The sequence below is a fragment of the Colletotrichum godetiae genome (assembly GCF_030913485.1).
Source record: "Colletotrichum godetiae strain CBS 193.32 chromosome Unknown BDP55scaffold_111, whole genome shotgun sequence".
NCBI lineage: Eukaryota > Fungi > Ascomycota > Sordariomycetes > Glomerellales > Glomerellaceae > Colletotrichum > Colletotrichum godetiae.
This window is the reverse complement of record NW_026851359.1, coordinates 1-64,564: the sequence shown is the minus strand read 5'-3', so window position 1 is coordinate 64,564 and position 64,564 is coordinate 1. Positions and strand designations below refer to the sequence as shown.

General features: G+C 50.4%; 19 protein-coding genes across 19 annotated transcripts; 10 read left to right on the top strand and 9 right to left on the bottom strand.

Annotated features, from left to right (window-relative positions):
- The first annotated feature begins 256 nt into the window (after window positions 1-256).
- On the top strand, window positions 257-3,541 carry BDP55DRAFT_596816 (calpain family cysteine protease). The gene is made up of 2 exons (XM_060570996.1): window positions 257-1,788; window positions 1,847-3,541. Exons 1-2 carry the CDS (start codon window positions 440-442, stop codon window positions 3,297-3,299), a joined length of 2,802 nt encoding a protein of 933 aa, XP_060421728.1. The 5' UTR covers window positions 257-439; the 3' UTR covers window positions 3,300-3,541.
- Window positions 3,542-10,958: 7,417 nt separating this feature from the next.
- On the bottom strand, window positions 10,959-12,395 carry BDP55DRAFT_774333 (L-arabinitol 4-dehydrogenase). The gene is made up of 2 exons (XM_060581206.1): window positions 11,454-12,395; window positions 10,959-11,392 (listed from the first exon to the last, which is right to left on the bottom strand). The coding sequence occupies exons 1-2, from the start codon at window positions 12,270-12,272 to the stop codon at window positions 11,117-11,119; spliced, it is 1,095 nt and encodes a 364-aa protein (XP_060421727.1). The 5' UTR covers window positions 12,273-12,395; the 3' UTR covers window positions 10,959-11,116.
- Window positions 12,396-12,760: 365 nt separating this feature from the next.
- On the top strand, window positions 12,761-13,947 carry BDP55DRAFT_624528 (uncharacterized protein). The gene is made up of 3 exons (XM_060571405.1): window positions 12,761-12,982; window positions 13,118-13,804; window positions 13,871-13,947. Exons 1-2 carry the CDS (start codon window positions 12,890-12,892, stop codon window positions 13,790-13,792), a joined length of 768 nt encoding a protein of 255 aa, XP_060421726.1. The 5' UTR covers window positions 12,761-12,889; the 3' UTR covers window positions 13,793-13,804; window positions 13,871-13,947.
- A 7-nt stretch (window positions 13,948-13,954) lies between these two features.
- On the bottom strand, window positions 13,955-16,860 carry BDP55DRAFT_709058 (uncharacterized protein). Its single transcript, XM_060578116.1, has 3 exons — window positions 16,178-16,860; window positions 15,834-16,124; window positions 13,955-15,781 (listed from the first exon to the last, which is right to left on the bottom strand). The coding sequence occupies exons 1-3, from the start codon at window positions 16,439-16,441 to the stop codon at window positions 14,168-14,170; spliced, it is 2,169 nt and encodes a 722-aa protein (XP_060421725.1). The 5' UTR covers window positions 16,442-16,860; the 3' UTR covers window positions 13,955-14,167.
- A 584-nt stretch (window positions 16,861-17,444) lies between these two features.
- Window positions 17,445-19,406, bottom strand: BDP55DRAFT_568325 (uncharacterized protein; the record flags this gene model as incomplete). The annotated part of the gene is made up of 3 exons (XM_060570672.1): window positions 17,445-18,148; window positions 18,211-18,857; window positions 18,907-19,406. 3 exons carry the CDS (start codon window positions 19,404-19,406, stop codon window positions 17,445-17,447), a joined length of 1,851 nt encoding a protein of 616 aa, XP_060421724.1.
- A 1,563-nt stretch (window positions 19,407-20,969) lies between these two features.
- BDP55DRAFT_568304 (aspartate aminotransferase) lies at window positions 20,970-22,225 on the top strand (the record flags this gene model as incomplete). Its single annotated transcript, XM_060570670.1, has 2 exons — window positions 20,970-21,455; window positions 21,515-22,225. The coding sequence occupies 2 exons, from the start codon at window positions 20,970-20,972 to the stop codon at window positions 22,223-22,225; spliced, it is 1,197 nt and encodes a 398-aa protein (XP_060421723.1).
- A 54-nt stretch (window positions 22,226-22,279) lies between these two features.
- BDP55DRAFT_687385 (carbamoyl-phosphate synthase subunit L) lies at window positions 22,280-24,970 on the bottom strand. Its single transcript, XM_060576570.1, has 3 exons — window positions 22,644-24,970; window positions 22,500-22,578; window positions 22,280-22,444 (listed from the first exon to the last, which is right to left on the bottom strand). Exons 1-3 carry the CDS (start codon window positions 24,668-24,670, stop codon window positions 22,382-22,384), a joined length of 2,169 nt encoding a protein of 722 aa, XP_060421722.1. The 5' UTR covers window positions 24,671-24,970; the 3' UTR covers window positions 22,280-22,381.
- Window positions 24,951-25,655, top strand: BDP55DRAFT_687382 (uncharacterized protein). The gene is made up of 2 exons (XM_060576569.1): window positions 24,951-25,296; window positions 25,399-25,655. Exons 1-2 carry the CDS (start codon window positions 25,024-25,026, stop codon window positions 25,582-25,584), a joined length of 459 nt encoding a protein of 152 aa, XP_060421721.1. The 5' UTR covers window positions 24,951-25,023; the 3' UTR covers window positions 25,585-25,655.
- A 1,712-nt stretch (window positions 25,656-27,367) lies between these two features.
- On the bottom strand, window positions 27,368-28,612 carry BDP55DRAFT_699293 (methyltransferase; the record flags this gene model as incomplete). Its single annotated transcript, XM_060577877.1, has 3 exons — window positions 27,368-27,398; window positions 27,464-27,587; window positions 27,646-28,612. 3 exons carry the CDS (start codon window positions 28,610-28,612, stop codon window positions 27,368-27,370), a joined length of 1,122 nt encoding a protein of 373 aa, XP_060421720.1.
- Window positions 28,613-32,238: 3,626 nt separating this feature from the next.
- On the bottom strand, window positions 32,239-33,897 carry BDP55DRAFT_735302 (glutamine synthetase; the record flags this gene model as incomplete). Its single annotated transcript, XM_060580303.1, has 4 exons — window positions 32,239-32,269; window positions 32,345-33,034; window positions 33,088-33,388; window positions 33,468-33,897. 4 exons carry the CDS (start codon window positions 33,895-33,897, stop codon window positions 32,239-32,241), a joined length of 1,452 nt encoding a protein of 483 aa, XP_060421719.1.
- Window positions 33,898-37,854: 3,957 nt separating this feature from the next.
- On the top strand, window positions 37,855-39,237 carry BDP55DRAFT_687374 (short-chain dehydrogenase). The gene is made up of 3 exons (XM_060576568.1): window positions 37,855-37,877; window positions 38,032-38,170; window positions 38,462-39,237. The coding sequence occupies exons 2-3, from the start codon at window positions 38,087-38,089 to the stop codon at window positions 39,113-39,115; spliced, it is 738 nt and encodes a 245-aa protein (XP_060421718.1). The 5' UTR covers window positions 37,855-37,877; window positions 38,032-38,086; the 3' UTR covers window positions 39,116-39,237.
- A 216-nt stretch (window positions 39,238-39,453) lies between these two features.
- BDP55DRAFT_568338 (isocitrate lyase) lies at window positions 39,454-41,212 on the bottom strand (the record flags this gene model as incomplete). Its single annotated transcript, XM_060570673.1, has 2 exons — window positions 39,454-40,847; window positions 40,912-41,212. 2 exons carry the CDS (start codon window positions 41,210-41,212, stop codon window positions 39,454-39,456), a joined length of 1,695 nt encoding a protein of 564 aa, XP_060421717.1.
- A 1,319-nt stretch (window positions 41,213-42,531) lies between these two features.
- BDP55DRAFT_568293 (citrate synthase-like protein) lies at window positions 42,532-44,074 on the top strand (the record flags this gene model as incomplete). The annotated part of the gene is made up of 3 exons (XM_060570669.1): window positions 42,532-42,579; window positions 42,645-43,519; window positions 43,579-44,074. 3 exons carry the CDS (start codon window positions 42,532-42,534, stop codon window positions 44,072-44,074), a joined length of 1,419 nt encoding a protein of 472 aa, XP_060421716.1.
- Window positions 44,075-45,775: 1,701 nt separating this feature from the next.
- On the top strand, window positions 45,776-46,420 carry BDP55DRAFT_568346 (uncharacterized protein; the record flags this gene model as incomplete). The annotated part of the gene is made up of 1 exon (XM_060570674.1): window positions 45,776-46,420. The coding sequence occupies one exon, from the start codon at window positions 45,776-45,778 to the stop codon at window positions 46,418-46,420; it is 645 nt and encodes a 214-aa protein (XP_060421715.1).
- Window positions 46,421-49,801: 3,381 nt separating this feature from the next.
- Window positions 49,802-51,972, top strand: BDP55DRAFT_568316 (sulfate permease; the record flags this gene model as incomplete). The annotated part of the gene is made up of 3 exons (XM_060570671.1): window positions 49,802-50,123; window positions 50,185-51,077; window positions 51,136-51,972. 3 exons carry the CDS (start codon window positions 49,802-49,804, stop codon window positions 51,970-51,972), a joined length of 2,052 nt encoding a protein of 683 aa, XP_060421714.1.
- A 363-nt stretch (window positions 51,973-52,335) lies between these two features.
- On the bottom strand, window positions 52,336-54,553 carry BDP55DRAFT_738484 (uncharacterized protein). Its single transcript, XM_060580387.1, has 3 exons — window positions 54,017-54,553; window positions 53,692-53,964; window positions 52,336-53,637 (listed from the first exon to the last, which is right to left on the bottom strand). Exons 1-3 carry the CDS (start codon window positions 54,505-54,507, stop codon window positions 52,383-52,385), a joined length of 2,019 nt encoding a protein of 672 aa, XP_060421713.1. The 5' UTR covers window positions 54,508-54,553; the 3' UTR covers window positions 52,336-52,382.
- A 1,402-nt stretch (window positions 54,554-55,955) lies between these two features.
- On the bottom strand, window positions 55,956-57,188 carry BDP55DRAFT_699286 (metallo-beta-lactamase superfamily protein; the record flags this gene model as incomplete). Its single annotated transcript, XM_060577876.1, has 3 exons — window positions 55,956-56,365; window positions 56,423-56,919; window positions 57,172-57,188. 3 exons carry the CDS (start codon window positions 57,186-57,188, stop codon window positions 55,956-55,958), a joined length of 924 nt encoding a protein of 307 aa, XP_060421712.1.
- A 514-nt stretch (window positions 57,189-57,702) lies between these two features.
- Window positions 57,703-59,470, top strand: BDP55DRAFT_687359 (Sulfide:quinone oxidoreductase/flavo-binding protein). The gene has a single exon (XM_060576567.1). It carries the CDS (start codon window positions 57,849-57,851, stop codon window positions 59,205-59,207), a length of 1,359 nt encoding a protein of 452 aa, XP_060421711.1. The 5' UTR covers window positions 57,703-57,848; the 3' UTR covers window positions 59,208-59,470.
- A 334-nt stretch (window positions 59,471-59,804) lies between these two features.
- On the top strand, window positions 59,805-59,963 carry BDP55DRAFT_510028 (uncharacterized protein; the record flags this gene model as incomplete). The annotated part of the gene is made up of 1 exon (XM_060567701.1): window positions 59,805-59,963. A coding segment is annotated over one exon (159 nt), but the record flags the coding sequence as incomplete, so codon positions are not given.
- Between the last annotated feature and the right edge of the window lie 4,601 nt (window positions 59,964-64,564).

Genomic DNA, 64,564 nt, shown 5'->3' with positions numbered 1-64,564 from the left:
TCTGCAGAGCGCGGCCAAGCAAGCCGGCCGTTCCGATACCCAGGGCGCCTTCATACCAGTTGTTCCATTCAATTGGTTCAATTTCGTTTCGCATTTCAATATTGTAACACTCAAGTAACGCAATTCTAGGCAGCCTCACTCCCAGACATATCGATGTGCGGTTGTACACGGGAACTATCGCTCGTGCGTCAGCACTAGATGCCGGGTCCGGTAGGTAGCTCGTAGCCTTACCATGGCCGTGACATACAATCCTCTAAGGTGTGTATGATGCCTTGGCCAGACTGCGGGGACTACTTAAGTCCAACGGCATGGGCGATAGTAACTCAAGTCCATGAAATCAGTTGGTCACTTTTTGTCTCCTGACCCGTTTTGAACCAAGACTACTAAGGCATCGATCATTTCATCTGCCCCAACATCAGAGTCGGCGACGTTGCTCAATATGGCGACGTACGGAGATCCAACACCACCAGTGCCCCCGCTTCCTTCAGCGACGAAGCGCTCAAAGAAGAGTCCTCAAGAAACCTTGTCCGACTTCTGGGACAAGTTCCACTCGAAGTATCCGGGTAAGGTGACATCTATCTTCCCTCGTGCCCTCTACTCCTCTCTTCTCCCTGCTTTTGAGGAAAAGGGAGCATCATCCACTCGCAACGCGCAAGAATCCTACGATGCGGCTGCTCGCGAATGCCGAGAGAAGGTCAAGCGAGTTATCCGAGAGTGTGAGAGGACAAATGAAAAGTTCACCGACCCCGACTTCGACATCGAACGTGACCCTAATAAGAACTGTCTTAACGGACTCATCCGCGATGGGGACCAGGGGACTGGCGGAAGTGGCGGTGGTGCGGGAGATGTACCATATGTGAGCAGCTGGGATGTGAAGAACAGCCTCGACACTCTGAACGCCGCGCAAATCCTGGGTCCTAGCTCTACTATCCCCATCGACCCCACGGCGGTAAGCCGCTTTCTTGGGGGCGACAGTGACATCTGGAACCCCTTTGCCAATGCAGCCGCCGGCAAGGGAGCCAAGTCTGTATCTGGCAAAACCTCGAAGCGTCATGGCGTCCGCGGAGGCGAATACTACAACCCGGGCTCGATCCATCGCGTTGACTGGATCTTCGACTCGCCGCAGTTCACAATGAACGGCTACTCGTCTTCCGACATCAAGCAAGGCTCCAATGGTGACTGTTGGTGGCTCGCGGCAGTCGCCACGATTGCGCATCGCAAAGATCTCATGGAGAAAGTCTGCGTTGCTCGCGACGAAGAGTGTGGCGTCTATGGATTTGTCTTCCAGCGCGACGGCGAGTGGATTTCAACAGTCATTGACGATAATCTCTACCTCAACGAGTCGGACTTTGACTACTACGGAGACGTATATGATGCCAGTGGGAAGAAAGCTCGCCTACATAGGAAAAGGCTACAGACAGGATCCGATGCTCTATACTTTGCCCGCTGCGAAGATCAGAATGAGACGTGGTTGCCGCTTCTCGAAAAGGCATATGCCAAAGTTCATGGTGATTATGAGGCCATTTCGGGTGGCTGGCCCGGCGAAGGAGTTGAGGATATGACAGGTGGCGTAACCTCAACTATCGCTACTAACCGCGTGTTGAGGAAGGACAAGTTGTGGAAGGAGCTTGTCAACTCGGACGGCGAATTTGTCTTCGCCCTAGCTGCTATGGGCACCGGGTGGGACTGGCAGAAAAGTGGCCTCGCTTTGGGACACGCATACTCTATCCTCCAGTCACGAGAAGAGGTTGACGAGGATGGGAAGAAGGTTCGCCTCGTTCAGATCAGGTAAGACTTTTCCCCAGAGATCTAATATTTTGCTTTGATCTAACAAATTTGCCCATAGGAACCCCTGGGGTCAACGATCTGATGGTGGTGTCGGCGAATGGAACGGGCCATGGTCTGACGGCTCCAAGGAATGGACACCATACTGGCTTAAGCGGATGAATCACACCTTTGGCGATGATGGCGTCTTTTGGATGTCGTACCAGGATATGCTTTCAACCTTCATGTACATCCATCGCACACGCCTGTTCGACGACAAGTGGACCGTCGTGCAACAGTGGACTTCGGCCAACATATCTTGGGTTACAGGTTTCCTTCAAACTAAGTTCGTCGTTGAGGTCAAGAAATCGGGCATGGTTGTCATCGTCTTGACGCAGCTCGACGACCGCTACTTTCACGGATTTGAGGGGCAGTACTGGTTCGAGCTGCACTTCGTCCTCCAACAAGCTGCTTCTCCGACTTCGATGGCCGGCGACAATTCGAAGGATGGAGAGAAGAAAAAGACAGATGTTCCTGAACCAGAGCAGATCTGCCGCGTCCGCCCTGTACACAAATGGGAGAACCGCTCAGTGACCTGCGAGGTCGACTTGGAGCCAGGCATCTATGAGGTTCTGCCCAAGATCACAGCCGTTCGCAACAGCGAAGGTGACGTCAGCACAATCAAGCCTGTCGAGGAAGTGGTCAAGGAGTACGCTGAACGCAACCCGCAAAAACTGCGACAAGTCGGCCTGCAGTACGATATCGCCCACGCCAAGGGTGGTGTCCAGAACGAGGACGAGCTCGTGGAGAAGAAGAAGCTTGCGGCAAAGCAGAAGAAGGAGAGCAAGAAGGCGAAGAAGAGAAGAAAGCAGAAAAAGGCTCTTGGAATCGCGGCCAAGGCGCTCGAAGATTCGGCTAAGGTCGTGTCTGACCTCGCCAACGAGGGCAAGACTGATGAAAAGAAGGACAGCAAAGATGGTGCCGACAAGGAAGGGAAGAAGGCGGAGGACAATGATCAAAAGAAGGAAGGTGATTCGATTGCGATTAAGACCTCGGTGAATGAGGCAACCAAGCCTAGTGAGGCAGAGAAGCCATCAGGCTTATCTGGGTCAAAGCCCGGCGATGGGCCCACCCCGGAGCCAAAGAAGGACGAGGAGAAGAAGACTGACGAGAAGGCTGCCGAGGAGGAAACTTCTGAGAAGGAAACTGGCAACGATAAGAGCGACAAGAAGTCCGAAGAATCAAAGCCGGCTGAGGAGACCGTCGTCACTGAACCCAAGTCTGAAGATGTCTCTGAGGAGGCCCCTGCTGAGGCTGCTGAGGAAGAATCTTCTGATTCAGACTCCGATATTGAGTCAGTTATCTTGGATGACGACGAGGAGTTGCCTGGGTCTCCATGGAATGCTGTGTGTGTTGTGGGCTTGCGTGTGTATGCTCGGGACCCTGAGGTATCCATTAAGCTTGTTAAGCCGAGTGATGCAGAGGAGGCCTCGAGCTTGATTGTTGATGGTGAGGCTGCTGGTGCCACTGCTTGAAATTTGTATATAATGAGTGCCATGACCGTAACGAAATAGCTATGTAGGATTCAGGATTTATACCTCCTCTCGCCACTTGACTTTAGAAGTTGCGGTGATAAGTATATTAAGGTGAGCTAGCTAGCCCCTTTGCTGCTTATCGCGAGGGATCCGTCAACTCGATCAGGAACCCCCACTATTCCTATTCGGGTCATCAAAAGCGATGCATCGGAATCGAGTCAAAAGTTAGCCCTTCATCCAACTTCTTCACGGCACCTTGGTGTCTCAGAAAAAGCCGCAACTGTCAAGATGTCACACCGATCGAGATTCCCAGTGTCATGGCTTCTCTACCAGCCTTTGCTGTTGGCATTGGCCCTTGCTTCACCAACGCACTCACGGTCGTCCAGCTCTCCCGCGAAACATTTCCCCGATACGGCCGACATCCCGGGATTCTCACTCAGGCTCGGACCTAACACGGCGAGTGTGTGCAATAGCTCAACTCCCGGTGTCGCCGGCTTCATTGATAGCAGTGAAGGCGATGATGAGAGTCATATCTTCTTGTCGGATTGGAAGTCCAATTCGACCTCGAGGCAAGGGGCCCGCGCAGGGGCCACTTACAGACCATACTTACGAGATCTACGGTCTACCCAACCTCCGGTTAGAACCTCCTTTTTACACCTTACGCAGAAGTTAAATATATATAGATTTTGACCTCTTCGTCACCCACGGTTCGAACCATCCCTGTGATAGGAATACCAACACTGATCAGTGGTTAAATCCCACTATCGCAGATCAGCAAGGCATCTCGCAAGCAGAAGAGACGACCTCCTCGAACGGAACGCGACAGGAGAATCGTGCTACCTACCCGACGGAAAGCAGGCGACAAGACGCGAATCTCTACGACGGAACGAAGTAGAGGAATCGCAGCCCTTGACTGCCCACGAAAGGTCGACGTCCATCACGTCAAAAACAAACCGCAATTGAAGGAATCGCGAGAAGGCGACCAAGCTACCTACGTCGCCCTCACGCGATTTGTCCTACTCAACAATCCACGGGCGGCCCGTACGCCAACAGAGGAAAACAAGCGAAATCACCAGATTCGCCAGATTGGCAAATCCACCGCAGATCTCGACCGTACGACGAAACAGGCCCAATTGGAGGATATAAAAAGGCACCTCAGGACCACAGAAACAAACTTTCAAGGCAATAGGGTGTTCAGGTAGGAACCAGACCCCGCCGGTAGCTCCAGGCGTATTTCTTGGTCGAATCCGAGGAGGCTACCGGGATCGACGGCGATATCGCCATCATCAAGACCGACTTCGAGATTCCAAGGTCAAGCTTCCCCTTCTCACCTACACCCACCACCCCTCGGCTGTTCCGAAGGAATAAGAGCCAGGCGGAGTTGAGACGAGGAAGGAAGGGATTCAGAAGCATCACAACGCTCACCCCGTAAAGGGGTGTGAGGTACCCAATTCTTCAGACTACACATCCTCGCCGAGCTACGAAGGCAAAGAAAGAGCCTGTTGCCCCAGTTGGCACGGGAGAAAGCCAAGAAGACGTCTGAGGAGAGAACACGAAGAGAGGGCCACCGGAAGACCTCTCTTATACGATAGGGTACGCCACAGGAAGAGAAAACCGTCAACAAGAAACATGGCGGCCAATTCAGAAGACCAAGAGCAGATGGTGACGAGGCTCGCCGCAAGGAGGTTGGAGGCCGCGGGAAGCTCCCAGACCCCGACAAACACGGCGAGCGACGACAGTGCGCTGCTACCACGACCAACAAGCGGATCTGACACATCCCCATCAAGATCAAACACGCCGGCCCCTACAAACAGAAGCACAAGCCAAGGGACGACAGGGGGCGAGTCAGCACGCAGAACGCGCGGAAGGACTCCCATCCCAGAAGATTGGGTTGAGATTAATCCGGAGTACTGGGGGAAATGGTCATATCGAGACTCAGACCACCCCAATGGCGAGCAAATTGATGCGGCGTTAGTCTTCATTATGGAGATGTACGCCCGCAAGGGGCTCGAAGGGCAACCCCTGTTCTACAGAGTCGTAGACGACCTAGGCGACTGGAAAGATGAATGGTTCGCCAGCGCTAATCCCGGTGTCGTCAAGGAGGTGAACAGATTCCTCCACTGCCGAGGCGTTCTGCCAGCCCAAGGGGCAAGGCGAAAGGCCCACGAGACACTCGCAGCGACAGTAGCCGCAGAGGACTTCACGCCATGGGACCAGAATCAGATCGACAGAGCAGTGTCAAAGTACGAAGAATTCAGCAGACGAGTGAACCAACCGGACTTTCTGCTGAAGATCACCAACGGTAACATCGCGGCGCCCAATCTAGCGCAGACAAGGGGGATCACACCGGAGGCGCGTCAGACGACGATTCCGCCCATCGCGGTGACGACCCCAACGACAATACCAATCCGAGGATTGATCCCAAGCACCCAACAAAGTACGAGGTCGACAATGCAGACACCACCCAATTACGCTGCCGCACGAGAAGCACGCGAAGAGAACGATCCAGCGGTAGCCAGCACAAGACAGTTCACTGACCTAAAGAAGATCTTTCCAAAAGAGAAATTGTACTCAGGGGGGAGATATGAGGTCCTGCAAGAAACCCTCACGATGTTCTACGACTACTGCGAAAAAGTCGGCATCCGAGAACACCAATATCATTCGGTAGTCAATGTCATACTGACAGGGAAAGCTGCCGAGTACTACTATCAAGCGGTGCGTAATATCGATCGAACCGACTTTCTCAGCATCGTTGACACAATCCGAAGTCGATTCGAGACCCAAGATAGGAGCCTCGAGCTCCTCTCGGAGCTGAGGGCATTGTCATTTAGCTCTGTAGCCAGAACAATGGAAGGAAAGTCGAGAATTGAGATCCTCGAGGAGCTCATCGACAGGATCGACAAACTGGCGAGGACGCAGCCAAATGAGGGGACCAATGAGCGAAAGGTCGGTTATCTATGTACGGCGGTACAGAGGGTACCAGAGGCAAAGATGACTCTACATCAACCGCCTGAGGACTACGAGACGCTGTGCTCGAGGCTGAGGTCCAGCTTCAACATCGAAGCCAGGATGCCAAATCAGACTCACCTCCAATCTCACGAAGGCCCTCACCAACAGCACTGGGTGGACCGCACGTACAATGGCAAAGGAAGAGAGGCAAGGTATGGCAACCGCCAGGGGGGAGGAACAGACTCCTCAGGGGGGCGCTGGTCCAACACCAACCGAGCACCGCGGAAAGGGAAGTGCTTTATATGCAAAAAGGAGGGTTGTTGGTCAAGCAACCACTCTGATGAGGAACGCGCCAAGTCGTACGACCAATACAGAAAGGCAAAGGGCACACAAGGCAAGACGGGCCATGATCGATTCAACCAATTCCTGGTGGTCTACGAGGACCATCCAACGAACGCAATCGAGTCGTCTGAGAGCGAGGAAGATCTTACCCCGTACACTCAAGACCTCGACTTCGACGAAGTTAACGATGTCACCCATTCTTTCTTCGCCCCGTCAACCTCAGGAGGATATACAATGCTGAACGAACAGAGAGCGGTACAAGCCCTAAATGAGCAGGCTTTCCTCCATGGTTGGCAAGGGAAGGTCCCTCAGCCAACGACAACGCTCAGCAGCACGGGGGACACGAATGCTAATACCGCAGCCATGGCTCGCACTAAGGTCAAAGGGCCTGGGGAGGAAAAGAGAACGATGGGCTTACAAGCACGCAATTTATACCCACCAGGAGGGTTCTACGGTAATCCAGTGCAAGCATTCCATGCCAGCGAAAGGTATGGCTCGGAAACCTTCCACGGGATTATTCCAGATACCGGGGCATCACAATGGTCGACGGGGGGCAAGGGACAATTCCACGCACTCCAAAAGATCTCACCAGTGACCCTCAACACTACAAACGCGGGCATTGCGAGGATCAGTTTCGGCCCAGGGGAAGAGATAAGTGCCTTAGGTACTGTGGATGTAAATACACGATTCGGAACGATGATTTTCCACATTCTACCCGTCAATACACCATTCCTCCTATGCCTGAACGACATGGATAAATTGGGCATTGTGTTTGACAACACAAGGAATAGAATGTCCAATGGAAAGCACTCTGAGCTCGTCGATCGACGATGGGGGCACGCGTTTATGAAGCTTGAACCAGACGTCAAGTCCATCAATTACTTGACGGAAAGTGAACTCAAGCGACTACATCGACGATTCGGCCATCCGTCGGCGACGAGACTATACAATCTCCTCAAACATTCAGGGAACGATGTGGAAATAGGGGCTCTAGAGCAATTGACGATGGTGTGCCACCAGTGCCAAATGAACGCCCAGAGCCCGCGCAGATTCAAGTTCAAATTACACGACGACCTCAACTTCAATTGGGAAATCGTCGTTGATATCTTCTATTTGAACAGTCGACCAGTACTCCATATAATCGATGAAGCCACATCATTCCAAGGAGGCCAATTCCTTCGAGATATACAAGCCAAGACCGTGTGGGCAACGCTGAAGCGCTGTTGGATCGATACATACCAAGGTCCACCAGACGGCATCAGAACCGATGCCGGCACCAGCTTCAAGTCGGCGGAATTCAGGGAGAATGCCACTTCGTACGGCATCCAACTGAAAGTCGTCCCTGTCGAAGCGCACCACAGTATTGGCAAGGTAGAAAGATCACACCAGCAGTTGAAAAGAGCTTTCAAGATCATCCAGGAAGAGAGCCCTAGTTCAACGGACGAAGAGTGCCTCCAGACGGCACTCAAGTGCTGCAATGATACCATGGGACCCAAGGGGCTCGTTCCGACGCTGCTTGTGTTCGGAGCATACCCACGAACGACGACGGCCTCACCGCCGTCACCAGATGTGACCCAGAGGGCGCGAGCAATCGAGAAAGCAATGAAGACTCTCCGCGAGGCAAATGCTAGAAGGCAAGTCAACGAAGCCATTGCTACGCGCAATGGGCCCGACGTGAGCCTCAACCTCGACATGCCCCTGAATTCGGAGGTACGGGTATGGAGGGAAACCACAAAGCAATGGACAGGCCCATACAAGTTAGTCTCAATTGACGAACGATCTTGTGTCGTCGCGAGAGATCGAGACCAACCACTGGAGGTGTCGATCACTGCGGTACGACCGTACCACGTCGACCCCAGCGGAGTGATTTCCAACCCACAAGAAGAAGAAGAGCCAGGGGAACCACCTCAACAAAGCGATGAGGGACAACCAAGCGATGAGGGGCAGGAAACCATCCTCGACGAGATCATCGTCGCAGCACCCTCAGACGATGAGGCAGAAGAAGAACCAGTACCCCCACCGCAAGCAAGACGCCGAGGAAGACCCCGAAAAGCACCTCAACGGCAATTCATGTCTGACACCAAGGCTACTGCTGTCTTCTACACGGCCAAGGAGAAAGCAGACTTCGCGATGGCGGTCAAGCTAAGGGAACAAGGGATAATCACAACTGCAGGACGACCGTACGAAGGCTCCGACCTCATCGAAGCCGACACACTGCGCGATCGAGGGGTCTACAGATTCATCACCTACGACCCAGAGAAGCACGCGAACCTCCGCATCTTCAAGTCGCGAATGGTCCGCGAGATCAAAGGAAAGGGGACAAATCAGCCGTACGAGAAATCAAGGCATGTGATACAAGGCTACGGCGACGTCGAGAAGGCGGCACTGCTCACGCAGTCGCCGACAGTTCAGCGCTGCAGCCAACGACTAATGATGGCATTGATGGCATCACTACGGCAAAGAGGATACCGGATCTGGAGTCGTGATATCACCCAGGCATACACCCAATCGGCGACAAGGCTCACGAGGAAGATATTGGCTTACCTACCAAGGGAGATGGCAAGCAAATACCCGGACGACACGATTATCGAAGTGCTGAAGCCACTCTACGGCCTCGCAGAGTCAGGCACTCACTGGTGGGCAACATACCACGATTTCCACATCGACAAGCTCTCGATGATTACATCGACGTACGATCCTTGCCTCCTAGTTTCCGCGCATGCAGACGATCCATTTGGAATCGTCGGAATGCAGACCGACGACACATTAGGGCTTTCTGATGCGGCCTTCATGGAGAAGGAGGACAAGGAGCTGGAGAAGGCAAAGTTTACCGCCAAGCCAAAAGAGATCCTCACAGAGGACACACCACTTGCGTTCAACGGCGGGATCCTCACGATCGAGGGCGAGAATGTCGTCTTCCGACAGAAGGGGCAAGGCGAGAAGATCACCCTCATCGACCCAAGGGCAACCGACTGCCAGAAGCGGTACAAAGCAGAGCTCGCACGAGGAGCTTACATCGCAAGCATCTGTCAGCCAGAGGCCACTTTCGACTGCGCGAGGGCAGCGCAGGCCACTTCGCCGACGGAACGCGACTTCGACGCCCTCAACCGACGGCTACAGTGGCAGCAAGTGAACCTCGATAGGGGGCTCGTGTACCAACCCATCGACCTGAGGGAGGCGAAGCTCTACGTGTTCGTCGACGGCTCATTCGCGAATAATGACGACCTCACATCGCAATTGGGATATGTGATAATCCTTGCCAACGAGGCAATGGGAGAGGAGAACTTCACGATCCGCGGTAATGTCATCCACTACTCGTCGACGAAGAGCAAAAGGGTCACACGAAGTGTACTCGCCTCAGAGGTCTACGGCATGGTTAACGGCGTCGACATCGCACACGCGATCTCAACGACGCTGAAGAGGATTACCGATCGACTTGACATCCCCACGATACCGACAATCGTCTGTACCGATTCGTACTCGCTGTATGAGTGCCTCGTCAAACTGGGCACCACGAAGGAGAAGAGGCTGATGATAGACATCATGGCCCTCCGGCAATCGTATGAGCGCCGCGAGATCCTCGAGATCCGTTGGATCAACGGGGACGATAATCTGGCGGATGCTTTCACGAAGGCAACGCCCAACAAGGGGCTCGAGCACTTCGTCGGCGAAGGAAGGGCGACGATACGGATGGAGGGATGGGTAACCCGCAAGGAGCAGAAGAAGGAGGAAAAGGGGGCAGCCTCGGCGAAGGAGCCCGAGATCGAATTACACTTCCAACCGCCGTAGTTGGGCGATGAAAGAGAGAGATAGTCAGTGTCGGATTGGAAGTCCAATTCGACCTCGAGGCAAGGGGCCCGCGCAGGGGCCACTTACAGACCATACTTACGAGATCTACGGTCTACCCAACCTCCGGTTAGAACCTCCTTTTTACACCTTACGCAGAAGTTAAATATATATAGATTTTGACCTCTTCGTCACCCACGGTTCGAACCATCCCTGTGATAGGAATACCAACAGCCAGATCAACAACCATTCTTTGAGAATTTGATTGAGGGGATACTCGAAAACTCAGGCTCCGGATTCACAAACTGTGAGACGGTGCTACGTGTTTTGAAGGAATGCTGGAAGGACCAGGACCACTACGGTACGGACAACAGTGTCCCTAGAAATGCAATGTCACGGCTGGGGATTTGTGTCCTTTTGATTTGAGCCATGGCCCATCAGAGACTCCTGCTTCCTATTACAAAATGTGACGGTGGCCAAGGTTATCTTAAGACATAAGTAATCCCCAATTTAGGGGAAAATAGTGTGTCAACTATTCAAACCATTGGAAAGACCCAAGAGATGCTGAAAGACACAAGCAAATCCCCACTGCAGGCTGCGAATTATTTCGATACGACTTCATCCGTCTAAGGTAAGATAATCTCATCACCCGGAACCCCTATCCTAGTCCAGCTGAATTTTTCCCACTGAACGATGAACTAGAACTAATTTCAACATGCTTGAGTATTACCGCTCTGGTTTCAATCGTCAAGCACTTGGACTTTCAGCGCCAGAGCACTAGGGTCTGAGGCTGTTTTGAAGGCCTTCTCACCATCTTCGAGGTTGAATCGGTGGGTGACTAATGGCTTAAGATCAATGACTCCCTCAGCAACAAGCCCAATGGCCCGAGGGTAGATATCTCGATAGCGAAACTGGAACCGTAACTCGATTTCCTTGCCGGCCATGTACATGATGGGAATCGTGGCAAAGTCTTTACCACAGCCGATAACAAAGACTATGCCTCCGAATCGGCAAGACTACAAATTTTGATTAGCTTGGATATCCCTGCCCGACATACAATTCGTGTAGATAACTTACGTATATACCGGTGACCACACTTGATTCAACACCAGTGCATTCAAGCACTGTTTTGGCTTCTTGACCAAGAGCCCTTTTGATGTCCTCGGCTATTGCCTGCGGCTCCTTTCCAGGGACGATGAGCACAGTTCGCACTCTGGGAACAGCCCTCTTTGCCATGTTTAGTCTAGTCTGATTGATGTCTGTAATGACAATTGGATTTGCACCTGCCGCATTAGCAGCCAGCAAAGTGGCAATACCGATAGGGCCAGAACCGCAAATGACCACGGAATCACCCAAGCGAACGCCGGATCGCTCGAGCCCCGTCAGAGCCACTGACAGCGGCTCGAGAAGAGAGCCCTCTTCATACGACATCTCATCAGGAATCTTATGAAGCCAGTCTTCTGGGTGCACGTGGTAACGCGTAAGGGTTCCGTGGTATGGGGGCGTCGAATAGAAAACCACCTCTGGGCAGGCATTGTATCGGCCTGTTCGACAGAAGAAGCACGATGCCTTCATACAAGGGATGCCGCACTCGATGGCCACCCTGTCGCCAACTTTGAACTTTGTCACCTTGGGCCCTACGCCCACGATCACGCCTGCGCTCTCGTGACCTAGCCCGTTTTCACCCGTCACAACCATCTCTCCAATGTGACCTGCTTTCCAGAAGTGAACATCGGAGCCGCAGATGCCAGTTGCTCGCACGTGAACTAGGCACTCCCCTTCGCTTGGGATCGGAACATCGAGCTTCTTGAGAAAAAGATCATGCTCAGGGTTGGTATAGATTGCAAGGTTGTCGGGTTTTCGGCGAAGGATATCGGCTGCGTTCGATGCATCCATAGTAGGTATCAGTGGTTGATGAGTATTACTCCGAAGTGGATGGCAAAGAAGGCTAGTGAGTGTCAATGACGAAGTGAGGTGGGAGGGAGCCTCAACCTAATTGCGGCCAGCTTTTTATACAACAGGTACTGTAAGTACATATAATCTCACAAAAGGTAGGCAGGTCTGTTGAATGTCTATCTATCCTGGCTCAGGAGCTTCGGAATTCTTTACCCCCCGCTTACCCCCCTCCGAGCACATTGGTCACGTCTTCCACATCTGATCATCCAGTCTCAACAAATTGGCCCAAACACACCGTCTCCTCACAAGACACCAGAGACGGCGCCGTATCAAGTCACCGCTACCCCACGTTCGGCGCACTGTCACCCGGTTGGGTTTCCGCCACATTGTTGATTTGGAGGGAAACCCCCGCCCACTGCGACTCCCCACACGCGACCTATGGGAGACTCTTTCCTTGCCTTTTTTGTGATCACACCTCGTCATTGGGTATGAATACGAGACCTCGAGAGACCTCATGTTCTAATCAAGATCCAAACCTCTAGTCTCCGCTCCAGCTGGGCCGGTTCATGTCTGCGCATGTGGAGCGTTATACGACCACTTGACTTCAAGCCATCGCCATGTCTCTCAATGGAAAGATCGCAATAGTGACGGGAGGGGCTCGAGGAATCGGTGCTGGCATAGTCAAAGCTCTTGCCAAACAAGGTGCAAGTGTAAGTCCTGCTGTTGTTGCCTGTTACAGTTCGCCAGGTCGATCAATCGGAGATCTCTTGACTGGTTTATCCCTGACGGCCTCATCTTGACCGAGGCAACCCTTGATAATGAGTCTCTATGTTGATGCATTTCAGGTTGCATTCAATTATGTCTCTCCCTCCTCCGAAGCTGCTGCTCTCACATTGGTTGAGGAAGTCAAGGGGTTGGGGGTCCGAGTGGCGTGCGTACGCGTTGATATGGCGTCTCTCAAGGCTCCCTCTGCTCTTCTGAATGCCGCTCTTCAAGAATTCCAGACCGACAAGGTCGATATTTTGGTAAACAACGCGGGTGTTGGAGGAAATGTACCCCTCGAAGAAATCACGATCGAAGATTACGATCGGCTGATGACGGTTAACGTCAGAGCAGTCATCTTCATGACCCAAAGCGTCTTACCTCACATCAACCGCGGCGGTCGTATTGTCAACTTGTCTTCGATATCCGCCCGCGGCGGCTACTCAACTCAATCCGTATATGCCGCATCCAAAGCCGCCGTTGAGGGCCTCACACGGGTCTGGGCCACAGAGCTGGGCCACAAGTATGGGATAACGGTGAACTCAGTCAACCCCGGCCCTGTCGACACCGATATGTACCGTGCTGCTGGGCCTGTACATCTTGCGAGGATGGAAGAACAGAATAAGAAAGTTCCTGCCGAGCCCAGATGTGGCAAGGAGGAGGATGTGGCAGAAATCGTTGTTTTTTTGTGCGAAGAGAGATCGCGCTGGGTGACTGGAGACACCATCTGTGCGAACGGAGGCATGGTCTACACATAGAGAAGGGAAGTTGTATGTTGTATAACCTTCGCGGTATTGGCGAGTCTCCTGTGTTAACATCATGATGCGTCATTTCAGAAATAGAGATTTGGAGTGTGTTGCCATCCTTGATGCCCACGTGTGCTTCCGGTCTCACTGTAAAGATGTCTTTTGCCCTAAATCGAGCCAAACTGGAATTTTATCTATCTTGAGAGACTATTTAAGAATTACAGGGGTAGTCGTCGCGTCGCCTAAGAACAGGGGACCAAAGACTCGAAAATCTGGTCGGTACTACCTATGTGACTAGGTACATGATGAATGAAGCAAAGGTACTAAGTAAGTATGTTCTAACTATAATGAGATGTCAAATTTTTCTCGGAAATCAAGAGCATAAAGCTAATGTTCGCAAAAGTTCCATTCCGTCTTGAGCCAGCCAGCCTCCTTCTCTTTCATCCATGTTCTTTCAGCCATCAGCTCCTTTCTCAGCTCCTTGGCATCTTCCATTCCGATGGGCCACTTATCTCTACTGATAGCCTGCTCCCAATTTTCCCGAGCTTTCAACCATGCGTCTTCAGAGTTAGCCCACTCTTTCTGCGCCGTTTCCCACTGGATCACCCCCTGATCATCTGGTGCTGGGGCGAGAAGTGATTCGATCTTAGGCTCGGTGGGCCACCAGTGCTTCTGTTGAGGCGGCACGATTGATGTACTGATGACAGGAATGGCTGGGTCGACGAGGAAAAGGGCTACAATTTTTCTATGACCAGGCTTCGAGGGATCTGCCAACTTGAAGGGGGAGACTTGGTGTTGGAGGAGGTTAGGGAAGAACAGTGCCCGGCCGCCTCTCGTATGTACCGATCCAACATTCTGAAGCGTGTGGCCACGGGGCTCGATTGCGAATGCCTGCTTGATGCTCCACCAGTCGTACTGCTCATAGTCGAGGGAGGTTCGTGAGTCAGAATCGTCAAGTTCTTCTCTGTTGGCACATGTTCGGAAGTTGAGAGTACAATCGGTGATGTTGTCACAATCGTAGTAGAATAGTGCTGTGCTGACAATGTGCTCGTTCAGGAGACCTTCAGTATGCCACGAGCCACCTTCGTATGTGGGGTTTTCGGGCGTGAGATGGATATTGGCTAACTTGACAATGACCTGACAGCGGTCTTTGCCTCCAAAGAAGCCACTGCTTTTGATGTCGGCAGCAGTGAACTTGACGTAGTCTTTCGCCTCGGGTTCAGCGTCAGGAAGTAGAGGGCCATGCGTCTCTCTAAACCAGGCCTTGTCTCGAGCGTTGCGTTCTGGATCCTTTCGATTTCGCGGGGCTTCGTTCTCAGCAAGAGGACGTGCCTGCGCCCTGCATTCCCGGCGTCGACCGCAGATGTGCGGACAAGGGCACATTGGCTTCTGTACATTGGATGTCACGAGACGCTGCACCGCGAACTTATCCTCCCAGTTGTAGATGAGATCCCAAGCTGGCAAAGACTTTTCGATGAGCTGCTCGATGATTGGATAGAGGTGGGCCTGCTCTACAGGATGGAGGTTGTTGATGTAGCTTGCAATTTTGGCTTTTCCGTTGATTCGATTGAGGTCCACATCACAAGGCAGCCATTGAAACTCCCTACTCAACACCTTGTTTCTCGAAGTACTGCTCCAAGAAGTGTTGGAAGATAGTGTAGCCTCCACCTTTGTCGGCTGGCGTATTGTCGTACCCATGCCGCAGTGGTCAAGCGCGTCATGGACACCAATTGTGCGGTCATGAAGCATCTTAGAACTACCGTATACCAAGGGCCAGAGTGAGGGGTGGACCAGATCCAAGACTTGATCGTTACTGTTAGGGTGCCAGTCTTTGCAATCTGAAGGAATATCCTCAAGTGACTTGACGGCGTCTCGAATAGACATGACGAACTCGGGGGTCAAGATGCTGTCAGACTTGATAATCGCAGTGCAGTAATCGTAGACCGGCATCAGTCCTGTCTGTTCATATACTTCCGCTTTCTTGCGTAATTCACTGATGCACTTGAGGTCGTTAGCGCCGAAATACTGTTGTTGAAGATAGAGGCCAACTTACCGCATCGGCCATAGAAGGAGTGAAGTGAGCATGCTCGATGTACGACGCCCAGTCGATTTCCAAAGCCTCCAATTTCCACTTTGCAACAATACTGTCGTCTTTAACCTTGAGCCACCACTGAGGTTTATCAGACAATTCATTGACAACCCTCAGCATACAACATTCGCGGACGAGAAGCGTGACGGCCTCCCATTCACCCAAGAACAAGACCGGAAATCTCTCTTTCAGGCTGGGCATATGTCCAAGGTTAAGACCGGCTCCAGGACGTTTGACGACCAATTGTTCCAGGGTCGGTTGGAAACTTTTAGCAATCTTGACTGGACTTCATGTCTCTCGAGGCTCACCTTGAATTCGCGGTGGTGGTATCTCCACACCGCCTGTTTGATGATGAGGTTGAGGTACCCAAATGAAAAGGCATTGAAATCAAGCTCGGTGTTCCTTTCAATCCAATATTTCGCATCGGAAACGTCGGGGTCTTTCGGGCCAGCCCAACTGTCGAAGGCTTCTTGTTGCTCGTCAGTCAACTTGACACGCTTGTGCTCATGCTTCATGAATTCCTCCTCGTCAGATGTGAGAGGCATGGGGTCTCTGAAGGCTTGATTGGCCATAGCGCAGACTGGTACGTGGAAGGATGAACGATGTAGTAATGGCGAGAATGGCTCGATGAGATATTATTACTGTTGCACAGTCCACAGATAAATGGTTATATATCCAAGTGTTGGCTGCTTGTGAGCCCCTGAAATGCTGTATCGCGAAAGACTTAGGCAGAAGTGTGGGTTCACTCAATCAAAAAGTTCATTCCGGCAGGCAGCTTTGACGGAATCCCTTGCACAAAGACTGAACATCCCGAAACCCCACCGGCCATTCCAAAAATGGTTGCGGCGATCAAACTAGCGATAGGCTGTTGCCGAGCATTGACTCACATAATTCAGCTAGACAAGGATAAGGTGTTGGCCATTGCATCGAGAAACCATACGGATACGCATGTCGACGTTAGCTTCCACGGCTGCGACTAACAACAGTCAACTATTCTGGTGTCAGTATCACTCCTCGTGATGGACGAAGTACACAACCTCTGTTAAAATCATCGCAGTTGGCTCACAATAACTACCATTATGGGGTTCCAAAGCTGTGTAGAGTAGTTTATGGCTAAGACATCGATCTTCCGACCAATCACCCTCAAAGTCTGAACGATTCGTTTTATTCTAACTTTACCAACTGTTTTAGACCGAGACTGAGCCCTGCGATTCACATGTTGACCTTATGGCCCTTAGGTACGTTTTGCAACGGGAAGGCCGTTATGCATAAGGCTTCGGATATTCCCCTCGTGTTTTCTTCAGCAAAATATGCCAAAGAAAGAACTAAAAAAAAAGGACCGGGTGCTGTCGGGGTTACGGCCAATCCGAAAGATGTCTACCAAGCAATGACAACATCTTGAAATTTCGAAAATTTGATGTTTTTAGTGAAACTCCGTTTTATGAAACGTTGAATTTCCACCATCATAAATCAATTATTGCCCTTGTCCGTTAGTACGTACGTCTGTGAAAACTCAGCCCCTGTTATCCCTGCACAATCCGTGTCTATATGTAATCTCTTTCATTGAGCATGCGTTCAGGACTTTGGCCCCGACTCAATGTCTTCCTCTACTTCGAAGCGATGTAGAGTAGGCTTAGGCTCGCCTTGCTGACGCATGATGTAGTGCTTGAACCACCATGGAAACGCCTCGAACAGTTGATAAGACGCATGTCGCCTGGTAGAAATTGAGAAGACGCCATCCAGTTCTTCAAGAGAGCGTTGCTTTGTCTCTGGAAGGAACAGAAATATGAGAACCAAGCATACTACTCCAAAGGCAGAGTAAAGTGTGAAAACACCTTGGGGTTTGATTGCCTGGAGAAGTGGCGGAGATGTTTGTGCCACAACGATGGCCCAGAAGTTATTCGTTGCGACTGCCCAAGCCATGCCGACCTCACGATGTGATAACGGGAAGACCTCAGCCGAGTAGACAAACGCAACTGGTCCCTCTCCCGGACCATAAAATGCGGCAAATAGATAGATGAACAAGCAGATGACACCGAGGTGTGCGGGACTGCTCTGCGGAATGTAGAAGGCCATGCCTGCGGCTAACATAGCCCAGCACATGTTTGGAAAGGTGGCCAACAACAGCGCTCTGCGGCCCCAGCGATCGATGGTCCACAAGGCCGGTATCGCGAAAAGGAACATTGCCATGCCGTATCCCCATGAGGCCAAGAGAGCAATGGTATTACTTGCGCCTGCTTCCTCAAAGAGCGTCGACGAGTAAAAGGACATGAGATTGACTGCAGCCTGGCTGTTAGCGGAATGTCCTCGAACCTTGCGGGGTGTACTTGATCATATGTACCTCCACAGAACTGCTGAGCTGCCATAACGATGCCCGATGCTTGGGTCGCCCGACGGATCCTGGGGATGGTAAACAGTTCTAGACACCTGGCGAGAAAACTGCTCTTCCTAACCCCATCAGCCTCTATCAGTTCTTGTTCCTTCTCGAGCTGAGCGTTGACGAAGTAAAGGTCCCTAGCGGCGAGCAGATTACTGCCACGCAGTCTCAAGAGTGACTCGTAAGCTTGAATGAACCTGCGCTTCTTCAACAACCATCGAGGCGATTCGGGTGTGAAGTAGATTCCTAAGAGTAAAGGTACCGCAGGTATCATGGCAGAACCAACTTGGAGTCTCCATGCGATGTCCCCAAACCCGACCACAGCGAGATTCGCCAGGAAGCCTAGCATAATACCAAAAGCGCTGAAGAGTTGCCACGACATCACCAGAGCGCCACGTATATTAGGTGGTGAGTTTTCGGCCGAGAATACGGGCACGGTGACTTCTTTGAGTCCCATTCCTATGCCGAGAAGGACTCTGCAGACCAAGATCTGTGGCCACGTCTGGCAAAGTGCTTGGCCAACGGGCCCTAGAATGCTGAAGATGGCGCCCAGAAAGATTGCACCTCTTCTTCCCAACCGGTTGTTGACAGGATCGGAAAGCCAACAGGCGCTACGCATAGTAAGTGAGAGGTTCCATTGAGAATTAATCGAGGACTTACATGACACAAATAGCCATGTATGGTGCGCTGTTGATGGCACCGATGATCCAGGAGTTTCTTGCACATGTTCCAGCTGTGACGCAGGCCTCGCCTTTATCCGCGATGCCAAAGGCTTGCGGGAAAGACAAGTTCGCTCCGTTGGAACCCGTTTGATCCCAACCCTGGATTGCTGCGCTGACCGAGTTCATAAGAATGGTGAAATAGAGGGCTTTGGGATGCCTCCAGCGATGCTCGATTTCGTTTCTCAGAATGGTTTGGTCATCCTCAGTGAGCTCCGGTATGTCTTCGTAGGCTTTCGGGCTCTGTGCTGCCAACGCCCCCTTTTCGAAGTAGGCGATCTCATTTTGCAGCCCGAGGCCAATGGCGAAGAGTCTTGCATCGATCTTGAGTTGCTCTCGGGGAATGCCTTCAAGGGGGTTTCTTGGCCTGTGAGTCCAACGTGTTAGAAAAGGGGTAGATGGGGCTGGGCTTTCGGTGCTGGCTGACTCTCCAGTAGCCATCTGGCTTTCACTGCGGCGAGGATGGTCATGGTGACTGATTTCGACGGCGTTGCCCACTTCAAAGCCTCTCTTGGAACTTGTTCTGTCAGTTCGATGCTTGGCCAGGTATGGATATATGTTGGGACTTACATATCATCTTTTTCGGGGGGTAAAGTCGACATCTCGGTGGCCGATGATCTGCTTCAGGAATAAGGAATATTAGAGATGGGAGGATTGAAAACAACAGAACGTCTATCTTACTGACCGCGGGCTGTCAAACGAGTGGGATGGCAGAAGAACCCCCGTTAAGGAATACCTAAGGCTTATGAACCTTGAAAGACAAGCTTGGCGAAGGCTATTGTCGTATGTGGAACGCACAAGGTACCAAGCCTTCGAAAAAGGTTTGCCGTGATCCAAAAGATTGCCGATATTGGCTTAATTGATCGATGTGGCATGTCCTCCACGTCAAGCCCCTCGACGGGGCTCGGCGCAGAGGGCATATAAGGCTGCAGGTTAAGATGTCCCTGACAGCCGTGTTGAGACCCGTGGTGACAGCCATCAAGAATTGAGAGTCATAGAGAGTGTCTAAGGCCTTAGGATGGTTGCTTTCTACATCCCATCTCTAATTTCAATGGCATTCGCACTTGGCTCGGCCTTGAGAGGACCATCGGAACCCTGGGTACCTGTCACTTGTGTCTTGCGAACACTAAATAATTACCTCAATATCCTACTTGGGTATGCCGCATGAATATCTGCGGAGTAAGGAAAAACTTACAAAACACCACAAATGCAACCTCTATGGCCATTACCCTCCCTTTCGTTTCGCGATCTATCGATGGCCAGCATCGAGCATTCGAAGCCGTCTTCCAATGCCTACTTTCGTATATGTTCCTGGCTTGACTATATTTCGCCTATGGATCTAGACCACTTTGGTGATGAAAGATGATCGAAAATCTCGATTCGCATAGACATCAAGGGTGCTAGTACTCTTGATATGAAGGAAATCGACAGTTGGAGGGCCTGGGAAGCCGTTCCAAGGTCCTCATCAGCGGCCAACACAGCAGTGGCTTAAATGGGCCGAGCTTTCGACTCTACCTACCCTCCGATCCTGGCCTCGTCGTCGGCACAAAGCCAGACTCATTAAAGTAGTTGGTCGCTCGTTTGATGAATGAATTGCATCTGTCTTAAGATTGTATTAGACGTGACAGTAGAAAGTCTTAGGTGCTTAGTACTACCGGTTGTCAAGGAAAAACGAATGTGTTGCGAGAAGTTAGAACCGAGGCCCTCACAACGTTAGCTCTCGTCTCGACTTTCCTTCCCAGTCGACGTCGACAGGTGGGGACACTTCACCGCGACCCATCGACTCGCCCCGTCTCAAGGGCGCATAATATGTCAAGACATGCTTGACGCTTCACGCCAAAGATAAGTCAGGTAAAGAACTGCAATTAGGGAATTTAGATAAAAGGAACCATAAGCACGCATATTGGTATTTAATCCAACTCATCGTCTCCAATCAGTCAATTAGTGCACTTGTACAAGCTGCAACATCCAGTTTACGCCCGACAAACAACATCGATCGAAATCATGGTCCAGATCAAAGCTTTCGAGGTAGAAGAGTGGATGGATCGTCTGGAGACAACGCCAGGTGCTCTCAACATTGCCGAAACATGTTGCGAGTCTGTATCAATCAAGGAGTTGACAGAGTTGTCGATTGACAAGTCGGCCGCCGGTCCCCTTGACATCGCAACTCGACGAATGACCTACGGCGCGATTTACGGATCAGAGAAGACGCGCCAGCAGATCGCCAACTTATACGAAAACGACGTCTCGGGCTCACTTCCTAGTGACCAAGTCATCATTACGCAGGGAGCCATTGTCGCCAACTTCCTCACTCTGTACACGCTCGTCGGTGCGAATGACCATGTCATCTGTGTACACCCGACCTACCAACAGCTGTACGAAGTCCCCAAGAGCTTGGGCGCTGAAGTGAGCCTCTGGAAATTGAAGAGTGCAAATGGGTATGTCCCGGACGTCCGCGAGCTTCAAGAGCTGGTACGAGAGAATACCAAGGTAATGACATGTAGCAGCACGCTAGACGAGTAGTACCCATGGCTGACTCCAACGACTAGATGATCATCATCAACAATCCTAATAACCCGACTGGTGTTACCACGCCCAAGCACGTTCTCGAAGACATAGTCGCATTTGCCAAGTCGAGAAACATCATCGTCATGGCCGACGAGGTATATCGACCGCTCTTCCACAGCCTCCCTGCAGGAGAGAGCATGCCCCCGTCAATCCTGTCCCTAGGATACGAACGAACCATTTCTACTTCGAGCATGTCGAAAGCTTTCTCTCTTGCCGGTATCCGCCTGGGATGGATTGCTTCTAGAGATCCTGAGATCATCAAAGCCGTCAAGAGTGCGCGGAACTACACGACCATCAGCGTCTCGCAGCTCGACGACCAAGTGGCCGGCTATGCTCTCTCGGATGCGGTCAGACCAAATCTCATGCACCGAAATATCGAGCTTGCAAGGACGAACCTCCAGATTCTTGACGACTTTGTAAAGAGACACCAATCTATTTGCTCCTGGGTCAAGCCCACGGCTGGCACAACGGCAATGATTGGCTTCCAAGTAGGTGGTAAACCAGTTCAAGATGACGAGTTCTGCCTTGCAGTACTGGAAAAGACTGGAGTTCTGATTATGCCTGGGTCTACTTGTTTTGGCGAGGGCGTTGATTTCAAGGGCCAAATGCGCTTTGGTTATGTGTGTCGCACAGAAGTGCTGAAAGAAGGCTTGGAGAGACTGAGCGTTTACCTGGCGAAAAGTTTCCGCTGATTGCCTTGAAACGAGGGGCACTCTACACATACTTGGATCGATAAAGAACGTGACACGAGTGAGTTCTTCAATAAAAGCGAGTCGTTAATCTAACCCTAGTCGCTGTACAAACCTCAAACCATTATTCTTTTCACATGCCAATCGAGCACCGCCCGCTTATGAATCCTCCGTAGCTTCTTCCTCAAATTGTACCAAGACTGTTCCGGCTTTGCAGATATCCTGAGGATGGTGTCAGTGAAAGCGCCTGCAACTGTGAAATAATAGGACTACTCACGCCTTCCTTGTGCGCCAGCTTCTTTACCACGCCATTCTGGGGCGACCGGATAACTGTCTCCATCTTCATAGACTCGATACTATGTGTTCAAGTCAGCTACTGAAACCATCATGTGACAACGGTCTTGGGTTGGGTGGAACTCACACGACCAACGGAGCTCCCTTGGCCACCGTTTGCCCTTCCTCCACCTCGTTCTTCAGAATCTTGCAAGGCATCGGTGCCATGACGGACGCCGTGACCTCTTTCAAACCGAGGGCCCTCTCAAACCAGCTTGGCGGCAGAAGGGAAAGCTCGGTCTTGATGCCATGTTGGAACACGGCAATCTTGGTATCCTGCTCATTCTGCGTATTCTGCACGACTGTCGTCTCCAATCTTTCGTTGGGGAAGAACGTTGTGAGTGCGTTTGTTGACGAAGACTTTGATTGGAAATTGCTGATGAGGTTCTCGAAAACCTGGGATGACTGCTCTCCATTCCTTGTTACGCGCGCATCGAAGAGCTGATGGGACTTTTGTGTGATGCTAACTTCCACAACTTCTCCTTCCTGCTCGCTGTACAAGTCGAGCACCTTGAAGGCAAACTTGCGCTCGCTGAGGGTGCTGGCCTCACCAAAGCCCAAGCTACCTCCATGGGGAGCAGCGTGTGATAGTTGGGGAGACAATGAACTGAGAGCAGCCTGGACAAAGACCTCGTCTCGGATTAGCCGCGGCTTGAAGAGTTCATCTCTCCACTTATCGATAAAGCCCGTCTCGACATCGCCCTCGATGAATGCTGGAGACCGGCACAAACGTTTCAGAAACTCGATGTTGGTGCTGAGACCAACAACTTCGTACTCGCGGAGAGCCAGTTCCAGCCTGCGGATAGCAGTCTCTCTATCCTTGCCGCGAACAATCAACTTGGCAATCATGCCATCGTAGGCTTCCGAGACAGTGTCGCCCTGGATAAAGCCGGCGTCGATGCGGATGTCCTCGTTCGTCTTGGGCGTGGTGAGGTGAATCAGCTTGCCGGAATCCGGCATGAACCCCTTCTCCGGATTTTCGGCATAGATACGAGCCTCAATGGCTGCACCGTGCTGCTTGATGTTCTCCACGATCTCTTCCTGCGTCATAGGTAGCTTCTCTCCAGCGGCAACACGGAATTGCCATTCGACAAGGTCGGTGCCGGTGACCATCTCGCTGACAGGATGCTCGACTTGTAACCGGGTGTTCATCTCCATGAAGTAAAAGTCTCCGGTGTCCTTGTCCAGAATGAACTCAACAGTGCCAGCGCCAACGTAGTTAACAGCCAGAGCAGCTTTCCTGGCCTTCTCCCAAAGATCGAGACGAGTTTCCTCAATCAAGTCAGGCGCTGGAGACTCCTCAAGGATCTTTTGGTGTCGCCTCTGGACACTGCAATCACGCTCGCCTAAGGCAACGCAATTGCCCAGCTTATCCGCGAAGACTTGCACCTCAACATGACGAGGGCGCACAATATACTTCTCCACCAACATGACCTCTCCACCCTCGCCAAAGGAAGCGCGAGCCTCGGCACGAGCACTGCCAAGCTGGGCAGTAAACTCGTCCTCGGTCATGACGATGCGCATGCCCTTGCCGCCACCACCTTTGACGCTCTTTAGCAACACTGGGAATTTGATATTCTTCGCGTGTTCCAATAGTTGTGCCTCCCCTTGATCTGAACCATGGTATCCTGGAACGCAAGGCACGCCGGCATTCGTCATGATGATCTTGCTTCGCGCCTTGTCTCCCATATCGGTCATTGCCTGCGCCGGAGGTCCAACGAAGACAATGCCCTCCTTTTCGCACCTCTCAGCAAATCGGGAGTTCTCAGACAAGAAGCCATAGCCGGGATGTAGGGCTTGTATGCCGTGTTTCTTAGCTAGGGAGATGATGCGTTCGCCGTCCAAGTACGCTCTTGCGTCGCCCAGGTTCAAGGAGTGCGGGGAGCACGCGGCGTGCTGGCTCTTGCTGTCGGGGTCCGTGTAGATGGTCGTCGTCTTGATCCCTAACCTGTCTGCGGTCTTGTGGATTCGGAGAGCGATCTCGCCGCGGTTGGCAATAAGAAGAGAGGTAATAGGAGTGATTTGGCTAGAAGCCGGCACCGTCTGGCCTGCGGCAGTGGAGAGGAGCCGAGGGAGGGGTCGGACGAGCCGGTGCTTCGCTTTCATGGAACGCATGTTGGATGATTGAAGCTTTGTGACGTGAATTGTAAGCTTGGAATATCGATTAAACGCACATAGGGAGGAAGAGAAGAAAGCAAAGTTGATTGCAGAGGAGGCAAGCGCAGGGCTCAATGCGAATGCCCCAGGTAACCCGAGGTCTCAAAGGAGCTTCGGCTTGTTGCGCTCGATCATCTTGGAATGAGTGGTGCCGATAATAGCCGTGGGCGCTGCAAGCCGCTGAAAGGCGACCCCGGATTTCAGGCGGGACGTGCTGGACTTCTCCAAAACTGCCTTAGGTAAGGTAAGTAAGGTAGGGTAGCTGGTGATAAGATTAGAAGACGAGTTCCTCGACGTCATTCCGCGATAACATGGAAGGTCCGTTGGCTTTGCCCCGCATTAGTCAGCATGGGCTGGGACCTTACGCCCATCTTTCCTCTCCAGCCCAGCCGATCCAGACAAGGCTCATTCGAAAGAGAGGCTCACGATACGTTACCCAACACCCGTACATCCGTAAGAACAGCTTCAACAACATGGATCAACAGGTTCCCCTCAACTATGAGGCCTCTGCCGGCGAGACCAACAAGCAAGTTACGGCAACTCTTCCCCAAGAGGTCGTACAATGCCTGGAGAATGCGCGATTCGTAAGCTCTTAGCTCTTCTGCCCACCTCGATCAAGCTTTGCGGCGGCTCTCTACAACAGCAGCAATGTAGACATATGGCTGACGAGACTGTCGATTCGATAGCTTCACCTCGCAACTTGCACCGATAACACGCCGAACGTCTCCCTCATGAACTACACCTACCTCCCGTCCTCGAACCACTCAACCGGCCCCGTTATTGTCATGACCACGAACCCCGCCTCAAGAAAAACACAAAACCTTCTTTCGAACCCCAATGTCTCTCTGTTGGTGCACGATTGTATGTTATAGTTATATTGTGGTAGTGGCTCTACAAGGTTTGCTGACGGCTTCATTTAGGGTCTTCTCACCGACCGCCAACTTCTGGCCGACGACCTTCCGGCGGCAGCCCCGGGCCCGAGCACCGGTCTAGCCTCGCGTCCCTCCTATTGAATCTCAACACCGCGGCGGTCTCTAGTATTAGTGCAACAATCAATGGCACCGCCAGATTGGTTGACAATGGTTCGGACGAGGAGAAGTTCTACCGCGAGGCACATCTGGAAAACAACACATTTGATGAAGGCCAGAGCTTCAACCCAAGTGTCCAGGCTGAGGATGGTGGCAGGGGATGCTTTGTCGCGGGTGAGGAAGTACGAGTCATCGTGGTCAAAATCAAGGACGTCAGGATCAGTGATTGGAAGGGTGCAGTGCGGGATTACGTGCTGACAGAGGAGAATGCCGCTCCCCAGCTTAACGGCGTAAGGTAGGATGAACTGGAAATTCAAGAAATCTGACAATTGATGTCTGAGCCACATATCAACGAGTTGACGACCTCATGCAAGATATAAAGGCGGGCGTATTATGGATTGAACCGTTGAGAGGCCTCCCTCGTCAAAGGCTCTATGGCCGTGTGCTTGCTTTGAGACATCTACGCGGTTATTGCTATGCCACGTAAGTCAAAATGCTGTACGACAGGCTGTGAATCACATAGGGAGCCCAAAAGAAGCATCCAAAATGATGCCCAATGGATGGGCAGTGATCAGCATTTAGACTCTATTTAGACTCTATTTAGACTCATGGACTGACATGAGGCTTACGCTTACCTAGTAGAAGTAGGCAGGGCACAATTCGACACCGGAGCCGATACTTTATATTTCCAGTCATTAAGCCTCTTTTAGTGTAGGATTCTAATCACTAACGTCCATGTGAGGGACTGGTATCCAACGCTTAGATGTGACTTGTCAATCAGACCTGCGATGAAAGTTTGTGTAACACGGTGTGTGATCATCGGAATACTACTTTCCTGTCTGTATTAGTAGCGTAACAGCTGGTTAACGCATCGTTCGACGATACCACATCAGCAACTACTTTACCGTACTGCACATAGTAGAGCATTTCCCTCAAGATGTCTGGGCAGAAAAGACAAGGTTACAATAGGAAAAATAGCGCTGGGCATCGGGCGAACTGAGGGGGTCTAGGCATGTTGGACCACCAACCTTGCAGCGCGTACATGTAGGCTAGCTGCAGCGGCAGGCAGAGTGAAACATTCAGGGATCAAGGCCTCTCGGGAGTTTCTGTAGCGGGTTTGAAGCTCGGCACATTTGGTTTTGAGCCAAGTCGATCCCTTTAAGCATAGCGCGCGCGTGTGTGTGCATATCCAGTCAGGACCAGGTTTTGGGGGGCGACACGGATAAAGGCGAAATGGAGGCTGATCGGAAGATTTGGGGGGGGGGTTGCACAGGTTTAGAGTGCATATTTAGACTCGACATGAGCCACCGCCGGTTGGCACCGAGGAAAGCCCGAGTCTTTGACTCGGGTCCGCTGTGGCCGATCAAGAGATCACATCGGCAGATAACCGACCGACCGCGGGGTCAGTCAAATCCCGCGGGGTGTGGTAGTTCATGCCGGCATCGATGTGTGAATGAATCGTTGCTGAGAGAACTGTGGGATTGTTCACACATTTCTGCGGTAAGACATGTCATACTCCAGGGGTCCAAGTGATGTGAGTTCATTAGGTAGGTATGTATTTCTATTGGTATGATCCTGCCCATGTAGACTGGGTATCTATGGAGAGAATCGAATGTGTCAAGCTTCATCACAAAGGCTTCCTTGCCGTGACAAATGATCTATTGGATGGGAATCAGTCAGTTGTTTCCAGGTGAGGCTACAATCTTGCTTTGAAGGAACCTACACTTTGCCATATGCTTCGTTTGCAGTATCGCGCGACTCCTTGTGGACTCTCTTCAGGAGACTCCGGGTATCGTTTTCATCCCAACCCCCTTTGGCAAATACAGCCAATGAGTAGTTCTCCAAGCCTGGTGAAATGTTAGTCAATTGAGATGGACTCGTCAAAAGTGCAGACTATGACCATACCATATTCCAGCATCTGAGCAAATTGTGCCCCTTTTCTGACCATCTTCTCATCATGCCCCACAGCCTGTATGGGAACCAGATCCGACCAGCGCGCAACCTTTTCGAACCCAACATCGGAAAACATGGCAGGAATCTTTGGTGTTGGGTCAAAGTCGACGCCTGCAATCTTGGCCATTTCCGAGAACCGCACCTCGAACTCGCGACATGCCGTCATCCCGCCGTGATCCTTTTCCTCAACCGTGGGAGCAGCGGGCTCATCCCCGCTGCTGTCAATCAGGTCAAAGTACCTCGTCCTCACTTCGGCGAACTCAATCTGTCCGCCAGGCTTGAGGTGTTCGTACGCTTGTCTGAAAAGTGCCTTCCAGTCCGAGACGCCCCCGCCGACGAGGTTTCGCATATGCACAAAGTCCAAGCTATCCTTCTCCCGAGCCCAGTCCTGGGTTGCGTCTTCGACTTCAAAAGCAACATTGGCCGGCACGGTTGTAGGCAAGAGTGCGGCGGAAATGTCAACGCCCATGATTTTGGCCAGAGGGTACTGCTCGCCCATTTCAACGGCCCAGTTGCCAGTGCCGGAACCTATGTCGAGAATGTTGAGAGGCCTGTCCTTGGGGAGCTTCGCCGCTGTCAGACCACCTTCGAGGCACAGCTTGAATAGCTGGTGCTGAATTTCTAGACGAGCGCGCTCGGATTCGTCGTTGGGCATTAGGAATACACCGGAACCGTGGTATGTGTGACCATAAGCGCGGATGGGCGGGAGCTCGTCGACAGAGACGGAGCTGAAATCAGACCCTGCATCGGAACAGTCCTCATCATCGTCGTCGTCGGCATCTTGAGCATTGTGTGTTCGTGACGGCCTCCTCCGGTCCCTGTGGTCCGTCCGGTTTCTTGTGGCACCGGCACCCTCGCCCCTACGTCCGTCGCCATCGCCGATGCCGGGATCGCCAACGGTGTCAACGTCCTCACCCATTTTGTCGAGCTGGGGAAGAATGAATCCGTTGAAAATTTGATGCAAGAATTTTTTTTACTTGCGCCAGCTGACGTCGATGTCGTTCTCTATCGTGTATTTACGTTTGCAAAGAAGCTCCTGTCGTCTGTCACTCTCATGGAGCGATTCGCTGCACTGTTGTTGTTGTCTTTGCTCGCGAGATTTCCCAAATGGGGACTCGATCGTGGGCCCGGCCCCCTCGGGTGTAATATGGCCACACGTGGGATGGCTAATAAGATTTGCCCAAAGAAGAATAGGAGGGACCGCAAGAGATGATGTATGAAATACCCAGGCCGATATCAGCGCGAGGAAGGTGGGTTACGCGCAGAGTATCTGTACGGATACATCAAGTGGCTCTGCCGTCGAGGGTTGGCTGATGTCTTTGTATTCACCCCCTTGACAACCGATGAGGTGAATAGTCAATGAAATAATATCAGGAACCAAAGACAAGGGGAGCCCGTTGACCTCTTCAGTGTTGACAAAGGAAGATGGCAGAACAAAGAGGGCGAGGACTACGCAATGCACAAGACCGGACGGGAAAGGCTAATTTGAAAGGGGGGAGGGAGGGCCTGATGAGGGAAATGGACATTTACCGCGGGATGCTTCAGCACTTGACTTGGACGGGATTCGATGGATGGAACCTCCACGCATTGTACATCCTTTTTTTCTTTTCTCTCTTTTGCTTCCCCTTGCTCCTCTGCCAGGACCTGACGCCATCAAATCACACTTGGCTTCTGATCGGAGCACTTGTCCGCAAGGAGTCACTGGCTAGAGAAGAGACAGCATGGGAAGTGCGGGAGGCGGTCGATGGCGGGCCATGCAGCATGGGAGAGAGAGCATGGGATGTGTGTGCCGCCTAGGACTTGGTGAAAAGCATGGAAAATTCGAAAACAAGAGAGAAAAAAAATTCGAGCCGTTGGAAAACCCCCTCCCTCTTCTCCCCCGACAAAAGATGTGCATGCATGCAGAGAGGGATCAGAAAACAACGGGGCAGCTGGGCTGTGGCTGGCAAGTTGCATTTACTCTTTGCGGCAAGCCATCTCAACTTTTGTTACTTTTGTAAGGTAACCTGCCCTACCCTGTGCCCAGGTATTCACACGGGCAGGGCCTAGCTTGCCTGCACTTGTACGGATAATAGTGCCAGGGTTAGACAATAAGACAGGGTAGTAATGGCACTTGAGCTTGGAGCACGGGTATGATTTTCAGGGCAAGGGAACACTTGCGAAAACAACGGCCAAAGAGAAACGCAAATCAAGCCAAATCCCGGTACAAGACACTGGGCTTACGACAGCAATGTCTCTTTAGGATACCTCAAACTTCATATTCTCTAGCTTCCGTGTCTTACGCGCAAAGGTGTCGATTTGACGATTCAGTATTCCTATCCGCACAAGGGATCCTGAGTCGGATACTCACCTTGTTCTTGAGGTAATTCCCACCTCACCCGTATTTCTCGTCTCCTCTTCTGGACGGAGCAAAAATAGTTACAAACATCTCTTGTCCACTCCAAGTTGTGCCATCTGGTAAACCAAGATGCGGCACGCCTCCGAAGTACCTTGTTCGGATGTTCCAGGGTCAACCGGAGCCAAGCCCAACCTGGCATTCTCTTCACGACCTCGGTCACTGACGTCTTACCTTGGGAGTATTGTGGTGCGAAGTACTAAGAGGGAGCTGCCTAGTCAAAGCACGTCTCAATGCATCTCCCAAGGACCGGAATGCCACCCCAACAGTGAAGGTCTAGAATGGTCCTGGCGGGATGCAACGCTGGCCGGCAGGATGCTTTCTTCAAGGGCGCTTGCTCGCTCCTTTCCAGAAAGACTCGATTACCAACGCGATAGACATGGCGGTTGATAGGACTCAGAACGGTGAACGGCACCGGGGGCGACTTCTCGCCAGCCCTCAAGTTCCACCACAAAGATCGCTTGTTCTCTGTCGTAGTTCTGCAATAAGCCCGGCCCGAAGCGGCAGACCAACCGCGAAGAGAGAGACCATTGTGATGCCCGTTTCTTTGTAACTTATTTAGCAACTAACTCACCACCCTCCAGCGGACATCTCCCGATGGCAAAGAGGGTCTGCCAAACTGTCCCAACTACTTGAACACTCTCGCTGCCCACCAAAGCCACGAGGGAGGACAAGGCAGGGGGGCATGGGGCTATGGTCGACTTGCCTTCCTTGGGAGCTCCAACCGCCCAGGGTGCCACGCAGTGTTTGCCTGTCAAACGGAGCTAACGGCGTGGCAATCCCGTATGCTAGTCTCTGCGGATACACCAGAAGCCAGCCCGCTGCCCCATTATCTGTGGTGATTTAGATGAAGTAACGCTGCTCTTCCCTTCCCTTCCTTCCAGAAGGCTAGAAGCCCAGCCCAGCTCGGCACATGGATCATGGAATTTGACAATTGGCGAAATGAAAAATGGGTTCATCGATGCGGTGAGGCAAGGCAAACCAATAGCTAGAGGACTATCCGTATCTAGCATCAAGATCCGGATTCTCTCTGGTTATCAATATATCAGCTCCTTCTGACGTACTTGACGTCAATAGCAATGTCTTGATGAGATTGTACTTGTTGGAAACCCCGGCACCTCTTGCTTGTTGGTTTGGGAGCTGTTATTCCCTCAAAATTGAATTCAGACCTTGGCATCTCGTGTTTCGTGAAAATTTCCATCGTTTCTTTGCTAGGCCCACCGTCAACGCTGCCCACAAAGGCCGTCTTTCCCACCTCATCAGTTATCGGCCTTTCATGAATGCAGGATAAGAGGACCTTGCAGAGAGAGTGCAGCCAGACAATGGTCGGACACCGAGGTTGAACCCGCATCGGAGCTTCCGGTTGCTGCTGCAGCGTCCCCTCTGTTGCATTGCCTCCGAAAGGAGAGGAGAGGGGCAGCGCTGCGGCGGCGCGACCAACAAACTTGAGCCTCTCTTGACTCACGTTTCCAACTTGTCACGGGCGGCGAACTTGACCGACATGAGGCCTCAACTCAGCCATCGCGGGCCAATGAAAGCAGTGTGACCACTTGGAGCAGCCGACAATTAGTGCGCCGGCCCATCACATCTTTTGCATGTATTACCTAGTTGTGAGGCACTTCGGCACGCCGCGCGGAGGCGATGGGTCTCATCATAAGCTTCCGGCGCTCCCCCATCCAGAATTGGATCAGTGGTTCGCTCGCTCATAGCGGTCATGCAACGGCGCACCGAGTTGTCACAAAAGGCGCATCTTATACCACCAATCAAGCTCACCTCCATGTCATCCCTCATTCTGCGCGGTAGAAACCTTTCTCAAATATGTCTTCACTGGCCAGTATGAATTGACCAAATAGCCGCGGCTGACGCTGCCCCATACGTGTATCGATATGTCGGCATTTGAAGAGGGTATCTAGATAGGGTACCTTTGAACAGCGCCGGGCAAGGTAAGTAAGGGTGCGAAGCCAAGGCATGGGAAGTGGAGAGGTCAGGCCTAACCCCCCGCCCCTCTCGTGAGATGGGCAAGGGCTCCAATGAGCTCCATAGTCGCGTGGCTTGACGTCTTTCCCGGGCTGATCCGATATGGGATGAAAATATTGTAAAAATCCAAGCAAGTAGTAGTAAAAGAACGCGCTCCACCAAACTCCTGATCACTAGACCGTTTCGATGTACCGTTTTACCTCCCTGTGTAAATGCTTTGTTAGCCATGCTCCATCACCGCCATCGCCATCAGATGATGCTCCGAGGGTTAATACATACCAATCTGTCACGGCCTCGTCCCAGACCCGAATCTCGTGGTCTCTTGTTCCACCAAAGTGATCGACAAAATCGTCCCCGAATACTTCTCTTGCAATGCTTTCCTTGCGCATGAAACGATCGTTTGCTTCACGCAGACTCTTTGCGAGCCTCACGCCCTTGTCAGCTTTGCCGCCAACATCCTCGCCCTTGCCCAAGGGCGGGACGGGGATCTCGAGCTTCTTCTCTACACCTCGCCATCCGAGAGCAAGAATTGCTGCCAGCACGAAGAAAGGGTTGGTGTCTGCGCCGGGGACACGAACTTCAAATCGCGTTGCGCCAGGCTTTGACGTTGGCGGGGCGATAAGACGAATTGATGCTGCTCTGTGTTCCAAGCCCCATGATACTGTCACCGGCGCCCAAAAGTTCTCGACAAGGCGTTTGTAGGAGTTGACCGTGGGTGCCAACAATGTCATGACATCTGGGAGGCCTTCCAGCAACCCGGCCAGGAAATGCCGACCCAAGTCTGAGAGATTAGCGACATCGGGGTATGGCGCATTCTCATCCTTTGTCTCTCGAGCGAACAGATTCTTGCCATCCTTATCGACAATGGAAACGTGCATGTGCCCACTGTTTCCAGGCAAGCCCTGCTTTGGCTTCGCCATGAAGCATGGCGTGATGCCGTATTTCGTTGCGACCGACTTGACAACGTACCTGCAACAAACGCGGTTAGTAAGATGCCATACAAAACAGATTGGCCAACATACTTGAACAAGCTGGCTCTGTCGGCCATCTGTGCAATTTCTCCAAACTCAAGTGCGGCCTCAAAGACACCAGGGCCACTCTCCGTATGCCAGCCCTCAATGTCACACTTGAACTGGGAACAAGTCTCGAAAATGTCATAGAAGTAGTCCTTGTTGTGCACCGTTCGTGTCAAGCTGTAGCCAAACATGCCCTCTGTAAGGGACGGCAAAGCTTGTGGGGGGTTCTCTTGCAGGTATCCGGCGGTTGAGCTCGTGGACTCGGCGGAGCGGGTAGGCGCCTTGAATTGGTAGAACTCGTACTCAGCTGTCAGGGAGAACGCGCGGTTAGCTTGCTGTTTCTCGACGATAATGAGGGCGTTGACGGGACTCGTTCGCAAACTGACCTCCTGCCATGGCACCGTAGCCCTTGGCTTGCAATTTAGCCAGAGCATTCTTCAGGAGACCACGGGGGCATGCGCAAATAGGCTCTTGGGTGTCCGGGTCGAAGAAGCTGACCAGGAAAAAAGGCACATTATCCTCCCAGGGGATGCGGCGGAAACTGGAGAGATCGGGGATGGCAATCAGATCGTGGTAGCCGTTCTCGGCATTGCTGATCTTCAGCTCCTTGATGTATGTCATGTCGTGCATATCCCAGCCAAAGATGACGGAGCAGAAGCCAAAGCCTGATTTGGCCACGGACAGAAACTTATTCTTGGACACCAGCTTTCCTCGGAGCATGCCGTCGACATCGATGCCGGCAAGCTTGACCTTGTTATCATTCTTGAGAAGCTCGGGTAGCGACTCGATAGTCACGGCTTCGTTAGACGACGCCATTGTGTATGAAGGTAAGATGGATAAAATAGCGCGCGTGTAACGAAGCTATCAATTGACTTTGGGATGGCGACGGATGGGACGAAAGCTCACGGCTTGGAGTTGGAGTTGGAGGTGTGGTAGCAGCAAAGTCTGTCGTGACAGGAAGACGGGAGGAAGCGTCTGCTGCTTTCTATGTGCGCAAGAGCTGATAAATGAAGATGTCTAGAAGTAGGATGTGGTAGAGGAGAAGGGAGGGAGGCCCAGGAGAGCGCGCAAAAGACACGAGAAGCAGACCGAGGCGGAACAAGATCGTGGGTCCTGAGCGAGACGAGAGGCTGGAGACTGAGGGACTTGAGGTCGGGATCTTGAGGGAACGCGGAAAGACGTGGAGAGGTAGCGGTACGGAGCAATTATCGTATCTTTAGAAAGGTATGTTAACCGTGGGAATGTACCTTATTACGGTGTGAGCGAGTACTGAGCAGTACCGTAGGAGGACGACTCGCAAGAGCAAGGAAGATAGCGCCGCTGCTGCACACTGCCCACGCACCCCCGGATGTTTCCCCCATGGATGGGAAGGTACCTGGCCATAGAAAGGTAGGTGGGTAGGTACCTTGACTGATCCCAAGGCTCCCTCGTCTGCGGCAACTGGTGTGGATTGTCCCGCCGATAAGGGAGCGCGCGGCCAATGGAATGTTGCGATTTGGGGATTTGGGGGAGCTGGGGAAGCCGAGTGACGACTGACAACCTGGAAGTAACCTTGCCATGCCTCGCACTTACCCTTGATTGCGGTTTACGCTTTACCTAAATATCGCTTCCAACAAGTGAGCAATGACATCGGCCCGGAGCGCCAATCTGTTTACTCAAGACAGCATGTCACCTGCGTGGCATCCTGGGCCGGGTATCTTGAGTAAGGTATGGAAGGTATCGAGCCGCGTGAGCTGCTTCCCTTCCTATTCCATGTTGTCTTGTTCCTTGGCAATCGACACTTGCTTCCCTTCCCGCCTGCCTCTCGGTTCGACGCGAGGAAAATCATTCGTAGGTGAGCGGCACCCAGCGGCACAGAGCGAGGAAGGAGGTACGGAGGGGAGGGACGATGACTTTTCAGGTGCGTCATTGCGGCAGTCACGCACAGACTTAGCTGGCTAGACCGCGGTACGTCCCTCTACCTCCTGCCGAGTCCTTACCTTAGGGTAGTGTCAAGTCCTCAACCTCAGGCAGAAACACTCCTTCCTCAAATCCATCAGAACGGCAGGATCCCATGGGCGGCTTCCATCTGGCAGATGCGTGTCTTAGGTAAGTCACAGCCTGGACGGGCAGGACGCAGGAAAGTGGCCTGGGATGCTATTGCTGGATTGTGACGAAAATAATGGAATTGTCTCAACGGCCATTGGGGGCACTTGCTGTTGCAGCTGGTTACAACTTAGTAGTCATCACTGTGTGAGTATGAGAGATTTTTTTGTGAGATCCAATATCTTCTCCATGTTTCCTCGCACGCTGCCTCTTGCTCTGTCCACCTATTCTTCCTTCCTCCCAACTTTCAGATTGCTCTCAGTCTTTTCTCCACCTCAGTCACCACCATCACCACTATCACCACCTCACTGTGAACTTGATCACCGTCGCCAACTCATTAAACGCCAATTTTACCCCACGCCAGCCATTTCCCGTCCCGTATGCTGCCGCGCTGTTGATTGATTGACCTGAGACCGCGGCACTCGGCAAGTCGATGCCAAAAGGAACATCCCCGAAACCAGATAGATCTCTTGCCCCCATGAGGGCCAGATCCTCCGCGCTTGACTTGCCGACAACGGGGGTTCTGAAATGGAGGGGTTCACGATGGGGATTCAATTTCATCAGTCATTGACCCCTCTACCCCCTCCACAGCCCGCTATTATCGCTTCTACCCTTGTCATGGTCTATTATCCGCTGATACTACACACAGCTTTCTTTGCGCATCTTCTTTGTCGCCAGCGCGGCAAATGCCTTCTTTGATCTTGTACAATCGTCAACAATGTCATTACTCGAGTACATGCGCATCTTCGTCTTCATCTCTCGTGCTGCCGCCTGCTCGCTCGACTGAAATAAGTGTCCTACCGCCGCCCTCACACAGTCTACCCCCCCCCCCCCCCCCGAGTGCCAGGCGTCTATCGGCACCGCCGCCGCTCCTCGACTCGGGGAACCCCTCAGCGCGGTCCCGAGCCGCGATCTGCCACGATCCACGAATGATGAGTTTGTGAATGGTAATGGTTTCTCCGATGCGTCCGGACTCAAACACCACATGGACCTTTCTCATTCACCGTCGAGGCCCCCCGGCTGCCCACATGACGATGTGAGCCTGAGAGGGGTGGAGGGGCTCGAACTGACCGCTTCCAATACCGCTTCGCTTGCCTTGCGCCTCTCCGCCTTCGACTTCCCAAGTCACCAAGTGTTTCCGGATGGTACGGTTACAGACGCACACCGTATTCACTTTGCCTGCATTCTGCCGCCATGCCGCCCAATCTTACACCGTCCGGCGTACGGACACATACACACACCTTGACACCTGACGAGACGCTCGGTGGCGACTTGTCTGATCAACTTTCAGTCCAGCAGATCCCGAGTCTGTGCCTTTCTTGGTCTACTCCTAGCCCGATAACTCTGAGCCTTAGTTCTCGCAATTCGATGTTATTGGCTTGGATTCACCTTTAGCTCACCAATCCAGCTGCACTCTCGGAACCATGCACATAGGGTCTCGTTCCTTTGTTCCCCAACTGGTTCGACTACTGGGTATTCAACGTCCACCGATGATGGTTTTTTCTTATATCTCCAAGATAAGAGAGATAAGGCATGTCGCGAAAGATGCGGCCGACCTTTGGAGGTAGCGCTCGCTCGACACACCCTCTCGCCTAGGGACACCTCACCCAACCTTACCACAGTGTCTCTTGTCTCCCTCTCACTCACTCTCATCCCTCCCTCCATCAGACACGGAGGGGTTGGTTCCTGACTTGGACGTCCGTCATGCAACGCCGCGGTCTGACCCACTGATAAGAGATAACGCGATATCGGAACTTGCGCCCGTCGACACGTTTTATGATCCGTATTGGGAATTCCACCAACGCATGCGATGCCGCCTATCGTTGACCGACAAGCTCCGTTCTGATCAGTGGTGGCAGTCGGACGGTCTATCGATCACGATCCAAGTCGTTTCTTTTCCACACTCCTGCACGGCTAGACAGGCACGGCAGGGAGTAGGGACACCACGGCCCTGGCACCGATGCGCAGCTTGCCTGCCCAACTTTTCCAACCCAGGACGGTCCTTGTTGCACCCCGTCACCCCGTTCCCCCCTTCACCCCGTGTCACACATGGGAGCCGAGATGGTGTTCCCGATGCGCCGTTGTCGGATCTATCTCGCCAGAGGCAGGCTCGAGCAGCTAATCGTGAGGTGGGAAGGGGGTGGGCGTTGATGTCTGGTGTATCTCGATATGTATCCGTACCGCGCTTGCGCGCTTTGTATCCAGTGCCTACTCCGTGTTTGCGACTATCTTAGCAATCCCGTCCATCATTCTGTCTTAGCCCATGGAAATTGGCCAGGGCGGCACGAAGTGGCCTGGACCCCGGATTTCCTTGACTCATTTCTTGCCAGACGACGGCCTTCTATCCTTCTTCGGCTCCATCTTACTAGACCAGCCCCGTCTTACTGATTTCTTTAAACACATCGTGTCCGTCGCATCGTGGTGACCATTCTACCCTTCTCTCTTCTCATCATCACACTTTGTTCCAACTTATTAGAGCTCCGAGCTACCAACAGCACTTCGACTACCACACCAGAACCTTCGAACCCCAATTCGTACCTCCGCCACTTCGCGATTTACCATCTGTGACTTGCGATTCAACATCACGGCTTCTCCCTCCCAACACAAAAGACAGCTTCCGAAATAAACACAACCGTTGAAATGGGTTCCGTTCCTGCTGAGATTGGAGGTCGCCTGGCTGGCAAGAACGCCGTCGTCACTGGCGCTGCTGGGTAAGGACATCCAATGCAATGTTGCAACCCCTCATGGTCTCAGAGGCGCCTTATCAGCACGGCGCATCGGAATGAGTCCCAAGTGGCTGGACGTTCACCGCATCATACACACATGGCATACAGGATCCGATAAGCTGACAAGCAATTGTGACAGTGGCATTGGCTTGGAGACGACCATTCTCTTTGCGAAGGAGGGTGCCAGCGTTGCCATGGCCGATATTTCTGCCCCGGCACTCGAAAAGGCGAAGGCCAAGGTTCTGTCGCTGCTCCCATCAGCCAGAATTGAGACCAAGGTACGTTGAGTTTGGCTGCGAATGAAAAGTGTTGGAAGATCCCATTCCCGCCGCTCCGGTGTGCACCAAATCAAACGCCGACAGCAATGCACTGCACTACACTGGACGCAGTGACAACAACCCAGCACACCTGCACACTGCACACTACATACTGCACAAACCGAAAAAAAGAATTACCCCGCCATGCCCCGCCATTCTTCGTGTCTCGTCTCTTGCCTCGTCACACGACACAAGACAAAACCAATGATTAGAGTGTTCCATTTTGCTGACGATTTCTCTTTGCCATCATAGGTTACCGATGTTTCCAAGGAGGACCAGGTCAAGGCCCTCATCGATTCCGTTGATGCCTGGGGTGGACTCGACATTATTTTCAACAATGCCGGAATTATGCACGCCAAGGACGACGATGCTGTGAACACCCCCGAGGAGATCTGGGATCTGACCCAGAACATCAACGTGAAGGGTGTTTGGTTCGGCAGCAAGCACGCTGTTCTCGCGCTCCGCCGCAACAACAAGACCAAGGGCTCCATCATTAACACTGCCTCAGTCGTCGCGCTTGTCGGTGCCGCCACTCCTCAGCTTGCCTACACCGCCTCCAAGGGCGCCGTCCTCGCTCTTACCCGTGAGCTCGCCATGGTCCACGCCCGTGAGGGTTACCGCTTCAACTCCCTCTGCCCGGCGCCTCTCAACACCCCTCTGTTGCAGGACTGGCTCGGCGACGACGTGCCCAAGCGCATGCGCCGCGAGATTCACTTCCCTACCGGCCGCTTCGGTGAGGCCATTGAGCAGGCACAGGCTGTTCTTTTCCTCGCCAGCGACGAGTCCAGCTTCGTCAACGGCCACGACATGGTCGTCGATGGCGGCATGACCAAGGCCTACGTTACCCCCGAGGGCCCCGCGGCGCCTGCCCCCATCAACAACGCTAGCCGCACCAGCCTCGAGTAAGGATGCGATACGTTGCTTGTTTGAATCCGATTTTCGCGATATGATACCGTATTGGGTTGGAGTTTAGGGCGCTGGACAAGAGACCGGGGCATACACGGCCAATGGCCATGATGATGAAACTGCATAGACAATTTAAACCAATTACTCTCAAGAAGCTCGTAAAAGCAGTGATCTTGTTGTATCTGCTAGACTCGGAGCTTTACAGATTACTTCCATGCACCGGCTGCTAAATATGGGTCAGCAGTTGAGAGATGCACATCAAGAAACGGCGAAATAATATCCTGAAAACGCTAGAAGATTCCGCAACGCCGCCCTATGCATTTTTCATAGATAGTCCTCTAGTGGAACTGGCTTTCGGTGTTACCCTCACCCATGCTCTTGCTGCTCGAGCTGCCGCTCTGAATAGCCCCGAGGATCCCGTCAATGTAGCTCGCGCCGCTCCACTTCTGATGCGTCAAGACGTCACAGCCACCCTCTTTCTCGCGCCTCTGGACAATATTCACATACGCCAGCATGCCATCCTTCTTAAAGTCCCTCGCCAGCTCGTTTGTAATGGTAGCGTTGGAGTGAAGGCCAGCAAGCGAGATGAGCTGCAACACGAATCCTTCCTGAGCAATGTCCCAGATGAAGCTCTTGAGCGTCTCGTCTGTGAATCCGTGTGCCATCCAGTTGAACGAAGGGCTGAGGTTATAGACGAGTCCCTTGCCCGGGTAGACGGCGCGGACGGCCCTGGCCAGATCCGTAGCGACCTTGACGTTGGGGTCGCCCGTCTCGACCCACAAGAGGTCTGCGTAGGGGCCAAAGGCAATGGCGCGCTTCGTGGCGGCGTCCATGCCGGCGCGGTAGTGGTAGAAGCCTTCGCGCGTGCGGGGGACGTCCCAGGAAAAGTAGACGGGCGTCGAGGTGTGCTCGTTGGCGAGCTTGCGGCGCTGGGAGATTCCCATGTCGCGGTTCGAGCGTGTAGCTTCGAGGTACGCGTCAATCTTGTCCTGGGAAACGTCCTCCTTTTGCATGTGCGCCACAGCGGCCTCGTCAAAAGTTACGAGCTTGGTGCTCTTGACCCAGTTGGCCTCAAAAGCGTCAATTTCGGCACCGACAGCGCCTTTGGCCTCCATGGCCTGGATTGTCTCGGCGAGGGGCTCGAAGCTAGGGTCCGCTACTCCTAGGATGAACTCATGATCGCGGACGTCAATGGCACTACTGATGAGCTTCCCGCTCTCAGAATCGGTGCGGGCGATGACGAGGTTCTCGCAGCCCATGACGTCCCATTGGAAACGGGCAGCATTAAGGCGGTTAATGTGCTCACCAATGGGCACCAGAACCTTGCCGGCCAAGTGACCGCACTTCTTGCCGCCATGGAGCTGATCCTCGAAATGCACCGCTGCCGCGCCGTTCTCTGCAAAGAGCTTGGCGAGCTTGAGGACGGCGGAGAGGGCGCCATGCCCAGTATCGCCGTCGGCAATGATGGGTCGCAGGTAATCGACGTACGGGGTCTTTGCGCGTTCCTCGGCCCTGAGCTTTCGTCGAGAATCCCATTGTTTCCGGTCGTGCATCGACTGAGCCTTGGCGAGACGCTGGACCTGGTTCGGTACGGTATTGTAGGGGTAATCACCGAAATCGGGGGAGACCTCGTTGGTAGAGGTCAGAAGAGAGGAGCATGCCCAGCCCGAGATGTACAAGACTTCTTGGTGCGGGGCTTGCTGGGTCATTTGGACAGGATCTATGGCTCCCACTACAAAGCAATGTTGGTCAGCGTTTGCCCATCTGTGGAGGGGCAAGGAGCGGAGTGTGCGTACTCGTGTGAATGGGCTTGCCCTCGGCTTCCCGCTGCTTGATGAGGTTGAAGAGCTTCCTCGCCATGACGGAGCTCGGGTATGACTGATGCTGCGAACCGCGCTTGGAAACTACATCGGCTGAGCTGTATGGCCGCTTGATTCCCTCGTATCTCGGTGACTGCCACCATGCCTCAACCTCTCTGATCTGCGTCTCGTAGAGTTCATCTTCAGCCGCGCCAGCCTTCTTGGACTCGGCAAGGAGTTGGAAGTTATCACTAGGAGGGGCGGAGGCAGGGAACAGGTTCGCCGGAGCTTGAGCCATATTCCTAGTTGTCGAGATACAGCGTACGACAATAGTGGGTGTTGAAGACGTCCTGATGAGAGGAACCCTCCGGGTGACTGCTCGCGCAGCAACTCGTCGTATCATTGTCGTGTCTTGTTCCCGTTGATGGGTAGGATTGCAATGATAGCACAGATTGCGTGGTAGAAGTGAAGAACACGATTCGCAAGGCTTTCCTCAGTCGTGGTTCAGTCTGCAGAGTAAAGGTAATTGTCTAGTACCAGGAGTTTAGCGTCGTATAGCCGGCGAGGCAGGTTTCTACCTAAGCAAATCCGAGAGGCAAAACTCGGCACTCGGGACAATGGATGTTACATAAGAGAAGCTCTGTGGAAATAACGTGGGAAATGGACTGAGCAAATGTGAGCGCTCAACTTCGGCGAGTGTTAGCCGGGCAAAAGCGAATCAACAGCCATGGTAAGCAGCGGCAAGATCGAAAGTCACCACGTGCAAGGGCACCAGGAGGCATTCTCATTGGCCAATGGATGGTAGCAGAGATCCATAGTTGCGTCGGCTTGCCTCGGCCCATCATTTTCCCCCTCATCAGTCACAGACTCACAGTGCCAACGACGTGGGGAAGGAGACCAAAGGTGAAGCAAAAATGGGTCTGTGAGCTTACCCGACCACTCACGGCGCACGGAATGTGAGCAATGACGCTCCGGCCGCTTGAACCCGCACTGCCCGCGCCAAACGTGGAGGAGGAGGGCAAAAAGCTGGGGTCCCGTCCCTTGTCGTTCCACTGCACTCCCCCACCGACCTTGAAGACCACCCCGCCAGCGTCGGTCGCCCAGCGCCGCTCAGCAAGCCAGGCTCTCAATAAGAACATACCTTGCCTTAACGTGAGGTTGGTGGTTTCACTGCTGTTGAGTGCTAAGGTAAAATGCATGGCCGCCGGCGACGGTCCGAAGTGAGTCGAGCTGCGGCGGTGCGCTGACTTACACATCCCCTCTCCCGCGGGGGTACCTAGGTCAGTGCCGCTCACCCAGGCTTCCCCAACCTCGGGTCAAGCTGTCTTGTCTCGGCCTGCTGCGGTACCTGCTTATCTAGCTAAGTCGGCACAATGTGAAGTTCCTCGTCCGTCTCCTAGTGACTTTCTTTCTGTTTCTCCTCCTACCGTACTTCATCACCTGTTGCTTGTCTCAACTTCCACTCCTCCCAAGAAGAACTTGATCCAATCCTGCCGATTGATCGAGCAGCCATTCAGCTACCCTTGGCTTTCTCTGGTTAACTCATCCTGCTGTTTACCCCTCCGCACAGCTTCTCCGTCGCTGATCCTCCCTTGGAACTTCCCTCGGTCGGCAACCATGGCTATGAACATCACAAAGAGCACCAGGGCTCTTGGAGCTCTTAGGGTAAGTTGAAGCTATAGCAACCAAATATCGCCAGAGGTATAGGTACATAGTCTGACAATATTTAGCCCCTGGCAGCTCGCTCTGTTCTCAATGCGCGTCAATATTCGACCTCCGAACCGGACCTTAAGACTACATTAAAGGGTGTCATTCCCGCCAAGCGGGAGCTCCTGAAGAAGGTCAAGGCACACTCATCCAAAGTCATTGGGGAGGTCAAGGTCGAGAACACTCTGGGTGGAATGCGAGGCCTCAAGGCCATGGTTTGGGAGGGCTCCGTCCTGGATGCGAACGAAGGCATTCGGTTCCACGGCAGGACCATCAAAGATTGCCAAAAGGAGCTTCCCAAGGGAAAGACTGGAACTGAAATGTTGCCCGAGGCCATGTTCTGGCTTCTTCTTACAGGCCAGGTCCCTTCCACAAACCAGGTTCGCCAGTTCTCTCGTGAACTGGCCGAGCAAGCTCAATTGCCCGCCTTTGTCAACAAGCTCCTCGATGATTTCCCGAAGGACCTGCACCCTATGACCCAATTTGCCATTGCTGTCTCTGCCCTCAACTACACCTCCAAGTTTGCCAAGGCATACGAGCAGGGTATCAACAAGGCTGACTACTGGGAGCCTACTTTCGACGATTCCATCTCGCTGCTGGCCAAGTTGCCCACGATCGCTGCCAAGATCTACCAGAACTCCTACCGCGGCGGCGGTGCCCTCCCTGCAGAAGTCGACCTGGAGCAGGATTGGTCTTACAACTTTGCTGCCATGCTTGGGAAGGGTGGCAAGGCAAACGAGAACTTCCAAGACCTCCTCAGACTATATCTTGCTCTCCATGGAGATCACGAGGGCGGCAACGTTTCCGCCCATGCCACTCACCTCGTTGGCAGCGCCCTTAGCGATCCCTTCCTCAGCTACAGCGCTGGTCTCCAAGGTCTCGCGGGGCCTCTTCATGGGTATGTAGACACCGTCAATAACGGCTGCAATAACAGGCCAACGCTAATCCCCCACATAGACTTGCCGCTCAAGAGGTTCTTCGGTGGATCCTACAGATGAAGGACAATATTCCCTCGTCGTACTCTGACAAGGACGTCACGGACTACCTGTGGTCGACCCTCAACTCCGGCAGAGTTGTCCCTGGCTACGGCCACGCCGTTCTCCGGAAACCCGATCCTCGTTTCGAGGCTCTCATGGATTATGCTGCTGCCCGACCCGAGATTGCGCAAGACCCTGTCTTCCAACTTGTGGAAAAGAACAGTCGGATCGCCCCCGAAGTGCTCAAGAAGCATGGAAAGACCAAGAACCCTTACCCTAATGTTGACTCAAGCTCTGGAGTTCTGTTCCATCACTACGGCTTCCACGAGACTTTGTACTACACCGCCACCTTCGGTGTCTCCCGCGGTTTGGGACCCCTTGCTCAGTTGATCTGGGACCGAGCATTGGGACTGCCCATTGAGCGGCCTAAGAGCATCAATTTGGAAGGGCTTCTTAAGCAGGCTGAGAGCTCGTGAGCCAAGTATTGTCGGCAAAATAATGAGGAATTAGATGAATTTGACTAAAATAGCTACGCTGGGATCTAGACCTAGCCGGAGTTGATCCTGGAATCCAATGACACATTTTTCAAATCTCTTGACACTATTGACTGATATCTCGGACCGACATGAGTAACACCCCATAGCCGGGAGTAACTTACCCAAGGTAGGCTCTGATAGTGCCACCTACTTCCTAGCTTCTGTGAACCTCTGGATAATACATTCAGGCTAGAGAACTTTGATCATTTGACACCTAGCTCCGGCTGGATGGTTGAATCTTTATGGAGCAATACCATCATGTCACTACTTCGTCCCAAATGGAAACCATTGGGGGGTTGGTTGTCTGGTACTGCGGCACTCCGAAACGCGAAGTCCCGTTAAAAAGGAAGGATGGCTGCTGGAGGCCTGAGACTGCGAGGGGCATCTCATCAAGAGCACCCCCACACGGATGGTATCTGTTGCCCAGCAGAGTCAATCTAAGAGACTTAATATCGGCCTAGGAGGAATAGTAAACGCCGCATTCTGCAAGTTGTCACACCCTGGCCAATTACATCTCGCCAGAGTGCAGAAAATAAGGCACAAACAATGAGGAAAAACTTGCAGGGCTCCAGGCTAAATTCACCTCGCGCGAAAAGAGGCATTCTCTCGCCAGAACATGATGCAGGGCCACTAAAACCTAGATGCTCACCACATTGGGCGATGTTACCTCGGTTGGCCTAGGCAATATCGAGGTTTGAATTCGCGTAGCGCCGGCGCCTCCGTTGCGGTTTCTAGGAGACGATTCGAACATCTCGCGCAGTAACCAAATCACCAATGCCGCGACGTCTCCTGGATATAGCCTGCTTTCAACTTAGCTTTATCAAGGATATCAATATCAGCGATCATCCTGAACAATGAAGGTCTGAGGATGATATGCTTTCGGTTTCCAGTCCTGATAGTTGACCATGGTTGTGCCGAAACACAAGGGATGGTCTGTGGAACCTCGTCGGCTCGTCGAAAGTGGGTGCCATCTTCTCTGGTATCTTGTAAGATAGAAGGGCTTGAATTTTGCGCTTGAAAGGTTCTTTTCTTTCCTGTAAAGTATTGAAGGGAGTCCTGATTTTCTTTCGCCGAATATATTTCAGGTCATCAAGGCTTCCAAATATGGGCCCCCCTCAAAGATCATTGGCACGGCTGTTCCGAAATCTCGAAATCCCATTTTGTGGCGTCCTGACATAGTGGTCAGCTGATGAACAATGTTTCTCACCAATTTGATTTCATTTGATCTTTCCAGAAATATACCCGCCTGATACAATGCAGGCTGAAAGGAAATACACGCGAGGTATTGTGTCAGCCTCCAATACCTAAACGAGCAACTTCGAGAACGGTTGCATTCCTAAGCGAGGTGAGAACCGCGAGAAGTTTGTTGCTGAGGTTGCGTCTCGTATCCGACAGGCTCGTTCGATCTCGAGCCCGAAAAGGATAATTGGGCTGAATATCAATTATCATTCTAGCTCGCGGGTAAATATGTGTCCCTCTCGGACACGAATATAAATGTACGAGATCGACAGCGACCTGAAGATTAAACTACGATCTTCACCACTGTTCTATCGAACCTCAACAAAAAGGTCTACATACCACCAAGTAACCAAAATTAGAACCTCATCCTTCCTCCACACTCTATTCGACAGAAAACCCAAAATGAAAGGGCTCCTTGCTTTGTTCCTGGTGGCCCTGGTCGTAGCTACCCCCTTGGGTCCCACTGGAGCCTCTGACACCCCTGATCCAAAGGAAATCCAGATCGCCAGCGCAAGTTTCTCAGGAAGTGGTTGCCCCCAAGGCTCCGTTTCGACCACAATCTCCCCAGACCGTACAGTCATCACCTTCGGCTTCGACAAGTTCCAAACCTACATTGGACCGGGACTCTCAGTTGCCGAACGCTCCAAGAACTGCGCTCTCCATCTCAGTCTTAAGTATCCAGGCGGTTTTCAGTTCGCTCTTGTGGACAGCACATACCATGGATACGCTCAGCTTGAGGATGGGGTCACCGGAACATTCTATTCGACGTACTTCTTCTCCCAAGACGCCGCAGCCACTTCTACAACGCAGACCTCCATCGCCGGAGGGGGTATTTGGCTGGACGGCCAGGTCTATACCAAGCAAGACACCATTCCTACCGCGGCTCTCATCTATTCGCCTTGTGGTGCAACTGGCATTCTCAACGTCAATAATCGAATTGCTCTTACGTCCAAGAACCCACAGGCCTATGGCTCGATCACCGACGATGATGCCACAGTAGCTTTTACCCAACAGATCAATATCAAGTGGCTGCCTTGCAAGAAGTAGAGTAAACCTCGAAAGTCACTCTCTAGGAAAGCCATCAGAACGTTTCTGCTCGGCGACGAAAACAGTTATCGCGCACCCCCTATGTGAAGTCGAACAATGACAGAAGAAGTATGAGAACGTGTATGAGATTGTCGTGTTGGCGAGGGGGGAGATTCCGAATCATTCAAGCTCAGGAAGAGATTTTGATTAACAATTCTCCCTATCATTGGTCTGTCCGCCCCCTTTTCAATGCGCTGTTCTGATCTTCTTCCGCCTTCAATTCTAAGTTTAGATCAACCAACAAAATACAAGCTAGCCTTTCACGATGCTCCGTTGTTGCAAACTCACAGCTTACACCCTACGTCAAACTACATCATAGAATCAAGATGCAAGAATATCACCCCTTGATTGGGTTGTGGGTAATTGTACATAGTGGTTACTCTTGAGTACGTAGTCAGTTCATGGGCTGTGGATCAAAGTTCCGAAAAATTGTCAAACACTGAGAGGTTTCAAAGGCATGAGAAGGACTCAAGGGGCACCCGCCAGACAAACGTGATAGAAAACCCTAGATCAATGACCACAACCAGTACAGCAGTTTTGCTGGTTTTGTTGTCTTCGCCGTTCATGTAGACTCGCTTGAGAACTGAGTCTTAGAAACCGAGCAGCGCCTCGGACGTGATCAGAATGTACAGGAAAGTCACATCGTTCAACTGGAAAAGGTACCTCCAATGGCTTCTGAGTCAATGTAGGTCCCCCAAGAAGCCTACTATCTTCACGGCCTGTGATAGAACGATGATTCCCGGGAGGGTTGCTCTTCCAGACCTGCGGTGATCTCCCCGGCTTCCTCCACTCAATGCAGGCCTGTTACAGGAACCCCCGCAATAGCTAAGCTTTTGTCCCGCTGCTCCGCACCCCATGATTTGCGCCGCTAAGTACCTAAGCCCACCGTTTAGTGGAGCATTAAGGCCCATCATATCAGCTGAAGCCCCTGAGGCGCATCAATGCAGCCTTCTGTCAGTGCGACCATTCCATTCTGGCCGGATCCGACCCACACGGCGAAGCAACCTATTCTGTGAATCAAGGGCATCGGTTCTCCCCCCATGAGGCTGCAGTGTTAATCGCATTCCAACCTATCAGTGACGAAGCGACTGAACTAGCGGCTTCAACATCGTGGGCACGTTTCAACGCGAGCTTCGCAAGAGCCACTCATCTCGGGGAAGGAGAAAGGTTGCTAAGTGCTCTACAGGCAAAGGCATTGATTCATTGAGTGCAAATATCATGTTCATCAAGCGATGGCTGAAGATGCGCCGGCTCTAATCGAGTGTGACTGATCAAAGAAGTGTAGATATGAACAAAATATTACAAGTAATGATACCGGGCACCTTGCTGCATTTGGCCCCAAAAACTATTTGCAACGTAACGGTTGAAAGAGACTGCAGGCGCCCACCGCTGCGCTCGGATCCCGAGCTGTGTAGCCCCTTTTCATCGCACTAACATGAGCTGTATGGCTATCTACCTTTAATGTGACCTACATGAAACTTCTCCTCGAGGAGTTGATAGCAAGGCAAAGGAGAATGCGACTCTAGTCCATGCCCAATATAACATGCTATGCTCGCCTCTAAAAAAAAATGCAACTTCACTTGGTGGTGTACGGATAAGTACTCAATAGCTATCAGTGGTAGCAGGGTTTGAGAATCATGTGTCGTGACCCCAGCAACGCATTCTCATTCGCTCATCTAATCATATCTCTGGAACGATAAACTCAGCCAACCGGTCGTTTTCGGCATCCCTGGAATTGATTCGGGGTCTGTCCCTGGCTCATGTCAGCGAACAGTAAGTTTATACGTGCTCACGTCAGTTGAATTGTAGGCCGGACCTTCTTCGTTCAGCTGAGTTTGGAAGAGTTTGGATGTATGGAGTCACTGGACAGTCAAAAATGCGATCACAGGCTGTCCTTGGCGTAAGATTCCTATGCTACATAACTTCAACGAGGCTCCAATTTGACTTGAGGTAATGAGGTTTGAACAAAGCGTTCTTACTCGCGCTAAGTAAGCGGCCAGGAATGTAAACATATGCGAAGTCAACTTATTAAGATCCAACGATGTTTCCAACAACGGGCTCCCATCACAACTATTTTGGGGCCTTTAGCGAATAACACTGATAGGGGCTAGATGAGTAGGTAGTGTTCCTGCTAGCCTACTACTAGCTGGCTCGAATCGCAGTTCGAACGCTACATGTAATGAGACGCAGCACGAATAAAATTTCCTGGCTAGAAGTTGGAACGTTGAAGCCAGTCGGATGATTGTATCGAGAAATGGAGTTCGGTCCTATTAAGAGCCACCCTGGAAAACATTCCTCTAAATAAATCTCAACCAGGATCTGTCTCATGTTGTGAAGCAACCTGGCGTCGGGTATTGGAACGTCCATTTCCAGTGCGTCTTGAAGAGGCGGCAAGTGATCAAGACTGACATCATCAGACGGCAAACCAGGCGAGCAGGATGGCCCGTCCTGTTCACAGCAATCTCGAACTGCTGGGAACCCCCACACACATACATGTTTCCTCAGCGGGGCTCATAGCCATATAACTGACTTGCGTTTGTACCGCTCCGAGGCGGGGACTCCCTGTTTCATCTGAAGCTTGAACCAGTCAAGCTCTTTGATCCAAGTCCAAGCCACCTCTGATAGCACTGCTCTATATAACCGTCGGCTACCCCCGTCCCGGGGTTAACCAAACCCACTTTGCGTTTTATCCTTGGCGCAAATGATGGAGATCTCAAGTGCCGATGTGGAGCAAATGTCTTTGCGCAAGCAGTGTTGAGATCTCAAGAGCCATTCTCAGGCTTATCCAGCACCATACTAAATGCCGGAAACCTGTTACTTGACAAGGAAACTACTGCAGAATCGAATGGATCAGGGTCATATCTGTTGTCAGTGGACAGTCAAGCTTTTGCCGTGGCTAAATAAGGAGCCAAACAGACCAAAAGCCAATCATCGACGAAGAGCGCACATCAGAGAACGCACAGTTCTTAATTTGGCATCGGAATACTTTGGAACATCTAGGCGAGGAGGGGATATCCTGGTGGCTTGTTCGCCGCAGCTGGCATCGGAGAGTCACTCGAAGTTTGATGCATGAAATCAGTCATCCCAATGCTTCGCCCCTTCTGGGTAGTAGATCTCGGCTCCTATCATTTTAGGCTATAGTGTCTGACCGCACGGCAAGAAAACCGTTTACGTAGAGATATCTGATAAAAGGCATTGATCTCACCGTCGAAGGGGATGATTCGTTTGATCAGGTGTGTTGTCTCGACCTTTATGACTACATGACGGACTTGTTATTTCTCTTTGCCTTGACGACTCTTCAGACTTCTTTCCGTAAAGGCATACGCAGTGGCAGTAATCACCATGAAATTCATCCAGAACGCCAAGTCTGATTTCCAGACAGACAGCACCATCAATACAATTCGGAGAAAGGTGGCCTCAGGACTACCGAGATTGCCCCAAACAACTGGGCAGTATCTCATCGAAAAAGTTCCGATTGTTCAATGGCTTCCGCAGTACCACCCAAAATGGCTTCTGTCCGATTTCATTGCAGGAATGACGATTGGTGTTATGATGATCCCCCAAGCCTTGGCATATGCAAAGATAGCCACCATCCCTGGGGAATTTGGTCTCTACTCTAGTTGGTTACCAGCTGCCATCTACGTCTTCATGGGAACTTCGAAAGGTGAGTGCGAGCGTTAACGGTTAACATGCCCAGGAGTAACCATTTTCTAACCTTGATCTAGATCTCTCCACCGGGCCGACTTCCATCATGGGTCTTCTTACCGCAGAGATCATCACCGACCTCAAGACGGAAGGATTCGCTGCACAAGACATCTCGTCCGCAGTCGCCTTGATGGTCGGCATATACTCTCTCATTCTTGGACTGCTAAAACTCGGTTTCATCTTGGAATATATTTCCGTCCCCGTTTTGTCCGGGTTCCTGTCTGCAGCTGCCATTACGATCCTTTTAGGCCAGGTTGGCTCGCTTGTGGGCCTAAGCGATGTTCCCTCAGGCACCTCGGCCATCATCAGTAACGTTCTCTCACGCATACCGGAAATGGAGCCTCTTACTATCGCTATTGGTTTCAGTGGAATTTTGATGCTGTACATCCTCGAATTCATTGGAAAGAAGTGGGGGAAGAAGAGCGCAGCAATAAAATTCGCCTGCAGCAGCCGTGCGGTTATTCTTTTGCTCATCTACACGACAATCAGTTTCTTGGTCAACAAGGACCGAGAAGACCCCTTGTGGGCCATCAGCAAGGTCAAGGCAAACGGTCTTCAAGCGCCAAAGATTCCTGCCGGAGACCTCGTCTCTAAGGTTACCACCAGAGCAATTGCCCCTCTTGTAGCTTCAGCCCTTGAGCACTTGGCTATCGGAAAGGCTTTCGGCCGGAAGAACAACTACGCCATCGACGAAAGCCAAGAGCTCTGTTATCTCGGTATCACAAACACTATCAACAGCCTTTTCGGGGCAATGAGCGTAGGCGGTGCGATGTCAAGAACAGCTGTGAACTCAGAGTGTGGTGTCAAAAGTCCGCTCAGCGGCGCATTTACCGCTGGGTTCATTTTACTCACCCTGTATAAGCTTTCAGGGGCTCTCTTCTGGATCCCTAAAGCTACGCTTTCGGCAATTATCGTACGTTGATTCCTGTCCCGTGTCCTAATACCGGCGCGTGCTAACAAACGTATTTCAGATCATGGCCGTTATCCACATCATTGGCCCTGCTTCTGTTTTTTACCGTTACTGGCGTATCTCGTTTATGGACTTTGTGGCGTCGATGCTATCCTTCTGGGTCACGCTCTTTGTGTCTACAGAAATGGGCATTGCTTTCGCGGTGCTTTTCAGCATAGGATACACTCTGGTCAGATCCGCATTCCCCAAAGTCAAGACGTTCTCAGCAACAAGTGGCAATAACCGCATTATTCAGCGAGAACACACATCTGTGCCCTCTGTTGTGGAAGACACGTTCGTTCCCGAAGACGCCATGTTGGTCAGTTTCACGGATTCGATCTTCTTCCCCAACGCTGGCCGTATCAAGAAGTCGGTGCTCGAGTCCGTCAAAGTACAATTTGAACGACAAGAGGTTGGAGATCAAGCACAGAGCAAGTCTGCCGACAGATCTTGGAGTGTCTCATCGTCCAAACGCATCGAAATGTTGCGGAAGCGCGACAACGTCATGCCCTCGAGCAAGCAGATGGCTGTGATGGTCTGGGACCTAACGCATGTGCCCTTCATCGACGTCACCGGAGTCCAAACGCTTTCCGAGTTAAAGGAAGAAACGAAACAGCATGTAGGAAAACAAATGTCACTAAGGATAGTAGGAATGAACAGCAAAGCCCGTCGCAGATTCTCTCGCGCTGGATGGCAGATTGTTCAGGATCGTGAGGTTGACGATTCAACCCCAGAACACGCCGACGTTGCATACGAGACGATGAAAGCAGCATTGTGGGATAGAGAGTATGAAGACAAGGGCGAAAAGTCAGAACTTCAGGGAAGAGCATACTACAGCCCTCGGGAAGGATTCCCATAGCGCTGAGCCGGATACAGAGCCAGGTACATACGTCGATGCTCGAGGTTTCCACGGAGGAAAAGCGAGTTTAGTAACAGTGCTCTGTTTTGGTGGCTGTTCCTTGTTATTTTAGTTCCTTTCATTTCGTTGAGGAGACTCAGGATTGCATGCTTGGGAAATTTGACCTCTGGGAAACATGATAGGGAGCCCTGGTGGCACCTTCAATGCGCACAGCAGAAACTTCAACATACATAACAAAAAAAAAAACCAACGATCTGATTAATAATTTTGTTTCCTTGAATTAAAGAGATATTTGCCAGTCTCCAAAGCTAAATTGATCTATTTGTTACTTTGCCTACTCATACAAGTCTAATGACGCTTTGCAGGAGGTTTATGTCGTCAAGCCTACGAGTTTGACGAAGGACCCCAAACTAACCTAAAGCTTGAGCAGCTTCTTCTTCATTACGTCGCATCATTCGTTTACCGAGTCGTTCTTGTAGGTTTTTGACAGCTGTGGCCCTGGCTGTCCGAGGTGTCTCCGGAGTTGCTGGGCGAGGGCTTTCCTCCGATTGCTTCTTTAGGTTCCTCTTACCGAGCCTATCTTGAAGAGTTCTCACCGCTGCTGCTCTAACTATTCTTGGAGTGGCGGGAGACATCGGCGTAGTTGGAGATGTAGGTCGATGTTCATCCACCTGAGACTGCGTGGCGTTTTCAGTCTCCTGTTGCTTAAGTGCTCGAAGACGCCTAGCGACCTTGGACTGCATTCTGGCAGCTGCCGAAGTCCGAGGTCTCGAAAAGTTGTGCACGTCGGATCTGACGGACCGAACTGTCAACGTAGGGCTCGCAGGCCGCGTAGCTAAGGTGGCTACAGACGGATGTTGGCTCGGCGGGCGCGTGCTTGGCCGTGAGCTGTGTTGAGACGTGACTCGACTATCTGTCCTGTACGGTAGACGCCGAACCTCATGGGAGCTGACACTTGAAATCCTACGCCTCCGACGTCCCTCATTCGGCAATACATCGCTATCGGGCCGGATGCTGTTTGTAATGAAATCCGCTCTAGTAGCGAGAGTTGCTATATGAGGCAGTATGGGAGGATGGTCTGAAATGGACCCGAGACCATACCGAGATGACCTGAATGTTGTCGTAGTGTGTGAGCTTGCCGGCTGGCCAGATTGCATCATCTGTAGATGATAGTTTGCCTCCCAGTCCCCATCTCGAGTAGAAGGCCTGCGGCCTACAAGCCTGTTCTCCTCCTCCATTGTCATCATCGGGGTCAGTGGCCTCCTGGATGGAATATCCAGAAATCGACCATTGATAGGAGGAGATTGCATGCCAATGGCAGTCCATCTTCTAGAATCATATCTCCCTTGCTCTTCAAGCAGAGCCTGACTACGCGGGGAGTATTGAGCATGGCGAGACATAGATGGCAAGATTACTTCGTCAGGACGCGCTGAGGCATCAGTGGATATATCGGAGCCTCCCTGACGTATAATAGCATATTCCCGCCATGTGACCCAGTCGTCCAGTGTCACTACACCGCTTGCTTTTGGTGTCGCGCCATCTCTCGTCGGCGGTTTCCATGCGAATGCATTGGAAAAGACTGGAGAGTCGGGCATCATGGCACCAGGGCGATCCCCGAAAACATTATTCAAGGGCGTGGGCATGGACATACTTCTGGCATGGCGTCTATGTCATACATTAGTCCTTCTTCGTATCGGTAGAAAATGCAAAATTACTCACAAAGCTCTACGTTGAGGCTCATGGGGATTTCTTTTAGTCAGCGTCTTGCGTTTTCGCTTCTCAGGTTTCCCTGATCCGCCATGCTTTTCGACGCGTTTCTCTCGCTTGCCCTGGAGACTCGATGCCATGAAGACAATTCCTGGCTCAAGATCATCCTCGTCAGGACAGGCTAGTGGATCCTCTCCTCGAATGAACCACGTTTGAGAAACGCCCAGAGTCGCGAATGGACGATCTGCCATCTCAATAACTGCAAGCACTGCTGCGAGAGAAAACCTATGAAATTGTCAGCTCCCGGTACCTGGCCTTACGAGCTTCAATTACTCACAGAGAAGATATGCTAATTATGACATTAAGCCATGGGAGATTCTCTTGAACCCCTTTGGAAAGGTCAAGTCCAATATTGACAGCCACAAATATCGACAAAGTGATTGCTGCCACCCAAACCGGGAGACCTAGCCGAGCCAAGAGAAAGGCAAACCCGGCAACGTATTTGCCGTATATAGTTGGAGATCCATAATCCTTGATGTACGCTGTTCGTCCGGCGACTAGATGTGTGAAGACGTAGACCACACTCATGCAGGAAGCGACGAAAAAAACAGCTCTGCTGAGAGGATCGAGAACCTCTGTTGACTCGAGATTTTGGAACAGAACCACAGCTGATAAGGCTATACCAGCACCTGCCGAGATGAACAATAATATTACTGAGAGAAGCGACAGAACGGGATACAATCGATTAGCTTTCTGAGGCGTTGTTGTTTTTGGTGGCAATGTAAGCGGCGGCACTGAAGTCGTCGCGTCCTCATAGTGCTGACTCATTAGTACTCGATTCCATCAACACGACTCAAGTGTGTATTTCAATGTCGCCCAGTATTTGGAGTGAGAAGATTCGGATTGATCGGCTGCCACTGGTGATCGAGTCTACCCAGCAGCGTCGAGAAGCGCGATCACACAAGGCAGAGTTGCCTGAACCCCAACGGTGACATTGAAACCTTGTACGGGGCGTAATATTCTTCGGTGAGTGTGACTTGAGGTGTAGCTGGACAGCGGAAGAGAGCAGTTTTGTTTGTACATGTTACACAAATTAGCCTTGAGCCGTCTGAGTTTCTGGAGTGAGCATGACGTGTCTCCTCGTTCAGACTCGAAAGCAATAGCACAATCCGAAGTTGCTGAGGTTCCATCCCCCGGCAATCTAGCCGACGCATGGATGCCGACTGAGTCTCTTTGTGTGTGATCGGTTCTCATCTGATGTCTGCACCGGCATGTGAAACATTGCGATGGCCGAAGTGGCCCAAACTCGCGTCCAGCAAATAGGCTGCGCATAGACTGGAGAACGTTTCGGGTATCCGGATCGAACGCTGCAACGAATAATTTGATTAAATTTTTCGTCTCCTCCCATCTTCTCATTTAAGCCGGCCGCCTCGGTATGGCCGTTGGTGAGACGAACCTGAAGTACCCTACACTGGGCACCTTTTGCCTTCAGTTGAATTCAATGGTTTCAAGGTTTTCTTTGATCGCGTTCACAGGGGCCGATTCGACGGGTTTCAAAACACTCGAAGATGAGACTTTCATACGCCAGGCTTGCTAGAAGCTTAGCACGTTATTGAGACAGAGAAAAATGCAATTAACCTACAAAAGCATTGGAAAGCCAAGCAAGGAGCCGAGTCGGCCAAGACTTGCTCTCTCCGGAATGGTCCCAGAACAGTCAAGCTCAGTGAATCTAGCTATTGTCCCCACTCGTAGGCCTGCGTTGTTACATTGACGGCGGCCCACGTGCCTTACACAATTGATGTATCAAGCGCGTGTCAAAACCTGCCCCTAAGCTTCGTGCATGCCCGTATCATTCACTCTTACTTTCTCAATTGCCTCTGAGCGAACAAAACGTTGCCGAGAATGGTCAATTTTATGAATCAGGTTTGACGAGAGATTACTCAAAAAGGTGGTGGTTGGGTTAAAAAAATTGTAAAGAACAGCCGCTTTCCTCGCTTCCTAACCCTGTGACTCCAAGAGTCTATACATTACCATGTCCGCACCTCTTACCTAGCGTTCAAATGAAATTTCTAGGCTATGTCAGTGGTCGCACTGGGCCATGAACTGCCCAAAATCCATTGTATATAGCCTGAAGGAAGGCTCTCCTTGATAACCACCAGCCTTTGTATCCCCAGCGCACTGAAAAAGGTTCATTCCCCCGGCGCCAGTCTTCGTGGATGGCTGTGATAGACTGACAGTCCTCGCGTCCCCGACCGCCGCCAGCGATATCTGCTTGATTACCACTGCATACCTCCAAGCCTCAGAGGTACACGAAGCATGCGGTGCCCAGAAGCCGTTGGTTGTGGGAGTTTACCAGCCCGTATGTTTGTTTGCAGAGACTGGTGGAGCAGCTTTGGCTCACCAAGCTTAGCATCGCGCTCTTTGCGCTGCGCAACGAATTCTTCCTCGGTGATACCGTCCCGCAAATGTTTGTTTAGCTTTCTGTGGTCGCTGACTGTCATCCATGGCACCGGGCCTTCTCGATCGTCCGGGGGATAGTCATGGCCTGTCCAGACTTTGACATGATCTGGAAGGCTAAGAAGCCTGCGGCCCGAGTGGTAAAGGTTGCTCGCGCTTCCACCAGGAAAGTCACAACGAGCAGTCCCAATGTCGACGTGGAAAAGGGAGTCACCGCAGAACACGTTGTCTTGTCAAGAAGATCAGCAAAAGCAAGTGCGATAACGGGGCGTTGTGAGGGCCTGACCTCCGATCTTATAACCCAAATGGTCGGGCGTGTGCCCGGGGAGATGGATGGCAATCGCGCTCAGGTTACCAATGCTGAAACTTTCGTCGTCTTCGAAGAGTTTATCAAAAACACCATGGCGCTCTTCGCTGGGCACATCATATCGTTGACCGAAGAGATCTTGTACCTGTCCAATTCGTCGCCCAATTCCAATCAGTGGCTTACTGCCACGCTCCTCTGCGATGCGCTTTTGAAGATACGAGGCTGCAGTGAGATGATCTGCATGCGCATGAGTTTCAAGAATCCGCAACACTCGGTAGCCCTTTTCTTTGACTAGCTGAAGCAACTCATCAGCTGAGGTTGTGGTGATAACTTGAGTTGTCCGGTCATAATCCAAGACCGGGTCAATGATGACGGCCGCTTTCGTCGCTGGGTCTGCAACAATGTACTGCCAGGTTCCTGTCCTTGACTCGAAGATATCGTGAATGACAGGTTGCGTAATATCGACAGGTGCTGTACTATATGAGCGCCGGGTGGGCGGACTTATCGCATTGGGAATACTCCATCGTTTCGATGATGGCATTGAAAGACCGACCCTTGGTAATATGTCATGACGACGTGCAGTGAAGACACCTGGATGTACGGCCCCGGTTGTTCCAGTGCCATGCACAGCACGCAGCTGAATGCTGCCACTTCCTCGGGTAAGTGGTGATTTTGCAATCCCTGGCACCGTAGACAGACAGGTTAATTTAACTTGTTTATTGACACACGCGCGCGCGGGATTCATGGTGAAAGTTGAGTCGAGACGGTGAAGGAGAGAGCGAGTGGAGTATGGCGATGCAGGGTGATGGAGGCAATGATGCAACTAAGAGTCGGAGGATGCACAATGTAGATGGACCGAGTGGTGAGGTTATCTGCTGAAACCTTTAATACTGGGAGCAGCCGAGAGAAAGTTTAAACATCGAACGACACCCCCACTACATGCCGGTGCCTCCCGTGCCGGTCGGGGAGTTGTAAATGAATTCGGCGACCATTCTCGCCGACTGGTCTCGCCGACAAGCCGGCCGGCCGGTGCGGCTCTTTCTATGAAGAAACACCAACTGTACGTCAAGGCCGGGAATAAGCAAATTTTCTTTTAGAAGGAAGCGTACTCCGTACGGTCGCGGCTATCGGGGGATGCTCGGCGCGGCTTGCAAACCTGATATTTTAACTCGTCCGTTGAGTCAGCAGTGGAGTATGGGACCCACACCTCTTTTTAAGCTTCGGCGTTTTCATTTTCCAGTCGGCGCACCCCGTTTCTTTCTCAGGCGCTGTACTTACCTTACTTGAGGTGGCTCATCCCTCTGCTTTATCATCACGACTTATCGTGGTCCAATCCTTCCCAAAAAGTAACGCCATCACCTGTTCTGCAAAGTTTTCACATCAAGCCTTCTTCATTCACGCCAAGATGCTTGCCAGTCGCGTGACTTTGGCATCTCGCCATGGCAGCCGCGCCCAATTTGCTGCAAAGACTCCCGATATCCGGAAACTTGCGACAGTAGCCCCCGTGAGCTCTGCTGCTCGGAACCATAAGGTTGTTGTCGTCGGGGGAGGCAGTGCCGGTCTCACTATTAGCCACCAGCTGTTGCGATCTGGTCGATTTTCTCAGGATGACATTGCAGTCGTCGACCCGGCCGAATGGCACCATTATCAACCTGGCTGGACGTTGGTTGGCGGTGGCCTGAAGTCGAAGCAAGAATTGCGAAGGCCACTCGAGAGTCTGGTTGACCCCAAGCTTAAGTTCTACAAGCAGGGAGTGAGCTCTTTCGCACCCGAAGACAACAACATCAAGCTTGGAAATGGCGATAAACTTGGCTATGAGCAGCTCGTTGTCGCTCCCGGTATCAACATCGATTACGGCAGCGTCAAGGGCCTGCCCGAGGCTCTTGCAGACCCGGGCTCTCTTGTGTCTTCTATCTACGGCTATGATACTTGTGACAAGGTCTTCGGCACCTTCGGAAGACTTCAGAAAGGGAATGCAATCTTTACCCAACCTGCCGGCGTGATCAAGTGTGCTGGCGCACCCCAGAAGATCATGTGGCTTGCCCTCGACTACTGGAAGCGTGCAGGCTTGTATGACCCCAATGACCCTGCAAGCTCGCCCATCAAGATCAGCTTCGCCACTGGCCTACCCACTATGTTTGGTGTCCCCAAATACAGCGCAAAGCTTGAAGAATTGCGCAAGGAGAGGGGCGTCGAGGGGCTCTTCCAGCATGATCTCCTTGCCGTGGATGGTAACACAGCCACCTTCGGACGCCCTGATGGAAAAGAGAAGGTCACAAAGCAGTTTGACCTCATGCATGTCGTTCCGAAGATGGGGCCCCATACTTTCGTCAAGAACAGCCCTCTCGCCGATGCCGCTGGCTATGTTAGTGTCGATCAAGCAACAACCCGTCACACCAAATTCCCCAACGTCTGGTCGGCAGGTGATGCATCCAGTCTACCCACCTCTAAGACCGCCGCAGCAATTACATCCCAGGCTCCCATTCTTGTCAGCAACCTGCTGCGGTCTTTGGATGGCGCCGAGCCTCAACCTTCGTACGATGGCTATACGTCATGCCCGATCCCTACCGAATATGGCAAACTTTTGCTTGCCGAGTTCAAGTATGGTGGAGTTCCCAAGGAAACTTTTGGCGATCTTATCGGATTTGATCAAGCAGTTCCCCGACGTGCGTTTTACCACTTGAAGAAGGACTTCTTCCCGTGGGTTTACTATACGTCCATGGTCAAGGGAACTTGGGGTGGACCCAACGGCTGGAGAAACTGATCTCGCAATTTGAGCATGTGTATCATGTACTAGCTATGTATTCCTGAGAGTAGTTTGGCGACAAAAGTCTTGAATCCGCATTCGTTTCTGATCGACCTTAAAGAGCTCTCAATCCTGGCTATGTTGTTCAATTGCCAGATCAATTTCGCTTGCTTACAGCCCCTCCGAGGGCATGCACTATCCCATTAGGTGATAGGCACGGCGTCGGTACATTGGATCGCGAAAACAATCAGGAATATAGTCAATCATGCGTTAATACAGCATTCAAGATTGTTCTATTGCGAGGGATTTCCTTCTCCGAGTTGATCTTAACACTGCTTGTGTCAAGTGACAGCCTGGGCTGGCATTTGCATCGCCGTAGCTTTGCACCGACGTCAAGGCACTTACTGAATCCCGCATGCTCTTCATGTGCGGTGCCCCGCGTTAACGTTACACTCGTACTTTTGTTCGTATGCATTTTTCGCATCCATCTTTTTCGTATTGAACGGCCCGACAGACCTTTGAATATGAATCTACGTGCAAAATCAACGAGTCAAGAAAAAGCTCTATCGGAGGATTCAATCAAGCCTCTCCAAAATGAGTTTGACTGGTTTTGTGTTTTTCCTGGTTGCGATAGCCGAAGCCAATTACTACAACCCTATACTTCCTGGCTTTCACCCCGATCCAAGTTGTATTCATGTCGACGATGCTTTCTTCTGTGTAGCATCTACCTCTACATGGTTTACTGGTGTCCCAGTCTATAGAAGCACGGATATTAGCCACTAGAGGCTTGCTTGCCATGTTCTCAATCGACGCGAGCAGCTTCCATAGCTGGAAAATGCGCCAACTGGTCAAGATGGCCTATTTGCATTAACAATTCGGCATTATGACGAGACCTTTTACGTAACGACTACCTACGTGTCTATCACTTCCTATAAGGACTTCGTTATGCAAAACCTCATATTCTCGACAAATGATCCCTTGAATGCATTATCGTGGAGCATTCCGACTGAATTTAATTTCACTGTTTACGACCCTTCTCTCTTTTTTGACGACGAAAACGATACCGTCTACTTCACTGGGGCCGCTGTATTATTTACTGGTACTGCTATTGTGCTATTAACTATTGATATTGAAACAGGTGCCCTTGGAAATGTCTCGTTTCTATGGAACGGTACCGGCCTGAGTATTATTTAAAGGCGATTTAAGTAGAATCGGCTATATAAACTATAAACTATGATCCGAGCTTTGGAATAATATCGGTTAGAATTAGGACGGTACGATAATTAGTCAGTACTTCTTATTAACTAGAGACTCGGGGTTAGGGTTATATAGGTAGTTATTAGGGTTATTTTACGAAAAAGGGGTACTAATAAGGTAATTAAAGAATAATAGATAGGAAGATTACTTTATACTGCTTATTAATTATTAGAAAATAGGAAGCAGTATTGAATAGCTATAGATAGCTTTATCAAGATTAATAAGAAATATTATATACTTATTTATTAAAAATATAAGGTAACTATCTAACCCGGTAGTAATATCGAGTTATATTTCTACTATAAGTATTAGCTAAAAGGAGAGGTTTTTAGGGATATTAAGGACTATTATAATTACTCGGATCTAGCTAATCTAAAAGTTAATTATTACGATTTCTCGTAGATATTAAGGAGATTTCACTATAATTTCTCCACCACTACGGTAAAAAACCTTATAGTAAAACCCGCAAGAATTCACTAGGAATTCTTAGTAAAAGGCTACTAAATATCACAGAGATTTCCCTAGGATTTCCCCGTAAAATCTCAAGGTATTTCTTAGAGATTTTACCGCAGAGGTATAGTAAAATCTTAAAAGGAACATCTCAATATTATTACTATTTCACCGCATATAAAACGTAACAATTAGTAGTACAACCTCTTTTCTAACAAAATAAGTAATTACTTACTTATAGAAAAGACGAGCTAAATAAATATTAACTCCTTCTATACTAACGGGCTAGCTAAATAAGCGTTAATCCTATTATAAGAATAGGCAAGCTAAGTAAGCATCGACCCTATTTACAATAAAATCACGACAAATAAACGCCAACAACGACGTCAATTTACTTTAAGAATTTAAGAATATTCTAATCCTAGAGAACCAAGATCGAGCCGCCTAGCTAATCGTAGCTTATATATCGAATTACGACCGCCTTAAGTCTATTAATAAGCCGAACTACCGGGTTACTCTAATCTTACAAATCGTAAAAGCCGTACTAATTATATAAAACCCCGGCTAATAAATTAATAAATCCGTATACCTATTTTCTTAGCGATAATAGGGACGATTCCGGGTAATATTTATTACATAGCTAAATAGGGAACCGGTTTATTAAAATCGTATTATTCTTTATTTATAAGATTAGCTACTATTAGAATAGCTTATCTTTATAGAATCGATAAATATAGTAGAAGAAATCCTATCGTACTAGATTCCCCCAGACTTAAGGCCATCACTAAAAGAAATAGAACTTCCCTCTTCCCTACTATTACCGGATCTAGAGCCTCCTCCCGCTTTTAAAAAATAATTAGTATCCAAAGGAAAGTAACTAGAATAAAAAGTCTCCTTTATAATAAAGCCTCTTAACAAACGACACCTTATATTACACTTTATATATGGTAAAATAGTAATAATATTAAAATATCCCTTCTAAAATTTCACTATACCTCCATAGTGAAATCTCTAAGAAATACCTTAAGATTTCACAAAGAAATCCTGGGGAAATCTCCATAATATCTAATAACCTTTCGCTAAAAATTCCTAATAAATTCTCGTAGGTTTTACTATAAGGTCTTTTACTATAATGGCGGAGAAATCACGGTGAAATCTCCCTAATATCTATAAAAAATCGTAACAAATGCCCCTTGCCAAAGAAAACCATTTCGTCTGCAAAATCTATAAAATAATAAAAGTATATTAATTACGCTTTATAAATTATTTACTTACAATATATTAAAATCATAAAAAAGTTACATACATAAACAAGAAATCAAACAGAATAAACAGTTACTTAATTAAACAAAAACCTTAATTCATTAATCTACCGGCTACTTAATATAATTAAAAATAGCATTAACCATACTACTATAATTCCTCTGTATATTCTTAACCGAAATACAGGTTAGATATTACCACCGCCTATCTAACATCGTTAATTATATCGATATTATTAATATTAAGTAGAGCGCCAATATAAACTAGAATAAATTCCTCTTTATTAATATACTCGACAAGCTTATCCAGGTTCAAATTAAAAAGCTAGGACCAGCTATAATACTACGTATATATATAAACGGCACCGGTAATAAAATAAAGGTCTTTGGCCGATCTATTTTTAACTACGTTAATAAGGGTAGTCTCATAAACTATAATATAACCCTTATAAGCTTTAGCATCCGTCTTAATAAAACGAGTAATATTCACTAAGATCTTTAAATTATAAAAAATCTAATTTAAAAAAAGTCTATTTATAAGTTTATTATTAGCCACCAACAAACTAATAATAGTATAGAGAATAGCGATTACGTAGAGAACATCAATAATTCCCTCTCCCTCATAAACGAACGTATAAAGACCAGGGCTCTAATTAATTACATCGACCGGGCCAACATCGGGGAGGCTAATAAAGAGCTATTTAAACATATACTTATAAAACGTACAGTTATTCGTAAAGCGCATAATACAGTCTTAAAACGCCATAGCAAAAGCAAAGGTTTTACTAAACTAAGTATTCGTAAAAATAATATAGGCGGCTATAAACAGGTTATATATAGTGAGTTCATCCTTATACAGCATATAGCACACCTTAATCAGGGTTTTAATAACTTCATTATTATTAAAAAGCTCGATAACGCTATACTTATTAATAATTAAAAAACAGGTCTCGTTAACTATATCGTTAATTCAGCATAGTATAATCTCTAAACCACTTATAACGAAATTAAAAATAAATATATCGAATACCTCTTTTAAATAGGCATATACATTTAAGTACTAAATATAAGTAATCGTTATCGCCTTATAAAACTCCTCTTTCTTTATATTACTGCAAATATAGTCCTTAGCTAGGCTATACGTAACCTTAATAAACTCTAAGCCTTTATAAGCTTTTCTAACTATCTTATGCTCTTTAACAGTACTTATAATACTGGACATATAGTTAGTGTATAACGCCGGGATAACTAAGCAGTTTATCTTATACGTATTAAGAGTCTGAATAAATTATCCTCAGTTATTATAAGGCTAGCTACTAAGCATAATTATAGATTCGTCATTAAAATAAGCAAAATCGTTAGAAGTTTAAAAATTATACTTAAAAATATTAACTATATCTTTAATATTCACAAGAATATCTTAATAAAAATCGTTACCTAGGATTAGCGCAGGGGTCTAAAGTATAAGACATTAGACCCAACCTTTATTAAACGGTACGTTATAATAAACAATAAAAAGCTATATATTAAAATAGAAAATCTTATGGGCTTCCTCCTCGTTAATAATCTACAAAAACGTTACTTAATTCTAGAAGATCGTAATCTTAAAAGTATTTTCCTAAAAGCGTAAATACCCCTTAATAATAGCAAAATCTCGCAGCTAACGCATAAATACCGAATTCTAAAAAAAAATCTAATATACCTTCTTACTTAACTTAAAATTAGAATTCAATAACTCTTCACCACCATAAATATAAATTACTTAAAAATAGCCATTAAAAATAAAATCGTTTAGCTAGTATCCGTTCTAATAGGTAATATAATAGTATTTATAAAACTAGTAATTGCAGGAGCAATATTCGCTAATAATATTAAAGACTAAATAAAACACCCTAGCTAGAGATATAAAAATGCCTTCAGCAAAATAAAACTTAATATAATTTCGCAATAAAATCACGGATACTAAAAAATAAAATAAAGTATATAATAAGTAAATTATAAAATATAAATACGAGAAAATAAGTAATAAAAATATAATTATAGCAAAAGGTTAGTTACCTAAAGCGGTCCCTCGATTTTAAATATAAATCGACAACCGTCCGATCTTAAATAAAAACTATATATTCTTATAAAAGTAAATAATCTCCTTAATACCTTATTTGCTAATATTAAAGCGACGAAAGGCCGTTATATTATTAATAAAAGCTCATTAATTAACGGCTAATCGTTATAAATAGCGAGGACTTTCTTTAATAATTACCCCTCTTTAATTAAGAACGTATATTATAATTACTCTTTAATTTCCCTATAATATTACAAAAAAATTATTCTAATCTTACTATAATAAAACCCTTTCTACTCGATATAAGTGGACTATACCCCTTTATTTATAAGGCCTACCGTACC

Excerpts from the sequence above, each read along its gene's own strand:
- BDP55DRAFT_687374 (XM_060576568.1), top strand. The coding sequence starts at position 38,087 with ATGGCCGATATTTCTGCCCCGGCACTCGAAAAGGCGAAGGCCAAGGTT. Across the intron at positions 38,171-38,461 it reads CAGCCAGAATTGAGACCAAG|GTTACCGATGTTTCCAAGGA; the intron begins GTACGTTGAGTT and ends TTGCCATCATAG.
- BDP55DRAFT_738484 (XM_060580387.1), bottom strand. The coding sequence starts at position 54,507 with ATGAGTCAGCACTATGAGGACGCGACGACTTCAGTGCCGCCGCTTACA. Across the intron at positions 53,965-54,016 it reads ATAATTAGCATATCTTCTCT|GTTTTCTCTCGCAGCAGTGC; the intron begins GTGAGTAATTGA and ends ACAATTTCATAG. Across the intron at positions 53,638-53,691 it reads GAGCCTCAACGTAGAGCTTT|ACGCCATGCCAGAAGTATGT; the intron begins GTGAGTAATTTT and ends TGTATGACATAG.
- BDP55DRAFT_624528 (XM_060571405.1), top strand. The coding sequence starts at position 12,890 with ATGTCTCTCAATGGAAAGATCGCAATAGTGACGGGAGGGGCTCGAGGA. Across the intron at positions 12,983-13,117 it reads TTGCCAAACAAGGTGCAAGT|GTTGCATTCAATTATGTCTC; the intron begins GTAAGTCCTGCT and ends GATGCATTTCAG.
- BDP55DRAFT_709058 (XM_060578116.1), bottom strand. The coding sequence starts at position 16,441 with ATGGCCAATCAAGCCTTCAGAGACCCCATGCCTCTCACATCTGACGAG. Across the intron at positions 16,125-16,177 it reads ACCACCACCGCGAATTCAAG|ACCCTGGAACAATTGGTCGT; the intron begins GTGAGCCTCGAG and ends AGTTTCCAACCG. Across the intron at positions 15,782-15,833 it reads CTCCTTCTATGGCCGATGCG|TGCATCAGTGAATTACGCAA; the intron begins GTAAGTTGGCCT and ends AACGACCTCAAG.
- BDP55DRAFT_687359 (XM_060576567.1), top strand. The coding sequence starts at position 57,849 with ATGCTTGCCAGTCGCGTGACTTTGGCATCTCGCCATGGCAGCCGCGCC.
- BDP55DRAFT_596816 (XM_060570996.1), top strand. The coding sequence starts at position 440 with ATGGCGACGTACGGAGATCCAACACCACCAGTGCCCCCGCTTCCTTCA. Across the intron at positions 1,789-1,846 it reads GTTCGCCTCGTTCAGATCAG|GAACCCCTGGGGTCAACGAT; the intron begins GTAAGACTTTTC and ends ATTTGCCCATAG.
- BDP55DRAFT_687385 (XM_060576570.1), bottom strand. The coding sequence starts at position 24,670 with ATGCGTTCCATGAAAGCGAAGCACCGGCTCGTCCGACCCCTCCCTCGG. Across the intron at positions 22,579-22,643 it reads AAGGGAGCTCCGTTGGTCGT|TATCGAGTCTATGAAGATGG; the intron begins GTGAGTTCCACC and ends TTGAACACATAG. Across the intron at positions 22,445-22,499 it reads AGCTGGCGCACAAGGAAGGC|GATATCTGCAAAGCCGGAAC; the intron begins GTGAGTAGTCCT and ends CACCATCCTCAG.
- BDP55DRAFT_687382 (XM_060576569.1), top strand. The coding sequence starts at position 25,024 with ATGGAAGGTCCGTTGGCTTTGCCCCGCATTAGTCAGCATGGGCTGGGA. Across the intron at positions 25,297-25,398 it reads GCCTGGAGAATGCGCGATTC|CTTCACCTCGCAACTTGCAC; the intron begins GTAAGCTCTTAG and ends TCGATTCGATAG.
- BDP55DRAFT_774333 (XM_060581206.1), bottom strand. The coding sequence starts at position 12,272 with ATGGATGCATCGAACGCAGCCGATATCCTTCGCCGAAAACCCGACAAC. Across the intron at positions 11,393-11,453 it reads GTGTGGTCACCGGTATATAC|TCTTGCCGATTCGGAGGCAT; the intron begins GTAAGTTATCTA and ends CAAAATTTGTAG.